At 39.9% G+C, this 72,089-nt stretch overlaps 2 protein-coding genes and 5 non-coding genes across 8 annotated transcripts in view; 3 read left to right on the top strand and 4 right to left on the bottom strand.

The window, feature by feature from the left end:
* Positions 1–30,849: 30,849 nt before the first annotated feature.
* On the bottom strand, positions 30,850–36,443 carry LOC126370153 (uncharacterized). 2 transcript variants are annotated; one of them, XM_050014911.1, is made up of 5 exons: positions 36,306–36,443; positions 33,761–33,888; positions 32,331–32,418; positions 31,525–31,694; positions 30,850–30,976 (listed from the first exon to the last, which is right to left on the bottom strand). In XM_050014911.1, exons 2-5 carry the CDS (start codon positions 33,840–33,842, stop codon positions 30,915–30,917), a joined length of 402 nt encoding a protein of 133 aa, XP_049870868.1. In that variant the 5' UTR covers positions 33,843–33,888; positions 36,306–36,443; the 3' UTR covers positions 30,850–30,914. The 2 variants fall into 2 exon arrangements, with proteins under 2 accessions (XP_049870868.1, XP_049870869.1); XM_050014912.1 differs by lacking the exon at positions 33,761–33,888 and having other exon boundaries at positions 36,306–36,437.
* Positions 36,444–43,841: 7,398 nt separating this feature from the next.
* Trnag-gcc (transfer RNA glycine (anticodon GCC)) lies at positions 43,842–43,912 on the bottom strand. Its single transcript has one exon. It is a non-coding gene; the product is annotated as a tRNA-Gly (tRNA).
* Positions 43,913–45,562: 1,650 nt separating this feature from the next.
* Positions 45,563–45,633, bottom strand: Trnag-gcc (transfer RNA glycine (anticodon GCC)). The gene has a single exon. It is a non-coding gene; the product is annotated as a tRNA-Gly (tRNA).
* Positions 45,634–49,611: 3,978 nt separating this feature from the next.
* On the top strand, positions 49,612–49,682 carry Trnag-gcc (transfer RNA glycine (anticodon GCC)). Its single transcript has one exon. It is a non-coding gene; the product is annotated as a tRNA-Gly (tRNA).
* Positions 49,683–51,621: 1,939 nt separating this feature from the next.
* On the bottom strand, positions 51,622–51,692 carry Trnag-gcc (transfer RNA glycine (anticodon GCC)). Its single transcript has one exon. It is a non-coding gene; the product is annotated as a tRNA-Gly (tRNA).
* A 1,810-nt stretch (positions 51,693–53,502) lies between these two features.
* Positions 53,503–53,573, top strand: Trnag-gcc (transfer RNA glycine (anticodon GCC)). The gene has a single exon. It is a non-coding gene; the product is annotated as a tRNA-Gly (tRNA).
* A 17,286-nt stretch (positions 53,574–70,859) lies between these two features.
* The window catches only part of LOC126370416 (uncharacterized), an 8,548-nt gene continuing 7,318 nt past the window's right edge, over positions 70,860–72,089 (top strand). Inside the window, exon 1 of the mRNA XM_050015253.1 lies at positions 70,860–71,065. Within this exon, the coding sequence (XP_049871210.1) occupies positions 70,860–71,065 (206 nt within the window). The remainder of the gene's footprint in view (positions 71,066–72,089) is intronic.

Genomic DNA, 72,089 nt, shown 5'->3' with positions numbered 1-72,089 from the left:
TTTTATCACGTTGCGCATGTTAGCCCTACAGGTGAGATACGCCCACAACACACAACACAACAACAACGTTCACAACAACACAACAACATACTACAACTACATTCTTAATGTGGCGTAACCGTGGTGGCGCTATGTCCTAGTGATATGGCCCGTATCTACCGCTATATAGACATTGAGGAGCTCGGTGGCGCAGCGGTAAACGCGCTCGGTTTGCGATTGTTGAAGTTAAGTAACTTCCGCAAAGGCCGGTCATAGGATGGGTGACCTCAAAAAAAAAAGTTTTCATCTCGAGCTCCTCCGTGCTTCGGAACGTTAAGCAGTTGGTCCCGGCTGCATTAGCAGTCGTTAATAACCATCAATCCGCACTGGGCCCGCGTGATGGTTTAAGGCCCGATCTCCCTATCCATCCATAGGGAAGGCCCGTGCCCCAGCAGTGGGGACGTTAATGAGCTGATGATGATGATCATATGGCCCGATCTGACACTAGGTTCTTATTATAGAGAAAAATGCACCGTAATATAAAATACTTTACGTAGATTAAAAATGTTATACTGGCCATATAAAAGGATTCCGAATTCCTCTAGAATTATTGGATACCACACATTTTTGGTAGCGGACAATTTATTATTAGCTTTAAAGTTAGGGCCAGTAGATGCTAAATTATTATATAACATATCATCCCTTTTTTATCTTCCAAATTTGATCGTCTTATATGTATTGTATGCCCCTATAAAATAATCAATAGTGTAATCGTCCTAACAACTGAATCATAGTGGGCCCAGTTACCCATTATCAAATTAGAAAAGGTCAAACTCGCCCCTGGGCCCAGTTTAAGACTGGGACGAGATGTCCCCTAAGTCATATTGGTCTTCTATTTTTATGTTTCTTTTGAGTGTCTTACCCAACCTTACCATACCCTTGTGCTCACTCGGAGGAGTTATGCCTGACTAGCAGTAACTAAGGGTCAGTGTAGAGTGGTTCTCTAAGGTACTGTCTTCTGTCAAACTTCGTAGTCGAACTGTCAACGGCGTCTTACGTATGTCTTCAAAGAAAATTGATAAACTAAAAAGACAAGAGCTGCGGGTTCAAATCCCGTTCGAATCAGAATTTATTTTCGATTTAAATAATCTCTTTGTAAACTAAAAAGACAAAACGTTGTAAATACGTATTCATTAATCGTTTAGATAGTATAAGTTCGTTCCCTCAAATTACGATGTTATGTCTGCCCAAATAAAGTGCAGTATCAATTGTACAGTGCCGTAGTAGATTATGACGCGCTCAGCGGCTCAAAAGAATGATTATGAGTACTTACTAGTACTTAGTGTAATTATTCTTTCTTTCGCTTGCGATTCCGTTGATGACATAATCCAATATTATGTCCGTAAGTATTTGTTCTATTTTAAACAGCACTTCGCGATTTTGCAAGCAAAACATCGCCTACCAATTTCCGAAATCGAGTTAAAACTAAAGCGGACGGTGCCTCCTCAAATGGGAAAAGTTTACAAATAATGGATTAACCGAACGAAGTCGGGAACGACGCTTGACGCTCGATCAAGCTTTTAGGAGCAGGTTAACTAATTAGAAGTTTGGATGCTATTATTGTTTTAACACTTTCGCATACCACTTCTTTAAGGTCGTCGTAAGCGCCAGATGACTTTTAAAATCGAAATCCAATGGGGGACTTTCCAGGCTACGATCACCAAAAACAATATAGATGGCGTTGTTCAATTTAAACGTGATAATTACCTATTTTCTCATTTTCTTATCGTGTGGGTTGTGAGGTGGAATACCAGCCTCATCAACCCTGGTCTCAGGGTTATGATTGAGCCGCCAAAGGCCCCTGACATGGCTCATGTAACGATTACTCACTTACATCAGTAAATAGTAACCGGGACCAACGGCTTAACGTGCCTTCCGAAGCACGGATCATCTTACTTTCGGACAATCAGGTGATCAGCCTGTAATGTCCTAACCAAACTAGGGATCACAAAGTGATTTTTGTGATATGTCCCCACCCGGATTCGAACCCGGGGCCTCCGGAACGTGAGTCCAACGCTCAACCACTGGACCACAGAGGCCGTATTTTCTCATTACTCGGGTAAGTACATCATTATTCCAAAATACAATGTAATAGCAGAAGAATATTTAAAATGATTGATGCTTGATATTTGGATCACATTATGTATATAATCATATTGCTACCTATATTGCTTCTCTTTATTTTGATCAGAATAATAATGGGTGGAAGATGTAATTATGCCGAATTGTAGCGTGGACAGCGACTCCCCGCTCGACGTAAAGGGAAAATAAGGCCACTCGCCGTAAAGAGACTCGCCGTAGCGCGGGTCGCCGTTCGGAAAGTCGCTATCAACGCTACAATAATTCATTATGCCTGGGTGTAATAAGAAGGGTCATCATTTATACCCAAAAACAAAGATAATTTATGTCTGTTATCCGTGAAATTAGAAGTTTAGACGAAAAAACTGTACAGCGCCATCTATATTGATTTTGAGAAAGGTCAAAAAGTCCTGGAAAGATCCTCATTGTTTAACCATTGCATCTGGAAATCCAAACCTTGTTGACAAAGAGAACGACAAGTATACAATGGTTTTTGTTGTTTCTTTTTAAAGTATTTCGAAGCAAATGGAATTCTATAGTCTCTGCATACCGCGGTGGGAATTAGGCGTAAGTTTATGTATGTGTGTATGTGTTAAAGTATTTAAGAGCTTGTGCCCAGCAGTGGGTTATGTCTACACGCTTATGAGTGTTTACGTTTATGTGTACGTTTAAGAGCGATGCCACACGATGTTTTGTGTTGTGAGTGCGTCGCGACTCCCAAATGTTGACGGACCAAAGTCGTCGACATACAACAATATGCGTTGCACTCGCAGCAAACCCCAGACAACTCATACAAACGACCTCGTTTTACACAGACACCACACATTGACGTTATCGTACACGCGCATCTGTGTGTGTGACATCTGACGCCCTACGATTCAAGTCTGAACTGTGTTCGAGGGGTGAGGTACACCTAGCTCAGACGCTGGTGGGGAGCGGAGAGTTGCCGTTCTATATGTAGTATTATTCCTTATTCTATGCTCGCAGTACGACAACATAGCGTTGCGGCGACACAACTCAGCAGTGTCAGAAGCATTGCCCTTGTGGTATCTTTGGTTAGTATGCAAACATAGTAAACTTAGTTTAATATAGCTTCATTAATTTTACGGTAAGACAGACAGACATTACAAAGTCTAGTGTTTTTTACCGTGACTTACCGTTGCCTCAGATGGCATTAATTACTTGGCCGGACAAATGAGGAGCGCTGAGGGCTCTCACCCGGTAGCTGTAGTAGTGTGAGATCAACATAAAAGAAAGAAGAAAAACAAAGAAGAAAATGTTAGAGAAATAATTTACTTTTCTTTCTCACTTTATTCCTAATACAAAGGTCCCAATATTAACAAACTATTTCAAACAATATCAGCGAATCCAGTGAAGTTACTGCCGCATAGATCAAAACGATTAACCTCCGCCATAAATATCTGAACAAAAGAGAATAAAAATACAAAAAACAGTATTAAAAGTTAGAAAATATGGGTCGTAACAAAACCTGCAGAATTTATGAGAGGATATTTCAAGTTAAGTCACCTATCATTTTGGTCTAACAGAAAGCTCGGTGAGGACATAATTCATCTGGCGATGTATATACCTCTGATTTCGTGAGCTTATATGTTATATACTATGTAATTTAGCAGTGAAACGTGATGAATTTGTGGACCTCAGTTTGGCAGCCAAAGGATTTTATCGGGGTACCGAACAGAGCATAGTACCTCGCTAGCCACAAGTTGGTAGTGTGACTAGGAATCGATGATCCATTTGAGTCATTTTGGATGTTGTATTGCGTCTCGCTGTGTAAACTTCAATATCGCGTTTTCAGGACTGCATTATTGAATGTGGCGCCATCTGTTGGATGTGGGCGGAGCTACTTGGTCAACCAGTTGGGTCCGCCACAAATTGAAAGAAGTGGGAAGTTAAAAAATAATTATTTATTATTGGTAACTAATATTTGAATCTGTTTTTGAGGCTCCTGTAAAACCGCTTTATATTAGCTAGGAGTATTTAATACTTCTTGTTCGATAGAAGAATCTTTTCTTCTTCGTCGTAGTAGTCCTTCGCTTCTTTTTCTTCTTCCTCACCCTGATACTGTCAGTGATCCATTTCCTATAGTTAGTGACGTCGACAAAGTATACTATAGTAGAAGTGAATGTTACGTATCTCTGGCGAGATATGACGCCTATTAACTCCCCTTCTTTAGTTACCAGCGGTCCTCCAGCGTCTTCTTCATTAGGCAGTGTTATATTGTGAGTGTAGCTACAAAACATGTCTTCTTTAGTAGTTCTGGGGCAAGCTGATATAGTTACAATATTCTCAACAGGTCGACGCCGAAGCAAAGTCAACGATTTACGCGTTGTGGTAATTGGAGTCCTGTAGGTTTTTGTTGATTTAGTCATTTTTGTTGTTGTCGTGGTTACGGTCTCCTCCGATGTTTCTGGTGGGTGGGTCCTAGTTTCACTGGAGCAGTAGTAAATGTAGGACTCGCAACTGTCAGATGGATACGGTGTCGTGGTCCTTGTTGGTCTTGTTGATATTATGGTCGTCTTAGATGTGGTCGGCGTAGTCGTCGTCGTGACTGCAAACCTTGATTCCCTGAAGTACTCGTCTCCGACAAGAAAGGCTCTCTCCCCAATGACAACGCTGCCTTTATTGTAAACAATTGCCGATATTTTGTCATGGCCAGCTAGGAAACTGGATTTTGTTCGTATTATAGTTAGATCTGTTTTTGGGTGTACAACTGTGTCGCCGAATTCGACGTCCAAGAGGCCACCAGACTCTTGGTGAGCAAATCTCATCTCGTACCAGTCTTCGGCGTCATCTGAGTCAGAGTATTCTTCAGTATACTGTCTTGGTAGTACACTTTTGGCTGTTATCATGGATATACCAGATAGCGCTGTAGCACTCGCGTAGGTGGTGCTATTATCCTCAGTATCCAAAATGTGAAGCCTAATTACAAACTTGTTGAAACCTTTCAAAGGTATTTTGCCTGCCTTTTTCTTGCCTTTCTTTTGGCCTTCTCCGAAATGGCAGAGAAAGAAAATGAAGATAATTGTTATAAACGTTCGATAGCCAAACATTTCTTATAAGACACTACACTACAATATTAAGCACTACTTTTTAAATTCCATTTTAGGCGTCTCTAACCTTCTTATGTTCGTATTCAGTAAAAACTTTATTTTACGTATTCTTTGTTTATTTTTTCGAAAGCACTGAAATATGAACTGAATGTTTCATGATAGCACAAGTTATGAGCCTAATCTATAATGGTTCAGACTATTTGCTGAATTATTGCATATTTTATTACTTTACATAAAATATGAGTTACAAAGTTCGAATAAGTGTACTGGCTACAAGGTCGCATATATTTATTATACGAGCTAGTGTTCGTTTCGTGGACTTCGTTTAAATCAAGGTAACGAAGAACTGATAACACTTCCTAGGAATTAATATGTCAGGATCGAATCAGATGAAATTCCATAGTCTCTGTTTACCCCGGTGCGAAATAGGCGTGAGTTTATGTATTTAATTATTAAACTGAACGTCTAGTCCAGTTCAATAAAGTAGTGATTTATTTAAATATTATGCGCACTGCTAGGGAGTGGAATTCTTTGCCGTCTTCTGTCTTTCCGAATGCATATTACAAGGGTGCTTTCAATGCCTTAGCGAACAGGCACCTACTGGGCGAGCTCACTCTATCTTAGGCCTCGTCAATGCCTTCAGGCAAGTCTGGGGCCAAGAGCAAACCCATCAAAGGTAAAAAAAAATAATGTTATACAATAGTTTCAATGCGCGGTACAATTTGATGTTAATTTTATTTTTTTTTAATTTTACAGAAGTCGTGAATTTGTTACGCTCATTAGCATAGTGATATACCTAGTCGATATAAGGCCGATTTATTATTTTCTATCTAACAGTATTGTTTTGTTTGCGTGTTTTATTACATAATACGCACTGAATTTACAAAGTAAATGCATTTATTTTGCTCTAATCATAGAGAAGCACGTCTTAAACGCACGTATATAAAAATGTAAAGTGTTACAAAAATATTAAACAAAGATATTTATTATGAACTATGTATTATTGAGGAGCTCGATGGCGCAGCGGTAAACGCGCTCGGCCTGCGATTGTTGAAGTTAAGCAACTTTCACAAAGGCCGGTCATAGGATGGGTGCCCACAAAAAAAAGTTCATCTCAAGCTCCTCCGTGCTTCGGAAGGCACGTTAAGCCGTTGGTCCCGGCTGAATTAGCAGTCGTTAATAACCACCAATTCGCACTGGGTCCGCGTGGTGGTTTAAGGCCCGATCTCCCTATCCATCCATAGGGAAGGCCTGTGCCCAAGCAGTGGGGACGTTTATGGGCTGATGATGATGTGTTACCAACACAATTGCGGGCCTAGTAATGCTACTTAGGTTCTATGACGATCTAGTAACGTAGCGAGTAGGCGCCGCTACTTCAAAAGCGTACCCCTGATGCCGGGCAGCAGCGATATCAGTACTGGTTGGAGGCCGAGGAAATGGATTCTGGTAGGGCTCTAGCTAGAACATCATCGATTAAGAAATTAGTCGGTGTACTGCGGAACGGAAGGCGATTGGGGCAACCACCTTTCTACACGCCCTATCTATGGAGTAATAAAATTGGAGGCGATTACTCCACCGACAAGAGCGCAGCTCTTAAATAAAGAGAGAAAGAGAGAGTAAACGTGAGTTTACGTACGGAATATTGCTCGGAAGTACTGAATGCTTGCAACTAGAAGCACTGATTGAATCAGTGTCGTCCGACAAACAACGACCGGCTTTATTTTATTAAGCCGAGTGCCCCTACACAACGCAATAGTTTTGTTTATTCAATAAGGAACTTTCCAGGTTACGTTCTCCAAAAAACTTTATACAAATTCAAATTCAAAAATATCTTTATTCAGTAGGTAACATAGTTACACTTTAAATCGTCAATTTTACATAACGAACGTCTCATCCGCCTAAAACTACTGCAGCTTCTCACAACCTGTATAGCCGGGGAAAAGAAGCTGCAAGAAAAAGCTCGGCACAGGGCCCTAGACGTTTTTTTTTTTAAATAAAAATAAACATAAAACACAGATTTAACGCGCTAATAGGTCAAAGATTCTGATTAATAAATCTTCTTCTATCGTGTGGGTTGTGAGGTGGATTACCAACCTCATACGTCCCACTGCTGGGCACAGGCCTCCCCTCAATCAACCGGAGGGGGTATGGAGCATACTCCGCCACGCTGCTCCACTGCGGGTTGGCGGAGGTGGTTTTACGGCTAATAGCCGAGAGCAACGGCTTAACGTGCCCTCCGAAGCACGGAATCATCTCACTTTTTCGGACAATCAGATGATTCAAGCCTGAAAAGTCCTTACCAAACAAAGGACAGTCTCTCAAAGTGATTTGGACGTCCCCATCGAGAATCGAACCCGGTACTTATTACAGGTACTTTTTCCTAAACGTCAAAACGCGAAAATTAAATAAGTAACTATGAAATTTGTATGAAACAGAACACTGTGACGTCATAGAAAAAACATGATAAAATGTCGGACTTACGATTACCTTTTTCTTGATTAAATTTCATAAAAAAATAAAAATATAAAAAAGTGATATTTGTTAGTTTTAGATTTTCGTTAGTCTTTAATTTAGTAATCAGAATTTTATAATTTATCATGAACCTAGTACGGTCACGAGCATTAATATGTATACACTTTGGTACCATGTCACATTAACTTTTTTGACAAATTGAACTGTAAGTCTCACTAAATGTCAAGTATGTTAGTGCGACAGAGTCCTAAAGTGGGTACATTATATTGCTCATGACTGTTCACGACCTAAGGTTCTCTATTTTTACTCATAAAATTTTATGTAATAATTTACCATGGCATACTGTTACTTGTCCTATTATTAGTTACGCATAGATAGTATTAATTTGTCATAACTTTTTAAGCATAATTTTGAAACTCATAACTACTATAAGCATAATAATTAATGACAATAATGATATATAAGCATATTATTATAAGCATAAAAACTATACTCCGAATAAGAAAAGTTTTGGCACAACTTTGAACATTTTCGAAACTTACTTTTTCTTGGCTGCATTGGTTTCATGATTGTGACTTTTTTATTTTTTGACACTGTTTCGTGCTGTTGGTTAGTATACTTTTCGTGTGTAAGATAAACATACTGGCGGCGTAGGGGTGGCCCAAGGGCCCAAGGGCCACCCCCGCCGCACCCTAACCTACTATTATGCCTTGTAAAAATTATGACAAAACACTATTATTCTAAAATAGAATTATGGATACCTATTTATATGCGAATCAAATTTATACCAACAAATATTATGCAAAAAGGATTATGATCATTAAAATTATGACAAAAACATTTAGGCATTTTAAGAGAATCCCACGACCCAATTGTGTTAGTGAAAACTGCACTTACTCATTGGTGCAAGTCCGGTACCGAAGTTATTTTAAAGTCTTTCTTTATTTTAGCTAACGGTTCACTACTTGGCCAGACAAAGAGCCACTGCCACTTGAATTCAGAACTAACTGAGTGCAACTAGGTGCGGTGATTCAATCAGACTCGGCCAACAAACAACGGACGGACGGACGGACTTTATTTTATTACTTACGCTTTTGTTCCCCAGCCGGAGCCACGGTTATCAGCTTGTTCATTTGGAAAAATATTCATTCTTTTCAGGCCTAAAAAATATACAGGTTATTAGTAACATCGTAACGAATACTGAGGGTGATGATTCAGACCATGATTCTGAGTTAATATCAAGTGGAATTTTCCGTCTCAAAATTATTTTTAATTCTATACTTTTTTGATGGATAATTTCACTTGATATTAAACACAGAATATAAATGACCTGACAGGCCTCCCCTTAATCAACCGGAGGGGGTATGGAGCATACTCCACCACGTTGCTCCACTGCGGGTTTGTGGAGGTATTTTTACGGCTAATAGCCGGGACCCACGACTTAACGTGCCCTCCGAAGCACGGAATCAACTTATTTTTTCAGACAAACAGGTGATTCAAGCCTGTAAAGTCCTTACCAAACAATTCAAACCTACGACCTCATAATGAGAGTCAAGCGTTCTACCAACTGGGCTACCACGGGTTAACCGACGCCGGTCATCTTTTATCAAATACAGGACACACGAAACTGCTTTAGACGCGAGCGCTTCACGCGTCCATTATAAATACAAATTGATACTACATTATACATAATACCACTAATACCTATTTCTACCTACTACATTCGAATTAAAAATGTTACCCTACTCCTTTAAATAACGGCGGTGTGCGCACACCTTTGAAACAAACGAAAATGGGTTAATGAAAACCCAGATTTTGCAACAAAAGGGATGGCTTAAGCTAAATACGCTTGTCATGCTTACGGCAGCGGTAATAAATAGGTGTGTGGTTCATTTGTTACACGTTTAGAAAATACGTGCAGAAAATGAAAGGGTGGCGAATGCGCACTGGCATACTATGAACAATTCTAAATAAGCGTCCGAATTTATTTATTTTTGACATGTCTTATTGTAGATTTGTCGCAGATGGCATTACCTACATTTGCCGGACAAATGGGGAGCGCTGAAGGCTCTCACCCGGTACAACGTTTAAGACAACAGGCCTGAGAGTGCCCAGTTGGGCGCGAACCTCGGCTCAGGGCGACGTCTGAGAGGTAATGTAGATATTATAAGTTCGTTCCCTCATATTAAGATGTTACTGCTGTTAAAATGAAGTGCAATATCGTGCGTATGAGCGGTGCGATCGCACCGGGCGCATTTTAGGGGGACGCCAAAATCAACCAAGATGGAACCACTCTGGCTGACAGCCCCAGATCTACAGAGGAATAACTGGATTGGGCACACCTGGGGGGTTAAAAAGGCCATATCGAAGCAATTCACCTAAGGAAGCAATAACCTAGTAGTCTATTTGTTATAAGAGATCAATGCGAACAGGCAGTCATTTTGCATACTTTCACACAACTCACCCCTGCCTCTCTTTATCGAGGTAGATAGAGCAACAATCATACGTAATACGGCCCACATATAACGCGCGCGATATATAGTCCGTTCAAGAATGATCTTCATAAAAGGTAAACAAATATGGCTGCCGATATTTTTTATCTGTGTCAAACTGCATATTAGTGAAGTCTGAATTGATTTTAGCTCAAGTTATTTTATCAAAATGAACTGACTCTCTTGGGTTGTTTGAATATTTTGTATGATAATATTAAAATATATATTGTATGTTTCTTTGTGGTTACACTAACTCACTTTGAAAGTCATTTTTTCTGCGCATTTCGGCTTATTAAGCCTGAGTACACTCACTTAAGTTATTCACGGAACTGACTCGTTTTCCTGACCTGAATGAAATATCTCATCACTAATCGTCAAATTGACAGCTAGCCACAGATTAACAAGAATTTATGAAGTCAACTTTTTTGTGTGAGGTTTTGTTTGATTTTTGTTTTTACATGAAAAAATGTGTTTTTAATAATTATTTTACGTTAATTTCACATTGAGCTAAGAAATCATACATCTATTGAGTGCTACTGATGTTATTAGAAGAATACTTTGCGTAGTTTAGGTGAAATTCGAACATTCTTTGTAGTAACACGTTTGTTTACCTTTTATGAAGATCATTTTTGAACGGATTACGCGCGCGATATAGGCACTTTTAAAATTAAAATAGCGAATGCAGATAAAAACGCCTGAAGGTATAATTAGTGCAAAAGTATTATTGGCAGCGGTTCATTTCGTCATCATAAATAAATATCAATATACCCGATGGCATATTCAATGACAGACGGCCAGCAAATAAATTATGAATTGAAAATGAAAACGTTACAATAAACTTCTACTTTTTAATGATGGTGGATGGGTCATGTCCTTAAAAGGGTTCTCTGTTTTTCTCATAAAATTTTATGTAATAATTTAACATATTATGGCATACTGTTCCTTGTCCTATTATTAGTTACGCTTAGTACTAATTTGTCATAACTTTTTATGCATAATTTTGAAAACCATAACTACTATAATCATAATAATCAATGATCATAATGAAATAGGTATAAGCATAATTATCACGATATTAGCAAGCGAAATGAAAGATGACCAACTCAGTATTAACGTATACTTAATAAAGACTTTACACCCCCGTTGCTATGCGTCATACAATCAACAATACCTAGGCAACGGGGGTTGCCAGATCTGACGCCAACACACCTGATTGTCCAAAAGTAAGATGATCCGTGAATCAGAAGGCACGTTTAGCCGTTGGTCCCGGTTACTACTTGAATCATGTCAGGGGCTTATGGCGGCTCAATAATAACCGTGACACCAGGGTTGATGGGGTTGGTAATCCACCTCACAACCCACACGATAGAAAAAGAAGATCTTGCGATGGATGAATCAGAATCAGAATCATTTATTCAACGTAATTATCATGGATAAACTTGTTGAAGGTCAATGTAACAGTTGAATTTACGTCATTTCGCAAGGTGTTATGGCTGAGGAGAAGAAATGACAAGAAACTGCAACAGCAACATATCTTTTAAATCAATGAGGGTATGTACCTTTGACTACCCCAATTGGGATATAGACGTGATCGTACGTATATTTTACTTGTTTTGCACACCATACAGAGGCAAACAAACAACCGATGCGGTGGTAAATTGCGATCGCCAACGTAGCATCGCTGCAGCCGTATTTGTCCGAAATTATTGACAGACATATATCACTACGTCAATGAACACCTATTTGGGAAAAAAAATACAGTCATAATGTATTCTTATTTCGAATTATCGCGTTGACAACGATTCCCCGAACGGCAATTCCCGCTACGGCGAGTAGCGGAAATCGCCGTTCGAGAAGTCTCTTTACGGCCAGTAGCGGGAATCGCCGTTCGAGATACATCCATCCCAAGATGCACTAAGTACCCACACCTCATCGAGCTTTCTGTTAGACAAACATGATAGGTGGTGACCGGTATCACAGTCTATAGCTTAGTGAAAACTACACTAAATATAAATTAATAACTCATTGGTGGTAACTCAAGTCCGGCACCAGGATTTGAACCGGCGCTTCCCTTTGGAAAACCAAGCGTTTTATTTTTTAACAAAATTGACGAATTCAATTCATGATTCTCTTACCTACTGGTAAGTACTTACGAATCTATTTCCACAAAAGCAAATAGGAAAAACGGAAAATGTTCTGCAATCGAATAGTTGTTGCAAGCACATTGCGCTTAGTATAGGGTTACCAGCTGATATCCATTTTTCTTTTTTGACGTGACTTATTGTAGATTTTCCGCAGATGGCATTAACTACTTGGCCGGACAAATGGGGAGCGCTGAAGGCTCTCACCCGGTACAACGTTTAAGACAACAATAGAATAGAATAGAATAGAATAGAAAAAGTTTATTATAAAAGGACGCCACTCACAAAAAAAAGACAACAACATCATATCAAATTTCCACTAAAACAATTACAAAAAAGCAAGACGGATGTTTGTCGAAATGACCATAAGGTGGTGGTGGACGTCCTGAGATAAAAGGGCCTCACTCAGCACAAGTCGCGGCGTGAACCACGACGCTGATATTATGTGGACCCTGTTGGGTGACGCACGAACATCGTATTTCATAAACATGTGTTAATGGTGTATATATTCCAATTCAATTCCAAAATATACTTTATAATATATACCAAATTATTTTAATAGAATTAGAGTGTACATAGACAAATATTATCGCAAAGATGTATACGTACCTAAATACTTAAGGTTAGAATAAAAAAGAAAGTTATTAATATAGGTAAAACTAGTAAACAAATGTAATAATATAAACAAATACGAATTCCATGAATGTGTATTGTGTAGTCTGTCTGTGTTAGAACCTATATGTATATCGCGCGCGCCGCACCCCGATTCTAGCTCGGTCGGTAAAGTAGTTTGGTTACTACTAGTACTTACAAACAAAATATTTTTTTTCCATTCGACCGCCGCGCCGCCGAACGGGCACAACGTGTTCCTAAAGTAAAGCGAGATTATATATTTGTAATAGAATTGCGTATATTAATTAAAAAGAAAAAATAAAGTGAATCAAATAAAGCAAATATTATACATTAACCAAATTAGAAACAATAAATTACGTCCAATACACTCAACAACATCCATAGTAAATAATAGAAACGTGCAGTCGTTTGAAAACCCCAATAAACAATCCATGAGGTAAGCCAAAACAAAATATAGTGTTTTATGCTTAAAGTACCTACCTATACTATCCACTTATATTGAATAAGCACGCACTTTTTGTTTTTGATTGACGGATAACATAATTTAGCCTGTGTATAACATTGCGATTACTTTTCAGACCATGCAAACATTACCCGAAGGAAAATAATAATAATCATGACAAAGGTTGTGTCGCCGCATCCAGCCCGCTAGGAGGACTCCGCCACGTTGACGTGTCGAAACCAATTAGGTAAAATATTAATTAGCTTAATAGTTGCATATCTAGGAGATAGCATTTGTACTTTGATTTAAAGCTGTAAATTGTTTTCAGACTACGAAACGGCGGCGGCAAATCGTTCCAGCACTTGGATGCGGCGAACCTGAAACTGCCCCGGAAAGCGGTGGTGCGGTGACGAGGCACCGCGAGTGAGTAGTACGACGCACGGGTCCTGGCAGCAGTCACGTCGCGGGACCAAACTAGTTTGTCCGCAAGATATGGCGGTAATTTAAAATTAACTATTCCGAACATCAGCGTTGCAAAATGAAACTGTCTGCGATATTTCATTTTTAGGATTCTAGCCTTGTTTATGTAAGGTGTTACGTGTGTGCGGGGAGGAATTTTGAAGCAGAATCTAGCGCAAGCATTCTGTACTCTCTGAACCAGTTTTTGTGAGCGCGCCAGAAGCCGAGGCCCATACACAGCGTCCATATAATTAAACTTAGAGAGAATTAAAGAGTCGCATAGTTTGATTCGAATGGGAGTACTTAAATATTCTCGAATTTGGTACATTACTTTCAGTCTGTAAAAACAGTTGCTAGCAGTATTCGTAATGTGCTTTTCAAAAAGTAACTCTTCGTCCATTAGCAACCCTAGGTTTCGCGATTCCGACACTCGCTGTACCACTTCGCCCCGAATACTAACGTTCAACCCTTGACGCGTAATACCGTCTATCTGTTGTTTAGTTCCAAGAATCATATACTTCGTTTTACTTGCGTTAAGTACTAGGGTGTTCGCTTCTGCCCATGCTGCAACACGTTCTAAGTCTTCTTCTAGTCTAATTTCCGCCAGACGAGTATCACAAGGCTTACATGAAGTGTAAATCTGTATATCGTCGGCGTAAACGTGGAATTTACAGTTCTTTATTTGTTTCACCACATCGGCGCTATAAATAATGAACATAAGAGGACCCAGTATTGATCCTTGCGGAACTCCCCTTTTGACGGTTTTAGAGTCCGACCTGACAGATGAACCGTCCTCGTTGCACAATTCGACAATTTGGGCTCTGTTTTCAAAATAGCTACTAAACCACTTTATGCTGTCTATGCTAAATCCGTAATAGTGTAGCTTCGACAATAGCATTGGAATATTTATACAGTCGAAAGCCCTGGAGAAGTCCAGCAGAGTCAGCAGAGTCCCCTCACCATTGTCACGCGCAGCCAGTATATCATCTACAACATGTAGCAAGGCAGTCGTGGTGCTATATCCCTTCCTGAACCCCGACTGTACGTACGGTAGTATGTTATTCTTTTCCAGAAATTTTGTAAGCTGCGAGGCAACTACTTTTTCTAATATTTTGGACATACATGGTAGGATACTGATTGGACGAAGATCTTTCAATTCTGTGGCATTTGAAGATTTTGGTATCGGTTTTACCAATGCCTTCTGCCATAATGTAGGATACGTATTTGTTACTATTGAGCAATTAATTATATTGGTAATCACAGTCAACGTATCAGGCATGGTAAGCAGTAGCAAATCCAGCGAAATACCATCCATTCCAACAGCATTCGTTTTAATATTACGGACGACTTTCATAATATCACTTTCTGTGACCTGGCTTAAAGTAAATGTGTCGGACACACATTGATGACATTCAAAATAAGTCAATTGGGATATTTTTACATTATCGCTACCGGGTACATTTAGAAAATAGTTATTTATTTCGTTTGGGTCCTTGAAAATATTTGCTGGCAATTCGGGCCTACTTTTAATTCTCACATTTTTTTTAATATGTTTCCAAAGCGTACGCGAGTCATTTTCAGTGGAGTTAATATAATGTTCGTAGTATGCCTGCTTTTCCCTATACAATGCCTCACTCACTAGCTTTTTTAAATCTTTATAGTATTTTTTATGGTTTTCCTGCTTAGTAAGTCGAGCCCTGGTATGTGCCTCGTCCCGCTTCTTCATCATAAGTTTTATGTTATACGTTATCCACGGGTACTGTTCGCACTTTACTGATACGGTTTTGACGGGAGCATGGATATCGAACAAGTATGAAATCATTTCACTGTAGATGGTGACCATGTCATTTACATTTGTTAAAGAACTAACGTTGGTCCAATATAACGATGACAGATCTTTGTTGAACATATTCAGATCGATGTCCCGTAATGACCTACGCGTGATTCGACATGGCGCGGGTTTACATTTGGGGATATTTATTAAACATGTAAGGAATGCATGTCTTCCTAGTTCGGGGACATAATAGACATCAACAGAGCTCCCCTTTACATCTGTACAGACCAAATCAATGAGAGTCTCGCTGTGGCCAGTGAAGTGTGTTGGCTCAATAACAAGTTGATTTAAATTGTAACAGCTTAGGAAAGTATTTAACTTCTTGACGGAGCCGTCTCGATCAGCGACGTCCAACATATCGACATTGAAGTCCCCAAGCAGTACTGTATGATCACTCCACGAAAATGTAGACACAGACTCGGACAGCGCCCCCAAAATCAAGTCCACTGTTACCCATTGTGGGCGGTATGCGGTGCCTATAACGACTTTTTTGCCGTTAACTGTAATAGCGAGCCACATCTGCTCGACACAACCAGACGGCGGGTGAGGCAGCACGCGGGCGGAGATGCCGCGGCGTATGTAGAAGCCAACGCCGCCACCGCGCTTGCGTTTGCCCGGCGGCCGCGGCTCGTGCCGCAGTCGGTAGCCCGGCACGGCGGGGGCGCACCCCTCCCGGCCTTCCTTCAGCCACGTCTCGTTAATAGCCATTATGTCTACGTCGTGTCGGTCCATAGCCACTAGAAATTCGTCATGTCCCGTACCCAAAGAGCCAGCATTAAACAAACCAACTTTTAATTTGCGTGTTACAATCATTTTAAACACATTAAACCGGTGGTATACCCATATTCATCAATAATAATGAGGAGTGTGATTAGAGTTGATCGTGTTAATATATTTGTAGCGTAGTTTAAATGTGGTGTTGCTGTGTTGTTTCTTGTCTGGGTATGAACATGTATGTAATAAATGTATAATGATATTATTGGTATATAGTATAAATTAAGTGATATTAGGCATATACGATATAATAGCAAAGAACAAATATAAAGAATAATTTTCCATTCAATCCGCTCGGATATCCCCACCTGACCAAATGAGTCATAACGACTTTGTAAAGATACAATAAACACACAAACAGACAGTAAACAATGAACACTAGTAAACGACAGCAAAATACATTCAGTACAACCGGAAAATATCGTTACTTCATAACAACGGCTTCTTCCTTGCTGTAGCCGGGACCAAAAACCGATAGAATGTCGGCTTCCGATCGGATTCGGTGTCCAGCGGATCCAGACGCTCGACGACAATATATTTTCCCGTCTCTTGACCAAACAAACCGCCAGTCCAACCGGTTTGCTGCTTCGCGAGCCCGGTAGAAAAGGTGGCGATTAGTTTTGGTCAATCGTTCGTTGATGTAAAATCGTTGTGGGGCACCCTGCAGGCCGAGCCCCTCGGTGGTGGTAGTGCGGCGCACGCGCGCTGCTCGTAGCAGCGCATCGCGGGGCGCGCGGCGAGCTAGTCGCACGGCGATGGCGCGCGGCCGCGGCGCTGCTCCCCGCTCCGCCGCGCGGGTGACTCCCACCCGGGCACAGCTCACCACTTCACGCTCGTCCAACGTCACACCAAGCTTGGCAGCGCAAAGAGTAAACAGGTGGACAGGGTTTTCTCCACCTATCTCTGGAATACCAGATAGCTCCACATCATTTAACAGGAGCTCCTGGTCCCTATCGTTAAGCTCCATTTTTAGTTGGGCGACTGTAGACTCCAGCGCCTTGACCACCCCACCAGCCTCCCCACCCTTCCTCTGCTCCAACTCCATCAGGCGAGTCTCCAGCTTGTCGAGACGCGCATCGCAGGCACCGACCGCCATCCTGAGCTCCTGCATATCCTGTCGGAATGCACGAATCTCGCCACGCGTTTGCCGCATTTCCTCCCGGAACTGCCGAAACTCCAGAGCTAGCTCGGACTCCCGGAACTCTGTGATGGTAGTGTCCAATGTAGGTCCTGCCTGTGGGCTCTCCTCACACGACTGGTGAAGCGGTGGTGACACGACAGGGGCTCTTACAGGGGTGCTATCCTGGTTTGCCCTCGGGACTTTGGATGTGCACTCAGGACACTTCCAAGTCCGACCTGCAACCGCGCCAGCAGGCAAGCCGACACACGCGCGGTGGTACAGCTTTGTGCAGCATGCGCAATTAACGCTATCTACACTAGCCAGAAACTTCCCGCACGCACCGCACTTGGACTTTGACCCAACCATATTGATAGTCTAGTAGTGACAATGTTCGCCAATAGATGCCTGTTTGTTTATGTTTGTACTTTGTTTTGACGGTACTTTTTGTATTAAGTTTATGATTACGACCGTGAATAAATAAATGTTATTGATAGTGAATATTTATTGTGGTTTTTCTGGTGTATACACTGCACTGAACACTGTGTCCACAATTAAGGGTGATTATGAACTTGGTAAGTTTATGTTTATTATGATTTGATAGCACAATACACGGTTTTTATATTTCTTTTTGATACAGCAACGGGTACGTGAACACGGTAACACGACGTTCGTGACGTCACTCCCGACGTTCGTGACGTCACTCCAGGCCACACACACTCTCACAACAGGCCTGAGGGTGCCCAGTTGGGCGCGAACGTCGGCTCAGGGCGTCGTCTGAGAGGAAAAATATTTGAAAGAATTAATCGACCCTAGTGGGTCGATAGCGATAAGCGCTGAATGAGGGAAATCGTCGGCCACGCCGGCGGGGTCGGTATCGGGGTCCTGAAGTGTTTGGTGTCGCGAGCTGATTGGCTGCCTCTATGGCTAGAGTAATCGGGTCGTCGACCCTAGTGGGGCGATTAATTCTTTCAAATATCGGGGTCCTAACTGATATCCACAAAACTCATAACATGAATGGAAACGTTTGATATAAAACATGATCTGCGTCTGAAAATATAAAAACATCCTTGTCACATTACCACATCCCGGACTTTTCATAAAAAAAAAAACTCATTCTAACGCGTCAGTGCGAGAGAGATAGACTCCGCGCTGACTCCCTTACTCCTCTGCGACGAAGACTAAATTAAGACCTACAGGGGTGCGGTCAGAACAGAATTGGTGCGGTGCGAGGAGTTACCGTTCTATACGTAGCTTTATTCTTTATTATATGCCATTACTCTTCTGGGCTATTTGAAGACGTGCTGGGAGGTTTCGACTAGTTAGTTATCTTTTAAACGACTTTCGGACGGACAGACGGACAGACAGACATGACGAATCCATAAGGGTCCCGTTATTGCTATTTGGCTACGGAACCCTAAAAAGAAAAAATAATTAAGTGCGTACTTAAAATAATTCGAACTAATCGTTGCTTTTATAAACTATATTTTCCCTACACGGGTATAATAATATACATTCCTAATATGTCTGTGAACATTTACATTTTCAAAATGAAACCTATATTAACCGGCACGCTTGTATGAAGACTTCGATGAGAGTGTAAGGAGCGAAAGTGGTGTGTCAGGATCCATGCTAGTGGAATTCCGTGGTCTTTACATAACCCAACGAGAAATAGGCATGCGTAAAACCCCAAGACACTCTAAAAATCGGAACAACAGGGGGGTTAAAATGGCCACATCGATGCAATTCATGTAATAAAGCAATATTGCTATTTGACATTTGTTTGCATTGCGCACTTACTTTTATATGCCGAAATGTCAAATAGCAATATTGCTTTCTTAGATGAATTGCTTCGATGTTGTAATTCTAACCCCCCAGTACAGCGGGACTACTGGCAACCCTAACCAAACGTAAAGTAATAAATAAGTTCGTAATAGCGTTGCTGGGTCCAATATCGTGGAAACCGGAGTGAGGAGGAGTCCGACTTCTGTTAAAGATCGGAAGTAAAACAAAAGTGCACAAATCATTCGATATTCTATTACAATGGACCACAGGGTGACATATCAACCCATAATAGGGAGTTCATCATCTTACAGAGAATACAGAAAATACTTGTGTCTGTGTAGACTGAGGTATATAATATACTTATCCACAATACAATACAATACAACACAACACAACACAACACAAAACAAAACAACACAACACAACACAACACAACCAACACAACACAACACAACACAACACAAAACAACACAGCCAACACAACACAACACAACACAACACACCACATCACAATACAATACAAAAATTCTTTATTGCACTTAAAACATATTAAAAATACATTATCCACCTATGTTGCCCTACCTCGACAGCTATTTTTTTTTTAATTAAGATGGGTTTGCTCTTGACTTCGTTCTTCCACAAGAACAAGAGATCGACGTTGGAACGAGCTTACCCAGATGCTTATTATGTTGAAGTCCGGTGCTTCTTGCCCATGTTGGTTCAGAACTGGATGGCCAACATTGTTTAAGGTTTACACGGTTATTATCATAATTAAAACACATAATACCCAGTCATCCCGTGATCGTGGCACTTGCAACAGTGTTAAAGTATCGGGAGTCTCGTATCCCTGATTCTAACGCGGTGAGAACTCAGTATTATGTGCTTTAATGATCAACCTCAAGAACCTCGGTGTCAGGGTTCTTATTGAGTTCCCAAAGACTCAGCTTACATCAGTAATGACTTCAATAGATATTCATGAAGGTACAGAAACATGCCTGACACTCGCACAATACATACAAGTGCAGCTAAGCATTTCAATAAGAATGAATTTTCAATTTGCATCGCTCCTCACCTGCGCGCTACTATCTGCTGCATTGTCATACTCGAATGGAAATCGCTTTCAAATACATACACATACATACACTACCATAATTCCTAACGGAGTGGATAGATCATACAACTTGTAGTCACTAACACATACGAAGACACACAACCGTCAAATCATCGGTTGTTGGTAAACGAAGTTCTAAGACGGTCAAAACTTTTACCCGGATTCTTAGTTCTTTTTGTAATGGATATACTTTATTGCACTTAACAACTAGTTACATCACAAACAAGAAATGGACGTTTACAAGGGTGGACTTATCTCTAAGAGAGATCTCTTCCAGCCAACCCAGAGGTAGTATGAGAGTAGCTACGGAAGAATAAAAATACGTGCAATATATTAAATACATTATAATAATTTATATCTACATATAAAACCGATTAAAAAATATATATATATTATATACACAAACATATGCCTAAGCCTCTATAAATATATATACATATAAAATATACTATACCTACATACATACCTATTATATATATAACAATATACTTAGACTACGAATACTCTGGATATGTACTTCTAACTACTCCAAAAACGTTAGAAAGAACTAACGATTCCTCTGTCTGTTTTACGACATGCCGGAGAAGATAAGCGGCTGAAAAGATTCTGATTTTCAATCGCTCCCTCCTCTTCTTCCACTACTGTCCGCCGCCACTGAATAGTACTGACATTTACTGCTGCCCTCCGTTTGGTTCCAGTTTACAGTCCCTGTGACTTGCCTCTTCTGTCCTGTCCATACTATCTCCGCCTCTACAACCGTTAAGATCTTCACCCGTACCCCTGGGCAAGAGTTCTACGTTATACCCTGTAGGTCTGGCTTCCTATCCGAACTCAGCCACCATCTCACTCCGGCCTGCGGTGTGATCTATTAACCTGACAGAAATGGTTCATACCATTAAACTCTTACTAAGAAACTCTACGGAAATCCTATAGTAAGTTCAGAATAAATAAATCTAAACCGACAGCGGAAAACGTTGAGATTCCGATCTTATTGCAATTCCGTTCCTATTTGTCGACTTTATTGTGAGGTACGTGCAGTTTGCTTGTTCATCTGGCTATCTCTGTTCATATCTCCCTCTCTCTCCCTATATACCTATAAAAGACCCAATACCGACCCCGCCGCATTCTGTGACCTAACCTGTCTTGGGCTGATTTTCCCTTCGCAGCTTGGAAATTCCTTGATTTTCATTCCCTCATTCCAAAATGGAATTTCTTTTTGCAAATTTTGTGTACTTATTTTTAATAATAATTTTATTTTAAGTTATATCCGTCATTTTCTTATCAGCCGAAAAGGAAAGCGACAGATGATTGACAACTGTTAATTTTAAAACGAATGAATAACCCGAGCAAATCAAATAGTATCTCACGGATATGCAACCCGTTTGAAGTGTGCTGTCAACTTAATTCTATCGGGTTATTAAGATATTTTATTTTTGTCTGCCATATGCAATAATAATAATTAGCCCATGTATAATTTTTAGAGGATTGTTTTAGATTTCTGCCTAAAATTTACCTTATATAGGATACAGGCTACTTTTCTTTGTAAAATTGTTCTTTCTTTAACTCTGGTGTTACCATCTAATAAGAACCTTTTTACATAAGTTTTTCTCCTTTTTCCTGCCATGAACATTACCAAAGTGGGAACACATTACTGCTAACTACGTACAGTCATGAGCAATATAACGTACCCACTTTAAGACTCTGTCGCACTAACATATTTGACATTTAGTGAGACTTACAGTTGAATTTGTCAAAAAAGTTCATGTGACATGGTACCAAAGTGTATATATATTAATGCTCGTGACCGTACTTAGTGTAACGACTGTACGTGTTGTTCGATTTACATTGCGTCGCAGCAAACTTAACCATTTTCTACAATAAAAACACCAAACATCGTTTTTAGAACAATCGAGTGAACGTTTTATTTTCTTGTTGTTACTATGTCACTAACACCCTGTATCTATATCGTTTGTTTATCTATCATCCCTAAACAAACAAGTCATTAAACCGTTTATTTTGGGATATTAAAATAGATGGAGGTACTTAACAAAATGGATGCGAGTTTCGTTCACCTTGTACGACTTGAGTTTGGCAAATTACTCGCTATTTTACAGGATTATGCCTATTAATTGGCTGTCGGCAATCGCACTTTCGGGAATCACTTTTTGTGAAGTAGAGATCAGATTTTATCATACATTTGACGTTTTAACGTAAGCCTTAGGTGTAGTGTTTAATGTTTGATATAACAATTTATCTGTTAGAATAGTATAGCACGCTATAAAGGCTTATAACACCTACCTGTCCGACAGGCTATGCGTCAAGGTCACGGGTGGTTACCATGGTTACTCGCCACCAACTCGCTCGAGATCGTGGTTTCCATGGTCACGATTTTATTTCGGCAATATGAAAATCCGACACTTCTTTATTCCGACAATACATAAGTAATTACGACATGTCTTAACTTCGATACTACTCTACTCCGACAAAACGTTTTTTCTACATAACTTTACTAAGAAACGATGCGAATACGATGACATTCTACCTCGACAGTAATGCTACACTGACATGAAACTATTTCGACATACCATAATCAGACATAATTTATTACGACGCGTGGGCGCCGTTTTGTACATCTCGTGCAGACACCAGCCTATCGATTTCAGAGTCTTTCTTAATTCTTTCATATATTTAAATAGGTATAATTTTATATCGTTTGTTTATTTTGTTACTAAGTGTATCGTACATCGTGAACACGCTATGAACAATCGACGAAAATGTTGCGTATCCGCCACGCGTTCGACATTCCCGCTGTGCAACCGGGGCGTGTTCGCGACGCAAAAAAAAACTTTACTTATTATTTATTTAAAAAAAAATTAAATCGCTATGCAATGTCGTAATATAACCAAACAAAAAACAGTCTCACTACATGTCCTCCAGTTGAGAATCGAACTCAGGATCAGTGAAGTGCTGTTCCCACTTCGGGAACGTTCCCAGCAGTAAAAACGCGCTAAACTTATGTATAAAGAGGTTTGATATCTAATTTTTAGGCAGACATCACCAGAGTACAAGAAAGAACAATTTGAAAAAGAAAAGCAGACAGTGTCCTTACTATTAAAGAGTTACATCACTGCTGAGAAACTAGACAACGGAGGCCGTTAGCAATATGCTGACTGTACAATATTTGGGTTGAGGGTCTTTCTGCTAATCGTCTCATTTGCAATGTTAATCACAAACCAAGATACGAATCTATCTATCTGGGTTAAAATAAACTGGAGTCGTGTTTCTGCCATAAATCAGCCTTCGACTTTGGCTTCACCAAATCCAGTAGCTATATTTACTTTTGAATCCAACGGCCTCCTTGGTTCAGTGGTTCAGAGTTAAGTCACGATCCGATGGTCCCGGGTTTGAATCTCCGTTTTCTTCTTCTGTGTGGGTTATGAGGTGAAGTACCAACCTCATCAACCCTGGCGTCCGGGTTACTATTAAGCCGCCAAAGGCCCCTGACATGGCTCATGTAACGACTACTTACTTACATCAGTAAGTAGTAACCGGGACCAACGGCTTAACGTGCCTTCCGAAGCACGGATCATCTTACTTTCGGACAATCAGGTGATCAGCCTGTAATGTCCTAACCAAACTAGGGACCACAAAGTATTTTTTGTGATATGTCCCCACCGGGAATCGAACCGAGGACCTCCGGATCATGAGCCCAACGCTCAACCACTGGACCACGGAGATCGGTCGTGAATCTCCGTGGAAACACATCACTAATTACTTTGTGATTCCTAGTTTGGTTAGGACTGATTTGCCGATTTCCCGAAAGTAAAATGATCCGTGCTTTGGAGAGCACGTGGAACTGTCAGACCTGCTACCATCTATTCGCTTGAATAAGTATGTAGTCGTTATATGAGAAGAAGAATAGTAACCTTGACACCAGACCGAGCGAACATAACATTATTCTATGTAAAATTTCCTTACAATAAATAGCAGAGCAGAAAGGTAAACCTACCAGGTAGTATTGGAGAATACTTACATGTTCCCTGGAGTGCGAGTTGGTAGTTCGCCTTCGTTCTCCGCTTTTGTCCGCCTTAGCTAAATTGGTATGTCCGTTCACCGTACAATTGCTTGCGCGGACTTTACTTAAGACGATGCCCGCAAGAAGTTTTATCAACCGTACGAATATGTGGAAGACACATGAAAGGTAAGTCAATAGTCAACACATAAAATGAGTATTATCTATCACACAATGGCCCCGATTCCTGCAGACACCTCCTAATTTTATTTTAAGTTATACCCGTCATTTTCATATTCGCCGAAAAGGAAAGGGACGGATGACTGACAACTGTTAATTTTAAAATGAAAGAGTAACCCGAGCAAATAAAATAGGCATCTCGTTCATATCGAGGGTTGAAAGCCAAATGGGTTTAAGCGACATTTTGGGCGAAACTGACTTATATATATATTCGGAATCAGCGATTTTTTCCGCGTCGACTGATCTTGGTTTCAGATCAATCGAAGCTACTTTTTGGCGCTTCAACCAATTAGCACTTTGGGTACATTTTTAAAAACCCGTGTTTTAACCGACAAAAAAATGCACAAAATTCTGGGCGGGTGGCAAATCAGTCGTATTTCGGGATATGAGTCGGCCACATAAGCTGTTATGTCTTTTCATTTTCATGATTTGAAGTCTGTTAAAGCGTTTTCCCTGACAGTGTTTTGTTATAGATAAGTCGGTTAAATCATTTGTCCTTAGACGAAACGAAAATAGATTTGGCGCTTAAATCTTTTTGCTTTAATCCAGATTTTATAAATATTGTCGCTTCAACCGTTTTGCCTTCGACAGTTTAAAAGTAAAATTGGCACTTGAACTGTTTTGCCTTTACCGAAAATATTCATAGAATTTGACTTCAGCTATTTATGCTACATTTTTTTAAATTTTTTGTCGTATAAAACAACTATCATTTTCTTTTGAAAGGACTTAAAACGTTTTTCCAAAACAAAAAAGAAATAATGTTAACATTTCAGTCATCGCAATTTTGTATGAAACCTTGTGCCCGCATCACTTCAACATATCAAAATAAGTATGGGCAGGTCCTGGTTGGGCGGTTCACACAGCTAAAAATTACGATTGGGAAGACCGGGAGTGTGCGTGTCATCATGTCACCCAATACGTATCCGTTGATGGTGACTTCTATTTGTGTCTATCCCAAGTCGTTGTTGTGGTAGACTTTGACGTGGCTAGCGGAACCGAACTTCGAATTGAAGATCTGGTAACATGGCATACAATCAAGCTGGCCAGCCGAGTTTACCGTGTAATTGTAGGAAGGTTTCCGTTGAGTTTTCCGTATTTGGCGTCTTGGACTAAGATTTTCGAGGACTATATCACGCGCTATTCCAGGTTCAGACACACTCATCCCAACTATCAGTTGGCATGTTGAAAGCCACATGGTTGCGCTTGAGTACGTCTTTGTACCGCAGGTATTGTTCACCTTGTTTACAGTTCCTTCTAGACACCTCGAAATAGAAAACCTTTCTGTCATCCATTCGCATGACGTGACCGCACCATCGTAGGTGATGTTTTATGATGAGAGCTTCTATTCCGAATATGCCAGAACGACGTAATACTTCTGTTATTGGAAAACCATCTTGCCGCTTTATGCGAAGGATGGACCTTAGACATTTAAAGTGTTACGTATCAAGTACGCCGCTGAGACTTTGTACACTAATATTTTAAGTTTTCCAGAGGCTGCCACCGCACCTGTTATCCGGGCTGGCAACTTCGATGACTTTGGAGTCATTTCATATTTGAGAACCCAAATATTTTAATTTTGAAACTTCCTCCAGCTCAGCGCCATTTAAAGCAACATTGGAAGAAGCTACATCCCCGGAGCATCCTCTGGATGGTTATTTTAAAAGGGTTTTGCACAAAACTATAAATATTCTGGTGTATTACTTAATTGAATCGGCCATTCCTCGGCCAGTTTGGTTAACTGACGCATAGATGTGAGACGTGAGAGATCAAAAATGATCTTATTCATTTTAGCCTTAATTTCAATTAAGCTATAAATAACAATTCCACAGAGTATCCCACTTATGCGTGATACAGAAGCGATATATAAAGAAAATAGACTAGGAACCATGGCTTCATGTGTTATGACATAGCCTTGTTTCGCGCCGTAGGTAACGACGAATAGCTCTGAAAAGTTCTGAAAGTTCTGTTCTGAAATCAAACTGTCGTCATCATGTCGTCATGATATTGTCGTATCAGGATAAGTCATAACTTTTCAGGACAATCTGTTTTCTTTAGAGCAATCCACAAGCCGCGTGAAGCCTCACGTAGCACATAACAAAGGCCGATGTTGTTCAAGCCTTTTGGCCTGAATCTGTTTAATAACAAAACCGTACCCCCATATCTCTGTCCGGACAAAATCATCATTGGGTTTCCGGAAGTACCTTTTCTGCATCACGGGATAGAATAACGTTAAGGCTAAAATTTAATATCGATCGCCATCGACTCGCAAAGAGGAAGAAGGCTAAAATCATTCCAGCAGCTGACTCCCATATCTTCAGGATTAGTTTGTATAACCAGTTATTAATGTGTTGGCATATTATACAGTTCAGATGGTATTTTTGATGTGTTGGTATTCGTCATCCTTCTTAGCGCTGTAAGAAGTTCTTCAAAGGTCGGGGGTGCCGCTAGATCTTAAGCGAAACCCCCGACCTTGTTGTAACAAACTCGACCGATATGTTGTAACAAACAAGTCACTATTGGGATTACTATTGGGATTTAAGACATCGTTAAAATGTGTCCAAAGCGCTGCTAATAAGTCTTTCTGATCAGTGAGGCGTTGGGTCTTTTCCTTGTTGTAGATTGAAACTCTCTTCAAAGTTTGTGGCCGAAAACAGTCTTGAAGCTGTCGAAAATTACCGGAACTGAATTGATAGGAATCAGCATAGAGCTGAATTTCACAAGCTTATTCCACCTGGCATTTGTTTTTGAGACATATGGTGACAGAAAAGCCCGCCTGTAGTTCCCCACGAGCTGATTTTCACGTTAGAACCATCGCACCAATCTTAGTTTTGCGGTCTGGTTTACCAACCAATAACTTCGGTAGAGCAGAGCACAGCTATAAAAATGCTCGGCAAAGGAACACCATCTATTTATTATTATTATCATCTATATTATCTCATCGACAGATGTGTCAGCTGCGATGTCCGACGTATCTCGGCTTTAAAAGCATGATCGAGTTCTGTTATTGTTTGTCAACTTCGACGGTATCTTATGGCCAGCTTGAAGTGGAGGTTTTAGGCGCAAATGTAACAGAAATTTTGATCAAACAAGTCGCTGATCTACCCACCCCTGGCCGCGTCTTAATATGAGAGCAATCAGTACATCACTGCAGTCTGTCCTAGTACCGCGTACCATCTAGTAGGAGCCAGTGCTTGGAACTTGCATCCAGCCACGTGGTCTTAAATTTTTCAGTAAATCGGAAACAGGTTGTGATAGTGAGATTAAACTCAGCACAGAGTATAAGCATATTAAGACTTTTTCAAAGCTATTTGTTTCTTTTATTGCCCGCATTCAGTTGGTGACAGTCATCTGTCATCCGCCATCATACGCGGTTTACCATATACTTAAAAAGTCGAATTAAGCATGTGTAACAATCTTTATGGTTATATTCTAGATCCTGTTTCTTAATTAAATCGATTTACTCATTATATGCGCCGTGATTTTTCCTAATATTGTAAGGTACAAATATCTGTAAATGCCTTGCCCGACTAAAATCTCTCCCAGGAAAAACGGCTTAAGGACCGACTTTATTTCCGATCTTACTAATATTTGGATTTCATACAATTGAAATTAGTAGCGGATGGTCACTTAAGATATTTTCCTTCCCTGTCATATAACCTTTTATGGAGGTTAAGCTGATTTGCCTCTAGTCTTCTTTTTTTAAGAAGTCGTTTAACTCATTTAGCTTTAGTCAAACTAATAAGTGAGAGGTCTCTTAAAGCATTTTGCTTTTAGCCAATATTTGACTCTAGTGGATATCAACCGATTTTCCTTCAACTGTAATTTAGTTCAATTGAGGCATTTTGTATTAAGCGACTTCTAAAATCTATAACTGATGTGTTTTTCGAACCAAATAAATACAGAATTGTGCAACGTTTAATTTAAAATAATTCTTAGCATTTTGAACACTTTTGATTCAGTAGTTTTTTTTATATGAATTTTTTTCGAAAAAATAAAACTTTAAATGGCTCTCCTGTAAAGTTCACAAAATGTCGCTTAAACCCATTTGCCTTTCAACCCTCGATATGCAATCCGTTTGACGTGTGCTGTCAACTTAATTTCTTTTCGGCGGATAAGAAAATGACAAGGTTAACTTAAAATAAATTTAGGTGGTATGTACCGGAATCAACACCAATGCCTAATATATATCTATTATGTTTATTGTTATAGTATATGTTTGTTTATTTATATATGTATATATTTATATGTTTCTTTTATATGTACACTTTATGCCTTCCCACTTTTTTAACCTCTCACACCATGTAGGATTAGCTGGAAGAGATCTATTTTAGAGATAAGTCCACCTTTTGTAGCTTGTGTAAAAACTGCATAAAATACTTACCTTTACAAATATTTCATTTTTCTTAAAGAATGTCGACATTTTCATCTTGACCTTAACATCTCAGCCGGTCCATACCGATCCAAGTTATTGAATAATGTATTCCGTGTATTAAGACTTTTCCCCTTCTGCCTTCTGAACAAACTTAGGGCGCCATCTTACTAGCGCCGCCAATACAATATCTGCAGTTGTATAAAGGATTCCTATAACACACCTGGCTGGATTCCTATAACACAAATTTGTTGCCCGATACCGACCCCGCCGGCGTGGTCGACGATTTCCCTCATTCATCGCTTATCGCTATCGTCCCACTAGGGTCGATTAATTGTTTCAAACATTTTTCCTCTCAAACGACGCCCTGAGCCGAGGTTCGCGCCCAACTGTGTACCCTCAGGCTGTTGTCTTAAACGTTGTACCGGATGAGAGCCTTCAGCGCTCTCCATTTGTCCGGTCAAGTAGTTAATGCCATCTGCGGCAAATCTACAATAAGTCACGTCAAAAAAAAAGCAAATTTCTTGCCTGCAACCGAATCCTGAATTAGAAGAATAACAAGAAGAATCATTCATTATTAAAATGAGACTTTTTGCGGGACAGTTGCTTTCTTCATTGAATAATCCAAATAATTAATACGAAGTGGTGTTTTGTGGTTAATGATCGCATTAAGTTAGTCGGAAAACATTCGCGATAGTGTTATTATATCGGAATATTCAATAAACAAAGTGTACCTATCTATTTTCGCTTCGTACCAACAAGCCGCTTTATAACTCGAAAGTTTATGCGGACTTTTGAGTTAATTCGTTTGGGGTTCGGAGCAGGGTGCGAGTCCGAGGGTGGGGGCTTAGGTTTCATCATTCATCGTCATCACCTTTCATCATTTCATTAATCATCAAGAAAAAAATACGTAAGATATGGCTGTATGGGCATAGTTCCCTTTGCCTTACCATTCGTGGAAAACCAAAAATATCATTATTAAAGTAAGCTACACACATAGCAACAATACAATAACAGACCCATACGATACGAGACAGTCCGACTATTGATATTTTCGAGCGAAGAGTTAAGAAACACTATCTATTACTATGTAAGTAATTTATTTGGTATTGTAAGTAATTGAAATATAATTATTCATACAACATATTGATTATTTATTTCTCTCTTATCTATATGTAGCATATTTAATTTACGTAACGAAAACTTTGAGGGATGATTCAGGCCATGATTCTGAGTAGATATCAAGTGGAATTTTCCGTCGCAAAAGTATGGAATAGAAAATAATATAAAAAACACTAAAATTTTCATGAATTTTCCGACAGGAAATTCCACTTGATATCAACTCAGAATCATGGTTTGGATCATTCTCCTCAGTAATCGTTACGGTGTCACTAACACCCACACCTACTTGTATGGCTGTCGTATGTACTTGTACGGGATGTAAGTCCTAACGAATACTAAGGGGGTGATTCAGCTGATTATTCTCAGTTAATATCAAGTGGAAATTTCCATCGGAAAAGTATAGAATTGAAAAAAAAACCTTAAAAAAAAATCCTGAATTTTGCAACGGAAAATTCCACTTGATATTAACTCAGAATAATGGTCTGAATCATCCCCCTAAGTATTCGTTACGATGTTACTAACACCCTGTATATGTGACGAATTACGCACACGTATTTATTTAGTTTAGATATTTATCTATTGTAATAATTTTAATAGGTTAGTTTCCAACTAGTCACTTCACTTCACTTTTTAAAGTTTATGGCTGCATCGTTTAGAAACGATGATTCTGCCAACGTCAAGGTACCGAAGAAAAAAAAATCATAAAAAAAATAGTCGGTAGGTTAATTTAAATTATACTGAAGACTGTTCGGTGGGAAGTCCAATGATGTAGTCCAGAAGTTCCCTAAAAATAAAGACAACACGATTGTTATTTAACTTCACAGACATATAGGTTAGAAACACACGTAGTATAAGCCCGCCACCATTTTTCGTTCGCAAATTATTATTTATTTTTTTAGTTTTGGACCAAATTATATATACATACTTATACTTATATTACACATGGACTTGCACATATATTAGCATACAATATTTACAATTTTAGATTATTCCGTTTAATAAACGTACAAAGGATATTGATGAAGGGGGTAGAAACTAAAGTTAAGAGAAAGTTGACATTCACAGGCCGGGGAATACAAGGTGGGAGAACATCATACATGGAGACACATAAATTAGGACAGGAGAAAAATAGGTGATCAACAGTGCCATCCTCATCACCACATTCGCAAACGGAATGATCTCGGATCCGTAACTTAGCCAGAAAAACAGGGGAGCACACGTGACCCAGACGGAGACGGATAATCACAGAGGTAACCCACTTATCAAAGTTTCTAAATTTAAAAAACCAAGGTCTTATAGGTATAGAAGGCTGGATAAGTCCGTAAAGTTTACCTTTTGCTTGCTTAGATGTTTGCCAAAGCTCATCCCAAGTTTTGAATAGATGTGAATTAGCGAGAGCCCGGATATCTCTGGAGAAAGTCTTGTTGTAGATCTCAGTACCCAAGCGGACAGCTTCTTTAGCACATAGGTCGGCGTTCTCGTTGCCACGAATACCGCTGTGACTGGGAATCCAAGCCAGGACAATTTCAAGACCACTCTTTTGGCATCTATAAAGAACTTCCTTAGTTTTAAGGGTGAGATAAAAATTATCTCTAGAGTGAAAAGGCAATTTTAAAAGGTCTTGCAAACAGCTACGGGAATCCGAGAAAATTATTGATCTATTCAATTTGTGAGATTCCACATAGGAGACAGCTTCTAGAAGGGCAATGGACTCACCTGTGAAAATGGAGCAGCTAGCAGGGCATTTATAGTTTAGGATGATATTAAATTTAGGAATCCAAACAGCAGCTCCTACGTGACTTGTATCTGATAATTTAGAGGCATCGGTATAGAGTTGAAGCCAATCCTTCCAGTTTTTTTCCACTAAGCTATTAAGCTCCTTATCAGCACCCTGCGAGTTCTTGACTATCCCTAGATTAAGTATTACCTTAGGACAAAAGATTAAACTTTCAAAAGGAAATTCAAAAATAGTGGCCTTAGGGGTCTGATGTATTGTAGAAGGGTTGATTTTATTAGAAGACTTGACGAGAGGCGGCAAGTCTTTATGTCTCCAATAATTAGAATTAGCTACCAAACAAAGAGAATTTAGTTTCTTATGAAGGGGATGAGATGATGTTTGTAAGGTGTTGAAATAATACCTATCCGAGAGATACTGTCTACGTAATTGGAGTGGAGGTTCCACACATTCCACTTGGAGCGCATTTGTAGGGGACGACTTCATCGCACCTGCAATAATACGTAAACATTTAGCCTGAATCCTGTCAAGTTTATTAAGAGCAGTTTTGTTGCAGGGCTCGAGGATGAAACTGGCGTAATCAAAATGACTGCGTATAATGGCGTTGTACAAAAGCTTTTGGCTATACGGATGGGAGCCCCAACGAACCCCTGATAAAGACCTAAGCACGTTGATATTTTTTCGCACTTATTAGCTATGTGTTCAAGATGAGGTAATCCACACATTTTGCTGTCAAGGATTACTCCTAAAAATTTCACTTTGTCATAGACGAACACTGGCTGTTCATCAATAACTAGCTCTATAGCTGGGATCACACGCTTGCGGGAGAATACCACAGCGCTGCACTTAGGGACAGAGAGTGAGAGGCCGTGATCGCTTAGCCAGGTGCTTAAATAGTACAGTGCAGAATTAAGGCGAGAACATGCATCCGCAAACGAGGAGGAGCGGGCGTAAAGGGCAATGTCATCTGCGTATTGCAGGATACTACTAAAGCATAGGACAGTTCTATCAAGGTCATAGGTGTAAACATTGAAAAGTAGCGGACTAAGAACGGAACCCTGAGGGAGACCTTTCCACAAGGTTCTGGGAGGAGAAAGAGAGCCTTGCACTCTCACCGTGATACTGCGAGCCATGTAAAGGTTGCATATGATGTGTACCATCCTCTCCGGGATATTCAGCTGTTGCATTTTTTGCCTGAGTATTGGGAGGAGGACGTTATCATAAGCAGAGGAGATGTCAAGGAATACACCAATGACATGTTCGTCACAGCTGAAAGCGCTCCTAATGTCAGTAGTCAAGATGCTAAGACTATCCAAAGTGCCCATACCTCTACGAAACCCAAACTGAAACTTCGATAATAATCCCTTATTCTCCAATAACCACTCCAAGCGGTTCTTTAAGAGATGCTCCAGAATCTTAGCCAGAGCGGATGAGAGGGCAATAGGTCTGTACGAAGAAGACTTACTAGGATCTTTGCCAGGTTTTAAAATTGGGACAATGATTTGAGTCTTCCAGGAGTCGGGAACAATCCCTGTTATAAACACTTCATTGATAATGCAAAGAAAGTACATTTTCGCCGACATTGGAGATTTAGAAATTAGAGAATAAGGGATCCCATCCATGCCAGGAGATGTGTCTCTAAGGTTATCTAGGGCACAGGAAAGTTCAGGATATGAGAAAGGCTCGTTAAAACTATTATAAGAAGACAAGGAGGAGGACGAGGAAGGGAAGCAATCCTGGAAAGGAACAGATGGGGGAGCTAGCTTGTCAAAGAAGTCCGGCAGCCAAGTGGACGTGTCGTTAGCTATAGAGTTACTGTCGTCTAACAGATACCTTCTGAATGATTTAATACGTTTCCACACCAAAGAAGCAGGAGACCGGGGAGCAAGAGACTCGCAAAAGTTACGCCATCCATTAACTTTTTTCTTGGCGAGGAATCTCTTGGAGCGAGCAGACGCCTTCTGGAAAGACAGATATTTTTGCATGGAAGATAGATCACCAGCAAAGCTATTCTCAGCCTCATCCCGTTGACGCACGCTTTCCGTACATTCCGCGTCCCACCAAGGAGGCGATGATATTTTGCCTCGTGCTGAGTTTTTCAAAGGGATAGAGCTATCGGCGGATGAAGTGATACACGATGTAAATTCTTCGTAACAAGTAAGATAGTTAGATGAAGAGATCGGGGAAAGAGACGGGATCTTACCATTAACCAGCTCCGCATACTTTTGCCAATCGGCCCTGTCCAGACGGTATTTCAAGAGAGGAGGAGGGTTCTTAGTCGGAGGGCTAGGGATAAGAAAGGAAATAATAATAGGGAAATGATCGCTACCGTAGCAATTAGGTAACACCTTCCATGAAAGGGTCAAAACCATGCTAGGCGATACCAAAGACAAATCCACCACGCTAGAGCCACCAAGAGGTGAAACCCTACGCGTCGGGGAGCCATCATTCAGCACGCACAGGTTGATATTGTCCAGGAGATCAAATAAATGAGGAGCCAGGGAGTCACACTTATAGGAGCCCCAAAAAGTGTGGTGGACATTGAAATCGCCAAGAATTATAAATGGTCCAGGGAGAGAAAAGAGGATATTATTCAGTTCCGAAATAAGAGAGGGGTTGGGGTGTGGGAAGTAAACTGAAACAATAGTACAATTTAAAGCTTTAATTGCTACTACGTGTAGGTCACGATCATGCGGTGGGATGGGAATTTGAGAGAAGGTAATATTTTTATTAACAAGAAGGGCCGAACCAGCATAACCATCATCTCTGTCATCCCGAATACAGGAGTAGCCAGGCATCCTAAAAATGGAGCCAGGCCTAAACCATGTCTCAGAGATGGCACAGACAACAGGCTTGAATTTGTTAATTAATAATATTAATTCAGGTTTTTTGGATCGAATACTTTTACAATTCCATTGAAGGAGACAATGACCCGCCATTTTTATTTATTAACATTGACATGAATTGCTTCAATAGAGATACGACATTGTTCGGTAAGGAGTCCGAGAACTTAGAAATAATATTAATTAAGGAACAAACCAACAGCTCTATGAGGTTGTCATTGGGAGTAAGGAGAGGAGTAGACTCGGGAGGAGGAGGGAAGGCACAACCATTAGGTTGTGAGGATATGGGAGAACGGGTTATGTCAGAGTGAGCCTGAACATCATAAGACCTACCTAATTCTGGAGGAGGTCGGCGTTCCCGGTATACGGTTTTACGATAGGAGGTGGTGGGATTTTGACTCGAGGATGGAGAAGACGGAGAGGGAGGGAAGAAAGCTGGTTGTGAAAGTTTAGGAGGTTGCTGAGAGGCAACTTCGGCAAAAGGTCTCCTCACAGTGGAAAACCGGGCGGAGGCTTCTAAGTAGGAGATGTTTTCCTCAGACATGACCATCTTGATCGCCTTTTGCCTGGAGTGTTCAGGGCACCTTGGGTCTGTGGCTTTGTGATTACCAGAGCAGAGTAAACAGGTCACATGTTCATCTGGGATATTACAGCTCTCACCAAGATGGGGCTGTGAGCATTTGAAGCAGCGGGCTTTTGATCGGCATTGAGCTTTGATATGGCCAAATCGGCAGCAACCTCTGCATTGAATAGTGGGCAGATGGTAAACATCAACGGGAAGGGACGTGTGGTAGCAATAAACTTTTTGGGGCAAAGACTGTCCTAAAAACGTCAGGACGACCGTGTTAGAAGGAATCCAAGTAGCGGATCCATCAATAATTTTCTTGGAGTTTAGACGCCTAGCTTTAATAACTTGGCCACAATTGGAGGGGTACTGAAGACCTGAAACAAGCTCCTCCAGAGTCCAGTCTATCGGTATGTTCCTGACAACTCCCATTCTGGAGACTTGGAATTGTGGAATGGTGGCACATAACTTGTTCTCCGCAAGCAAAGGGTTGGTTACGAAGTTGTTAGCAGCTGAGGAAGAAGCAAATTCAACCGAGACGCGGTTGCGTCCCACAGAGTTTACTCCTCCATTGACTATACCTGGTATGTTATTTCTGTGAATAAGTTGGGCAAATTTAAGAACCCTAATAGTAAGTCCCGCTGAAGGATCGCTTTCCATCCTGGTGACATGCACAGAGAAGGGCCCCTGGTCAGCATCCGTGTATTTAAGTTTCTCGCCAGCAAATTCCGGAACAGTATAAACGTCCTGAACAGAGGCAGACGGAGAAATATTTTTCTTGGGCGTAGGATTACCGATTTCCGATTCCGCATGGCGTTTCATGGATCTCTGAGAACCAGAAAGCTCCCCTTGACTTTGTACGAAAGTCTGAGGAGTCATCTCTAAGTCAGGTGGAATACCACCTCCTCCCGGAGGAGGATCGTCCCCCATTTTAAGGGCAAATGCGAAATTACATACACAAAACACTTACCACGTAAACACAAATATATACCACCACCTATATAAATACTATAACTGAATAATTTTGTAACAATCAGAGGAATAAACCAAAGATTCAAAACAACTCGGCTGCAACGTGATTTCTAGAGCACGATGACAAGCAGAATCCTTCCAACTAGTCAAATGAATTACTTTTTACTAAACGTCAAAACACGAAATTACTATGGAATTTGTATGAAAAAGCACACTGTGACGTCATAGAAAAACGTGATAAAATGTCGGACTTATTACGGTTTTCTTGATTAAAATTCATAAATAAGTTAAATAGGAAAAAAGAAAATGTTTTTCGTTAGTTTTAGATCTGTCTTTATTTAGTAATCAGAATTTCATAATTTATCTTGAACCTAGTACACGACCCAATTATTATTAAGTTCTTTTTTAATATTCATGACGTAATAATGTTATTTTGTTCTTTTTAAAATGACATTTTTCTGAACTGTTTTCTGTGGATCCTACTGAATGAGGTACGAATTTCGCGCTGCATTTATGGTGTTGGTGTGTTAGTTATATATTAAGAGTTTTTGTATCGTATTGATGATTCCGTGCTTCGGAGGGCACGTTAAGCCGTTGGTCCCGGCTATTAATCGTAAAAACACCTCCACCAACTCGCAATGTAGCAACGTGGTGGAGTATGCTCCATACCCCCTCCGGTTGATTGAGAGGAGGCCTGTGTCCAGCAGTGGGACGTATATAGGCTGTTTATGTTATGTATTGTCTATATATAAATAAGATATCATACAGATCGAAATACGGTAATTTTACGCTGACCATGGTACTCTAGTCAGATAAGGCCCTTAATCCTGCTAAATGAAGCATCATCCACAAGCACTTTACCTTTTTTCCACAATCCTTTGAGACTCAGTAAGCACGGTTCGTTAGAAAATTCGGATAAATCGAACGTTGAAAATTGGTTTAGCTGTGTCCATCTCAAATACGGAACCCTATACCGATCCAACACCGATCAACACGTTACATGAGATTCGGGATGGGCAAAAAAAAATAGAGCATCACTTTGCAATAAGATAATATCAAATATATCTCCACTTTTCTTTTGAAACGAATATCGACTTTATGAGTTTGAATTCATAGATCTAAATATATAAAAGGAGAAACTGACTGACTGACATATCAACGCACAGCCTAAACGGCTTAACGTAGGCACTTGAAATTTGGAAGGGACGTAGCTTAGGTACCGTAAAGATGCACTAAGAAACGAATTCCCGGAATTCCCACGGGAACGGGAATTAGCGGGAAAATCCTTTTGTATGAAAAATCTAAACCGCTGAAGTTAGACGCTTAAAATTTGGCATGCAGGTACCTTAGTTAACTTAAAGCTTAGTTGCAACAGGATATTGCAAAATTCCCACGGAAACGGGAGTTATCGGGAAAAAACATTTGTATGAAAATATTGAAACCGCGTAAGACAGATGTTTTCAATCTAGCATGCATGCATACCTTAGTAAATATAAAGTTTAGTTATGGCTGTATTTTGAAAAATGGGAGTTAGCGGGGAAAAAAATGTATGAAAAAATCTAGAAACTGCATAAGTTAGATGCTTGAAATTTGATATGCACTGCCACACAAAGATCTCTCTTTTATAACACGCCACGCGGACGAAGTCGCGGGCAAAAGCTAGTAATATTATATAGGGACCTAATACGTGGTTTCCAGGATTCGTACCCATCATCATCATCATCAGCCGTACGACGCCCACTGCTGGGCATAGGCCTCCCCCAAGGATCTCCACGACGATCGGTCCTGCGCTGCCCGCATCCAGCGGCTTCCCGCGACCTTCACCAGATCGTCGGTCCACCTTGTAGCGGGCCTACCCACTGAGCGTCGTCTGACACGTGGTCGCCACTCCAGAACCTTTCCGCCCCATCGGCCATCGGTTCTCCTCGCTATGTGTCCTGCCCACCACTGATTCGTACCCGGTTAATGGCAATAGGCTCGCGCTCTACATGTGACTTCAACATGGCCGGCCAGGAGTGGGTGTATATACTATACACCATTGCTTACCCGTTTTGGCAAACAGACGTGATGTTGTGTTAATATTGAATATTGGGTTCGAATCCCAGTAGGGACATATCACAAAAATCACTTTATGATCCCTAGTTTGGTTAGGACATTACAGGCTGATCACCTGATTGTCCGAAAGTAAGATGATCCGTGCTTCGGAGGGCACGTTGAGCCGTCGGTCCTATTTAATGATGTAAGTGAGTAATCGTTACATGAGCCATGTCAGGGGCCTTTGGCGGCTCAAAAATAACCCTGACACCAGGGTTGATGAGGCTGGTATTTCACCTCACAACCCACTCGATAATAAGAAGAATATTGAAATATGGATTAAAAATATTTTAAACAAAATTTCACTTTTTGTTCGATACAAATAATCAGCGCACTACTATGACAACCATAAAAATTCAATTTCGCGTGCATCCACTTGCAACCATTTGTGAAAGTAACAAGCAAACCCCACTTTCATTTTGGAACGAATATAACCTTTATTTTCACCGCGTAATCTGGTGCTTCTGGGAACACATCAATTGTGTTCCTGACACCTGGATTCCGAGAACAATCTCCAATTTCATCCGGTGAACGACTTTGTAAATGCTCGAATATATTTGGAGGATTTGAACAAACAATATATCTGAAAAAGGAATTTCATGCATACTACATACAAACATTATTCACACATCAAAAGTCCATACATATGATGCACCACGCTTAATAGGAAGGAAGCCCTAACGGTAGCCAATTGAAAACGACTTCTTACACTGGGAGCGAAACAACGCGACAATATTCATAAGTTAGTAAAAGTAAGTAAAAAAAGTAAGTAAAGTAAGTAAGTAGTAAAGTAAGTAAGTAGTAAGTGAGTATAAGTTTATCCTGTAAATGTTTTGTGAATTTGTGTGCAATAAAGTGTTTTATTAATATTATTATTCATAAATGACGAGTCTAAAATTACAGTTTCAATAATTTTAAAGAAATAAAAGAAATAAACATTTATTATATAGGGATACCACAGTAACAAATATTGATTGTTTTTTATTAATTTATGTTTATTGTGAAAAAACATTTCATTTATGAAAACAGCAATAAAATTAACATTTCATCAAATTACAAATAATATCTAATCAAATTACAATATACCCTAAACATTACATTACATTATATAAAACAAAACACGGAATATCACATAACTTACAATCAAAACACGTAAGTAATAAAAACAACTTACACAAGAGAGTACAAAATAGACAGTAAACATTAAGGCGAATAAAAACCTCTGGGTTGGCTGGAAGAGATCTCTTTTAGAGATAAGTCATCTTGTAGACGTTCTTTTCATGTTTGTGATGTACTTAACTAATTGTTAAGTCAAATAAAGTATATTCAAATTGTGATTGAGTGTATGGACTGGTCAACAATGGTGGTGGTGTCCTTTATAAAAGGGCCTCACTCAGCATAAGCCGCGGCGCGACCCACGAAGCTGGTATTCTGTGGTCCCTGTCTGTAATAAAAGGACATGAAACCATTTAAAGAAATTGTAATAATGTTGGTAACGAATTAGTGAACGTTCAGATTACAATAGCCTCCAGCGCTATCTAATTACTAAGCGCTCAAAAATCCTTTCACAAAGCATCAAGATTTCGTATTCAAAATACCTTCGCGTTTCGAATGATTCGAGAATTGTCTGTCTAACAATAATTCCGAGCCTCTCGGATCAAAATTTAAATGAAAACTCATGAATGTCAGGTATCAAAGGCGAGCTTAGCGAGAGCACTTGTAAGGACTCAAAAGCGGGCCTTTGTAATATAACTCCACTTCATTGTCAAATAAGAGCATTTAATGGTCATTCTAGGAACTGGTCAGAAAGTTCCATCAGAATAGTTAGGTACGCAACGGTACAAAGGATGACATAAAGGATTTGATAACTCAATCCCTGATTGTCCGAAAAAGTAAGATGTTTCCGTGATTCAGAGGGCACGTTAAGCCGTTGGTCCCGGCTATTAGCTGTAAAAACACCTCCACCAACCCGCATTGGAGCAGCGTGTTGGAGTATGCTCCTTACCCCCTTCGGTTGATTGAGGGGAGGCCTGTACCCAGCAGTGGGACGTATATAGGTTGTTTATGTAACTCAATCCCAATGTGTGCATTGTTAGCATGACAAACAGGGTGTTAATGCCACCGTACTGAATACTGAGGGGGATGATTCAGCTCATGATTCTGAGTTACTCAGTATCATGAGTCTTTTCTTTGATTTATCATAACCTTTTACCCATTTAGATAACGCCAATGTAAGATTAGGTACACTGTTTTGACGCTTACGTAATTTTGCCTTTCCAGCGACTATAGTATATACCTAAATTAAATTCAACAAATCGTCACTCGACATACCCCTTTCTTGCCCCTGTGGATGTATAAATTGATGGAGCATTTATTTATAATCGCAAGTAATCAGAGGTCCCTTTGAGACCCTTTGTAATGTTGATTGTCAGTCCTCATCTTCAGAGGCTTTTAATGGTCATTTTGGACATGCAAATCAACCATCTCTAAAGGGGTTAAAATGTTTTAAGTAGGTACTTATAGAATTTGAAACGGGTATCTGACAGAGAGAAGGATTTAACGAACCGACTTTTACAGCAGATTAATAAATATAACCTTGTGATTGGTGCTAATTCCTGTAAATAACATCAAATTTTATTTTAAGTTATATCTGTCATTTTCTTATCCGCCGAAAAGGAAAGGGACGGGTAATCGACAAGCATAAAATTTATGGAACACACGTTAATTTTAAGCACAAATCTAAACCAACCGTCTAAAAATTTTACGTCAGTCAATAACCCGACACATTAATTTACTCATTCTTCCTAAAATTAAGAGCTGTGAATCATCCGTCCCTTTCCTTTTCGACGGATATGAAAATGACGGATATAACTTAAAATAAAATTAGGCGGTGTCTGCAGGAATCGGGGCCATTATGTACGCAATTGGGATACGTAGAGGTGCAGCTATATTGCATGATTAAAGTGGTTACCTTAAAAAAACCCATATTATCTCACGCCACGGCGATCGTCAAATACACATACATACATACATAAACTCACGCCTATTTCCCACCGGGGTAAGCAGAGGCTATAGAATTCCATTTGCTTCGATCCTGACACACTTCTCTTGCTTCCTCCACATTCATCAATCGCTTCATACACGCACGCCGGTTCGGATCGTCAAATAAGTTATATTAAAATGCGACCGCACCAAAGCGTCGCCAAGTGAGTTAACTGCGACACATTTTAATTATTAATTGTTTAGCTACGTCGCCAGCGACGTGGCCTTGGCGACTCGACTAAGGCTTTTAAGATCTGAGAAGACTACCATGAATACCTAGATATGTAATCGTGTCTAGATATAATATAAAATACCTAGGTAATTCTGGGCAGTATTTTTATAATGTATCTAGACAGATTAATCTGGAAATACGACTATTTCCACCTACCAGAAAAAAGAGTAAGTAAATTAATTCATCCAAAAACATTGAATAATGAAAGGGTAAAATCGTAAGCACCCGTTAAGCAAACAATCTTTGCCAATCTCGTAAAGGATTGGATTAAAACAGAATTCCTTCGTGTTTGGATATCGTTAGGTTTGAGCTCGTCTGTGCTTCGTTTGCACACTTCTTTGCATAATTTGCCTGCTGTTGTATTTGTATACTAAACAAATACAACAGCAAAAACTGTTTTACGTGTTCAAATATACATGTGCTTCAATGTTGCTTATGTCTTAGAGGGAACAAAAATCGTACGATAAACTAAGCCCGCGTTTCACTGAGCTTTTAATTTTGTTTCTTAAAAATGTGTAAAAGCATTTATTTCTTTTTTTGCAGTTTTGGTTTTGGTATTCCGCTGAGGCCGTGAATCCATAAAAAAATATCTGCGAAGGTTATTTTAATATGTTCATTTCATGCAAAAGAGCGTGCCTAGATACTTTTTCTGACATATGTCAGAATAAAATATCCGTTCGCTGTCATGGTTTGTGAAAAACTCACTCAATATAATGTAGTTAAGGTTATTTTTTATTCATCCCAAATTTTTGAAGATCAATATGAGGGTGTGTCGGAGTGTGTGGTGTGTGTATGTGGGTGAAAGGGTGTGTGTGGTGTGGTGTTGTGCCAATTTCACCAAGAATATTGCTCAACAGTAGCGACATCTGATGGGAAAAATAGGCAGTTTTTATCCTCATTCTTATTAGCGTATTATTACTTTACGCCCGACAATGGCCCCGATTCCTGCAGACATCTCCTAATTTTAATTTAAGTTATACCTGTCATTTTCTTATCTGTCGAAAAGGAAAGGGACAGATGATTGACAGATCTTAATTTTAGGAAGAATGAGTAAATTAATAACCCGGGCGAATCAAAAAAGTTTCTCGCTGGTATACAAACCGTTACCACGTTTGCTGTCAACTTAGTGTTTATAGGGTTATTTTAGATTTGTCCCTTTCCTTTTCGGCGGATAAGAAAATGACAGGTATAACTTAAAGTAAAATTAGGAGGCGTTTACAGGAATTAGCACCAATATTCCTTCTTCATCACAGCCGAGGTACCTACCTATATGTTATACGTTTATTTATTAAAAAAGGGACTGACGTCACGCAGGGTTGTGCTGAAATTAAAGGCACCGGTCCTGTACGTGTGTCCTTGGGTTCTATTAATAAGCTACCAATATATCTTCGGGCTTTGGCGTGCCTGGCCCAATATAATGTTAGCGTTACCCTAATGGGTTTTAAAAAGTATAAAATATATTTAAAAAAATACAATACAATCAATCTCTTTCGTTTTGTATTTTTTCTTGTTTGTGCGATAAAGTATTCGGTATGTTATGTTAAAGTATTTGTTATGTTGTGTTTGTTAGTGTTATGTTAAATACAAGTACATAGCATACAAACATAAACAGCCAGTATACGTCCCACTGCTAGGCACAGGCCTCCCCTCAATCAGCCGTAACAAGGGGTATCGAGCATACTCCACCACACTGCTCCAGTGGAGGTATATACTGAGATCCGTGACCAACGTGTCCTCCGAAGCACGGAATCATCTTACTTTTTCGGAGAATCAGGTGATTCTCCACAAAATGATTCCGACAATATCCCCACCGGGAATCGAACCTGGACCTAAAGCTCGTGTGCGTAACGCTCTAACCACTAAACCACGGAGGCAGTTAAAATATAAATAAATGTAAATACTCATAAAATGAAAAGAATTCAGCTCTCATTATATAATATAAACGAGTACTTCTCCGAATTTTTGTTCAACAAAACACGAGTGAAATTAAATTTTGATTTTGAATTTAGAACATTAACAATTAAAAACCTTTTAATACCGTCTAAAAAAGAAGGTGGGATAAAGCATAGGTATTCCACCACATTGCTTCGTAAAAACTGACTGAGGATTTGTTTAATTGTAACATGATTGAGCAAATATTAACCGTCATTTTTAGCCAAAAGAGATTGCATCGGCCGGGAATCGAACCCGGGCCGCCCGCGTGGCAGGCGAGCATTCTACCACTGAACCACCGATGCTTGTGTTAATATAACAAAATAATGGAAACTACTCAACACGTACATTGGCGAAACTTTGTTTTACTTTCACTTTCACAAGCGATTTTAATGTGTATAATATACCAGTAAAGTATAAAATACATTGACCGCCAAGTACAGTAAGTAACTGGCTCATCTCTACGTCAGAATTAGAAAGGTAAGGTCAGCAGAAATGGATCGTCCGAAAAGTTACAATTTCGTCTCGTCCAAAAGTAAAAAAACTGGCCAAGTACGTGTCGAACTCGCGCACGAAGGGTTCCGTACTATTTTGTATGGGAGCCCCCCCTTAAAATATGAATGTAATTATTTATTTTTAAAGTGAATATTTCAAGCGTCACCTATTTCCTTTATTAATATCGAGGCAAAACGAGTAAAAAACATACGTTTGTTATATGGGAGCCCCCTGAAATATTTACTTTATTCTGTTTTTTTTTTACCTTTGGTGGGTTTGCTGTTGGCCCCAGACTTGCCCGAAGGCATTGACGAGGCCTAACATGGAGCGAGCTCACCCAGAAGGTGCCTGTTCACTGGTCTTTTAGCATTAGTTGTTATAGCGACAACAGAAATACAACATCTGAAAATTTCAACTATCTAACTATCACAGTTCATGAGATACAGCCTGGGGACAGACGGACGAACAGACAGCGTAGTTAGTAATAGGGTCCCGTTTTTACCCTTTGGGTATGGAACCCTAAAACAAATTCAACATACATTGTTTTAAGTTTACGCGGTTATTATCATAATTAAAACACATAATAATGGACAACAACAATAGCAACAGTGTCGAAATATCGGAAGTCTCATATCCCTATTTCAAACGCGGTAAGAACCCGTTATTATGTGTTTTAATTATTATTATTATGTTTGGCATTTCCACATCTCGGGCCTATGGAGTCCCGGACTTATTATTATTATGTTTGTCATTTCCATATCTCGGGACTATGGAGTCCCGGACTTTATTATTATTATTAATTCAGGCAGGCAGTTTTCACTGATAAGTGCCTGTATTCGACTATTCAGTTGTGTTTTCCTTTCTCTGTATTATGGTAATTAAATTCGACATATATTAATTTTAAAAGTTAATTCAATATTTACTTATTTATATCCTACACTACATACATAAACTCACGCCTATTTACCACTGGGGTAAGCAGAGACTATGGAATTCCATTTGCTTCGATCCTGACACACTTCTCTTGCTTCCTCCACATTAATCAATCGCTTCATACACGCTCGCGGGTTCAGAGTAGTACTGAATCTTTTCTAAGGTTATCTCCAGTTTGGTCAATGTAAGTCCTTCTAGGTCTGATATGTGTGGTAAATTATTTACTTCCTAAGAGAAATTAGAAGACCCCTACTTCCGCAAAATCAAAATCGTATTAAATATACTTTATTTCAAGCATATACATGTGGCAAGGTAGATCGTGGACCGGCGATTGGTTCGATGAAATAAAAATAAAAATATGCTGATGAAGGTGATTTGCATAGTATTATTCGTTGCGGGCACTGGAGATTACAACAATATTTGTACGATATATTTTGATTACATTATAAAACATAATTAGAAAAGATTTCAGCGCAATTGGCAAAAGTAACAACGTATTAAAATGTATCCCACTCAAAAAACAATCTTGCATCGGCCGGGAATCGAACCCGGGCCGCCCGCGTGGCAGGCGAGCATTCTACCACTGAACCACCGATGCTTTTATTTACAAGCAGCAAAATATAAAACTATTCAACACTTAAATGAATCTTTATTTTACCTTTCACCTTTACAATACATTATGATGTGTAATCGCTCTAAAGTTTAAAATTCAGTGGTCTAACAGCCTCCGTGGTCTAGTGGTAAGAGCGTTAGGCTCACGATCTGGAGGTCCGGGTTCGATTCCCGATGGGGACATTGTCGAAATCACTTTGTTTTCATGCTTGAATCACCTGATTGACCGAAAGAGTAAGATGATTCTGTGCTTCAGAGGGCACGTTAATCCGTTGGTCCCGGCTATTAGCCGTAAAAACACCTCCACCCGCATTGGAGCAGCGTGTTGGAGTATGTTCCATACCCCCTCCTTTGATTGAGGGGAGGCCTGTGCCCAGCAGTGGGACGTATCTAGGCTGTTTATGTGTACTTATGTTAAAATTCAATGATGATATAAGTACGAGTAGTAGGTGGTTAGTCCATCTTTAAGTGAGAATTAGAAAGGAAACGTCAGCAAAAAAGTGTAAAGGCTTGTGAATACAAAATCAATAGGTGGCAAAAATCGCGGATTCCATTCCACGCGAATTATTGTAGGTAAGTAAGTAATCATTAAAACTATTCCATTTTTATTGCTTACCATCAGTTAACCTTACTTAAAATAATGACTTATTAAATAATTTAATACTGAAATCTTCATTATTTAACTTCTACCGAGTAGAACAATACATCATCATCATCATCATCAGCCCATTAACGTCCCCACTGCTGGGGCACGGGCCTTCCCTATGGATGGATAGGGAGATCAATTCAACGGCCTCCGTGGTCCCGTGGTTTAGCGATGGGCTCACGCACGATACGGAAGTCCCGGGTTCGAATCCTGGTGGAGACATATCACAAAAACCACTTTGTGATCCCTAGTTTGGTTAGGACATTACAGGCAGATCACCTGATTATCCAAAAGTAAAACGATCCGTGTTTCGGAAGGCACGTTAAGCCGTTGGTGCCGGTTACTACTTACTTATGTAAGTAAGCAATCGTTACATGAGCCATGTCAGCTCACCTATGGCGGCTCAATAGTAACCCTGACACCAGGGTTGATGAGGTTAGTAGGTAATCTACCTCACAACCCACTCGATAGAAGAAGATGTCAATTTAAGAGCCACGCTCTAATCAGTGTAGCATTCTCCATTCTCGTCTATCAAGGGCCGATTCTTTCACTTCCTTATAAGACACGACTTTCGCCTTCTCTTTAATCTGTTCCATGTAAGCTCTTCTTGGTCTTCCCCTTCCTCTCTTTCCTTCTATCTTCCCTTCTATAATGTTTTTGATGAATTTATTCGTCGCGTCTAATTAAGTGTCCAATCATCTTGCCTCTTCTGTCCTCAATTACTCTTCACAACTGTAACTGTAACTAATAACTACTTTAAAGAATCAATCAAAATTCAATAATAACTTATAGCTAATAAAGAAGTCAATGAACTTTAGATAAACCTTTGGAAGACATAAAGTAGTGTCCTATAAGACAATGTAGCCAGGTAATCCGTCTTCTCTGCAAACCCCGACGGATATGCCCCGTGAGAATAGATACTGACCGTGTTAAATCTTTCGAATAATGCAGTAGACATTCTCTTCATTCTTTCCAAGCATTTTATACGTGGTTTCAGTTTAAACAAGTAGTTATTGGCGCTAATTCCAGCCATAGAGGCAGCCAATCAGCGACCCCGCCGACGATTTCCCTCAATCAGCGCTTATCGCTATCGACTCACTAGTGTCGATTAATTCTTTCATTTTTCCCTTCAGACCACGCCCTGAGCCGAAGTTCGCGCCAAACTCGGCACCCTCAGGCCTGTTGTCTTAAACGTTGTACCGGGTGAAAGTCTTCAGCGCTCCCCATTTGTCCGACTAAGCAGTTAATGCCATCTGCGGCAAATCTACAATAAGTCACGTCAAAAAAGGCGCTAATTCCTGTAAATAAGAAAACGTCAAACTTGTTACGCGTGTATTAACATGCTGGAATCTGCGTCTTGAGAGACGTCTATGCAAGTAAAGTTGCAAGTTATCTTCTGGTGACTTCGGGCGCTGATTCCTCTAAACTTCATAAAATACTGAATATGTGGAAGCGTCTTTAAAACATTATATTTTAACTAGCTTTTGCCCGCGACTTCGTCCGCGTGGAAGGATTTTTCCCGCAAATTTCCGTTCCCATGGAAATTTCGGGAATTCCTTTCTTAGTGCACCTCCGTCTCTTAGTGGCCTCCGTGGTCCCGTGGTTGAGCGTTGGGCTAACGATCCGGAGGTCCCGTCACAAAAATCACTTTGTGATCCCTAGTTTGGTTAGGACATTACAGGCTGATCACCTGATTGTCCAAAAAGTAAGATGATCCGTGCTTCGGAAGGCACGTTAAGCCGTTGGTCCCGGTTACTACTTACTTATGTGTGTGCATTGAATGCGGTCGTACATTTAATGCTAAGATCGGATATGTCAGTCACATGAGAGCACACGAACGACGCTCTCATTAGTTGTCGAGTCGCTGTGGCCGAATACGGTCAGGAAGGATTATTATTATTATGTAAGTAAGCAATCGTTACATGAGCCATGTCAGGGGCCTTTGGCGGCTCAATAGTAACCCTGACACCAGGGTTGATGAGGTTGGTACCCCACCTCACAACCCACACGATAGAAGAAGAAGTGCACCTCTACGGTACCTAAGCTACTTCCCTTCCAAATTTCAAGTGCCTACGTTTAGCCGTTTAAGCTGTGCGTTGATATGTCAGTCAGTCAGTTTCTCCTTTTATATATTTAGATAATCAAAAACCCTGATATTGAATAAAACATTACGATGCTAAACTTTAGAAGGTTTCTTTTTCTACAGCCTAATAATAATTAATGTCCCACAGCTGGGCAAAGGCCTCCCCCTTATCTTTCCAATCCTCCCTGTCTTAGGTATCGTTCTGCCAGGTGTGCTGGAAGGCGTCCAGCTCGTCCCTTTATTGTCTTCATTGAATTATTACATAACCCCATAAATGACGGACAAGATGATTTTGCGTTCAAAAATTCAATATCGGAAAATGAAATTTTATTTTCTAACTTTCCTTTGAGCGCATTCAATAGACAAGAGAAGCTAAGCTACGAGGAATTTCATTGTTTTTTATTGCACAGGAAATATTATATTTTTAAAGCACAATTATTTTTAATAACTTCTCTTTTTTAATTTCGTAAGGACCAGAGTTCCAGACACATAAAAAATAGATAATAAAAAATACTTTATTCAGTACACAGGACACACAGTACAGAAACAGATCCATAATTAAATAAACAAGCAAAGGTAAGGATAGACACTACTGGCGGCCTCATTCCTAAAGCAGTAATTTCTTCCTTTGCAACCTTTGGGTAGAGGATAGTTAAATTAAACAAAGGCATTTGCGCCTTGCGATCCTTTACTTTAGTATAACCGTTTGCCCACAACGGCTTTACCTTATCAATTTCTCATTCAGCGCTAATCGCTATTGACCCCCTAGGGTCGATTATTTCTTTCTATTCAATCAGACGACGCCCTGAGTCGAGGTTCTCGCCCTACTTGGCACCCTCAGGCTTAAAGTCTTCAATTTTGTACTGGGTGAGAGCCCTCAGCGCTCCCCATTTGTCCGGCTATGTAGTTAATGCCATTTGCGGCAAATCTACAATAAGTAACGTCAAAAAAAAAGAAATCTAAAAAATATTTAAAATCACTTAAGTACTAAACCGCGCATTTAAATTAAGAACTTACTTAATTATTATTTTACTGATAACAGTTTTCATTACAATCTTCCAACCTATTCAATAATCAGCAGTGTTTCTAACACTGTATATAAAAAGAACCGTTGCCAAGCGAACTCAAGGTCAAATGATTATAAAATCAACTCTGGCGCACGTAAAACATCTGCTCTTTCACCTTTCTAACCGCTTCTAACGTAGCGATGCGTATTTATAGTCGCATCTTCATCAGCATCGGTGGTTCAGTGGTAGAATGCTCGCCTGCCACGCGGGCGGCCCGGGTTCGATTCCCGGCCGATGCAATTTCTTTTTTTAGTTTATACCAACTTTTGAGTAACTCGTAAGAAGAGTTCACCGTTTTCCGATTACGCCGAATTGTTATACTTCTTAAGTTTTTTTTGTGTTTTTATTATTTTTTTATTTGGCATTCACTGATAGAGGATACCTGACGACAGTCACAAATATTTACGAAAGGTAAATACGAAAAATTTAGACATATTTTTTTTTACTTTGTCATCAATAAAAGCGGACCATAGCCTTACTCATTGATACTTAATTTATAATTAAAATCTGAAAATATAAAAAAAAAATAGGACAGATTTTTTATCTTTTTTAGATTAGGTAGAATCTATTTTATAATTTATCTTTGTTCCCGTCAACTACCCAATTAGCTGTATACTGTATAGAGCTTTGCCAAATGATTAATAATATTATGACAACATGGTTATGAGAGTGCCCCATTGTGCGCAAAGACTTTTTATTTTTTATTTTAGTGGAGTCAATAAAGCGTTTCGTTTCTTATTTATGTTTCGGGCCAAGTCCGATTTCGATATTTTTTTCTTTTTTAAGGTGTACTTTTTTATAATATTTATAAGTAATTAAAAACATTTTAAGTCGGGCACACAAATATATTATATAAAAAATAACTTGTAATGAATAGTAGAATAGTATCGGAAGAGTATTCACTACCAGAGCACAGACAATATTATTATAATACATTTGTATAAGTACGTGCGTACCAACAACTTACCGGGTGAGAGCCCTCAGCGCTTCCCATTGTCCCTATTTGTCCGGCCAAGTATTTAAGCAGGTCTACATTAAGCACACATTAAGTCACGTTGCAGGCATTAAGTCACGTCAAAAAAAAGTACCCACAGCTTTTGGGGAAACAAATATATCCAAGTTCCTATCAGAAAGGGTCTTGCGACGTGACTCGGTAAGGGTTCAACTCGGGTCCACCGTTAGAATAGCCCAATTAATTTACCCCACCAGGAAGAGCTGCACATAGCATAGCATCACGCCTGCATCCCCAAAGGGGTAGGCAGAGGTAAGTAAGTAATATTACACCAAAACACGATAGATGGCGTTGTTAAGATTTTTCTTCGTTTAAACTTCTAATTTCATGGATAACAGACATGCATCTTTTATCTTTGTTTTTGGATATAAAATATGACCATATTTATTACACCAATGTACAATTACAACTTCCACCCATTATTATAATTAAAACACATAAGAATCGGGAGTCTCATATCCCCATTTAAACGCGGTAAGAACCCGTTATTATGTGTTTTAATTATGATAATATCCGCATAAACTTAAAACAATGTATCCACCTATTATTATTCTGATCAAAATAAAGAGTAGCAATATATTATGTAGCAACATCATTCTATATGTAATGTGATCCAAATAACAAGCAACAATAGTTTTATATATGCTTCTGCCAGGAATCATCTCATTTTTACAGACAATCAGGTGATTCAAGCCTGTAAAGTCCTTACCAAACAAAGGACAGTCTCACAAAGTGATTTCGACAATGTCCCCATCGGGAATCGAACCCGGACCTTTAGATCGTGAGCCTAACGCTCTAACCACGAGACTACTACTATTTCACGTTTTTTTTTTTAAAGAACGTCTAGGGCCCTGTGCCGAGGTTTTTCTTGCAGATTAATTCCCTGGCTATATTATGCACAGGCTGTGAGAAGCTGCAGTAATTTTAGGCGGATAAGGCGTTCGTTATTTAAAAACGTCATATTTTGTTAAATATCGAACGCCTCCAAAGTGTAAAAATATGTTAGGTACTCAGTAAAGATATTTTATTTTACAAATTTAGAAGTCGATTTTTTTTAAGCATTATCGTTTGCAACTTCGCTATGGCGCCAGGAAGATAAACAACTAAACGTCCTTTGTCTACGTTACGTTATTCTAAGTCTAGATGAAAATCAGCAAAAACATTCATGCATCGGCCGGGAATCGAACCCGGGCCGCCCGCGTGGCAGGCGAGCATTCTACCACTGAACCACCGATGCTGATATTCATACAACGCAAAATACCTAAAATATACAACTAGTAGGTACATCTTCAACAAACCTTTCACTGCACACGTATTTCATGTTTAAATCAATCATAGTAAAGTGCAAAATTCTCTGATGACCCAGATTACTTCATTTTGAACATCAGCATTTGAAAGATACGGTCAGCAAACCTTTAGATGTTTACAAATAGAAATAACTGATGAGTATTTAAACACATGCAAATGCATGCAAATAATAATACTTACTTAAATAAAAAAATGCATATTGTATTGCATGCATTTCAACTGAAAATATGATTATTCAATTATTAACAAGGCCGGGCAATACGAAAGAATCCAGAAGTCTGATATCCATTAAGCAAATTACGTTTTGACAGAAATGTTTGGAGACAAGTTTGTCTACTTCAGTCCTTGTAGTTAATTAGATTTTCAGGTTTAATGTAATCAATGTCATGCCTAATACAAACTCATAAAGTCGAATTCAGCGGTCTGAATACAACTGAATCCGAATTTATGAGGTTGAATTCATGTTTGGATCATAGATAAATTGATATCACGTGGTTTCTAGGGTATGTGCCCGGTTAATGGCAGTAGGCTCGGACCGTATTATATGGAGCTTAAACATAGCTGTTAGCCGGATACCCCTACCCCTTCGGGGATGCAGGGGTGATACTAGTTTAAAGAACGTCTAGGGCCCTGTGCCGAGGTTTTTCTTGCAGCTTCTTTTCCCCGGCTATACAGGTTGTGAGAAGCTGCAGTAGTTTTAGGCGGATGAGACGTTCGGCATGTAAAAATTGACGATTCAAAGTGTAACTATGTTTCCTACTGAATAAAAATATTTTTGAATTTCAGTTCCTACGTATTGAATTAATAGATTTGTGTTCCCTAGTTTGGATAAAACATTGCAAATCATCCGATCCTCCGAAAGTAACATGATCCGCGCTTCGGAGGGCACGTTAGGCACTCGATCACGGCTACTATTTACTAAAGTGAGTAAATAGGTACCTACCTATATGATTATATGTGAATATATGTATGTGTATACCTATGTGTATTTATATATACAGGGTGTTAGTGACATCGTAACGAAAACTTTGAGGGGTGGTTCAGGCCATGATTCTGAGTTGATATCAAGTAGAAATTTCCGTCGCAAAAGTATGGATTGGAAAATAATTAAAAAGAAAAGAAAAATTTTCATTAATTTTTTGACACGAAATTCCACTTGATATTAACTCAGAATCATGGTCTGAACCATCCCCCTCAGTATTCGTTACAGTGTCACTAACACCCATACCTACTTATATGGCTACCGTATGTACTTGTACGGGGTGTAAGTGTCATCGTAACGAATACTGAGAGGGATGATTCATCTGATTATTCTGAGTTAATACAAAGTAGAATTTTCCATCGCAAAATTATAGAATTGAAAATATGTAAAAAAAAACTAAAAAAAAACATGGATTTTGCGACGGAAAATTCCACTTGATTTTAACTCAGAATCATGGTCTGAATCAACCCCCTCAGTATTCGTTACGATGTCACTAACACCCAGTATGTGTTATTCTTACACAGAGTACTGGCGGCGTTTTACTTGTATTTTTATGCTGACTGTACTTAGTGAATGTAATTTTAGTGCAATTATTGAGCATCATCAGAACATTACGTGATGATTTTATAAAATATAACTATTTTTACAATTCTCGACCTTATACCGAAAAGATTAAAGTTTTATATTAGTTTCAAATGAAATTCGATAAAGATGCACGATTTTAAAATGTCTTGATTTTTAAATTGAATAGATATAAGCATCGGTGGTTCAGTGGTAGAATGCTCGCCTGCCACGCGGGCGGCCCGGGTTCGATTCCCGGCCGATGCAAAAATATTTTTGACGTAATTTTTGCCACTTTGTTTATGGGATTTAATTAAAATCTCGAACAGATTTCATACTTCTATGTAGAATGTAAATTACATGCAGGCAACGAAATTCACGTCTGTGGTGCCAAACGAGATGGACAGTGCCTCTTTTTATATTCGTTACACTAACACAAACAAATAGTTAATCAAGTCATAATATTATTAGGTTCATACCCATGAACCTAGTAACATTCATCACCAGCCCATTAACACGATTAACGTCCCCACTGCTGGGGCACGGGCCTTCTCTATGGATGGATAGGGAGATCGGGCCTTAAACCACCACGCGGGCCCATTGCAGATTGATGGTTATTAACGACTACTAATGCAGCCGGGACCAACGGCTTAACGTGCCTTCCGAAGCACGGAGGAGCTCGAGATGAACTTATTTTTTTTTTGTGGTCACCCATCCTATGACCGGCCTTTGCGAAAGTTGCTTAACTTCAACAATCGCAGACCGAGCGCGTTTACCGTTGCGCCACCGAGCTCCTCCTAGTAACATTATTATACATCAATGGTATGAATGATGATCATGATGATGGTATGAGGTCGCGGGAAGCCGCTGGATGCGGGCAGCGCAGGACCGATCGTCGTGGAGATCCTTGGGGGAGGCCTATGCCCAGCAGTGGGCGTCATACGGCTGATGATGATGGTATGAATGACCGAAGATATAAACAAATTCTCTTCTATCGTGTGGGTTGTGAGTAGGGGGGATGATCCAGACCATGATTCTGAGTTAATATTGTAGTATATTCTGTTTTCTTTTAATTAAACACGGATGTGATAGAAGCACAGGTTTATTTTAAAAATGTGAAATCTTTGTTACAACATGTACGTTATGTACAATAGCCAATTTCCCGCTAAATCATAAAACCTTGTCTTACAGTCTTTTTAGAGGCGTCCGTACTCTATACTCACGCATTATAGGTTAACATTTTTTATACATACATACATAAACTCACGCCTATTTCCCACCGGGGTAAGCAGAGACTATAGAATTCCATTTGCAAACATTAATATTTTTTATATCTTTATTATTCCATGACAACTGTCAACTGTCAACAGCTGGAAAGAGTTGAAGAAAAGAGAACCATATTGAAGACTATAGAGAACCGGAGAGGAAATATGATTGGCCACCTGATACGACACGATTCATTTATAACAAACATTACAGAAGGAAAAATTGAAGGGAAGAGAGGAAGGGGTAGACCTAGGATAACATTTATGAAACAAATAAAAGAGAAGGTGCAGGTCGTGTCGTATCGGGAGGTGAAGGTTTTGGCGGGAAGAAGAGAGGAATGGCGGTTACTCCACCGACAAGAGCGCAGCTCTTAAATAGAGAGAGAGAACTGTCAACATGGCCGTCTGTACCATTTACGTTTCGGTTTTCCTATAAGTTGCGTTTGGTTACACTACAGTACAAATATCAAGTGGAATTTTCGCTTGGAGTACCAACCTCATGAACCCTGGTGTCAGGGTTACTATTGAGCCGCCAAAGGCCTCTTACATGGCTCATGTAACGACTACTAAAACCAAACAAATTGATCAACTTAAACATCTATAACAACCAATACATAAACTCACGCCTATTTCCCACCAGGGTAAGCAGAGACTATGGAATTCCATTTGCTTCGATCCTGACATACTTCTCTTACTTCCTCCACTTCATCAATCGTTTCATACACGCACGCCGGGTCAGAGTAGATCGTACTGAACCTTTTCTAAGGACATCTCCAATTTGGTCAATGTACAATTACACAGCAAAAGTTCAGTCACTGAGCCCAGCGAATTATTCGTAAACAGTGGCGAAATTATGAACCATCAGTTGTCATAATTATAAAATTTGTTTTTGAAGGTGTTTTTGGAATATTACAGAAACGACATGTAACCAGGAGGTCTTAAGTGCAACCAGTTAATTTATTACTTTGCAAAAAAACTGATTGGACTTTTGCAGCTTATTGTACGTCCTTCTAGGTCTTCCTCTGCCAGCCCTACCACCAACCTTCGCTTCAACCAATAATGCAAATCTTCTCTAAAAAAGACAAAAGGTAAGTCTTCTTCTATCGTGTGGGTTGTGAGGTGAATTACCAACCCCATCAACCATGGTGTCAGGGTTATTATTGAGCCGCCAAAGGCCCCTGACATGGCTCATGTACTAACTTACATCAGTAAGTAGTGACCGGGACCAACGGCTTATCGTGCCTTCCGAAGCACGGATCATCTTACTTTTTGGACAATCAGGTGATCAGCCTGTAATGTCCTAACCAAACTAGGATCACAAAGTGATTTTAGTGATATGTCCCCACCGGGATTCGAACCCGGGACCTCCGGATCGTGAGCCCAACGCTCAACCACTGGACCACGGAGGTCGTTAAGGTAAGTAATTATAATAAATACTCTCCCCAGAGGACGTAAAAGGGACGCCATGTGACGATTCAAATATATTTTATCTTGATTTATCGTCGACATGGTACCCCTACCTTCATCTATCAACAAGTGAAACTTATTGAATGAATTGTTTTGGAAGTTACTAGTTTATGTGAAGTGATAAAAGGACGGCGTAAATAATAAATAATAAATATAATAGCAATCTCTTACATACAACCCTAATCCCATACATCACATTCATACATCATACACATAAGAATTTCCGGCTAAGTAGTGTAATTAATGTCTATAAATAGCCTGCATACGTCCTACTGCTTGGCACAGGCCTCCCCTCAATCAACCGGAGGACGTATGGAGCATACTTCACCACGCTGCTCCACTGCGGGTTTGTGGAGGTATTTTGACGGCTAATATCCGGGACCAACGGCTTTACGTGCCCTCCGAAGCACGGAACCAACTTATTTTTTCAGACAATCAGGTGATTCAAGCCTGTAAAGTCCTTACCAAACAAAGGACAGTTTCACAAAGTGATTTCGACAATGTCCCCATCGGTAATCGAACCCGGACCTCCAGATCGTGAGCCTAACGCTCTAACCACTAGACCACGGAGGCTGTTAAAAAAGAAAAAGTAATTAAAAAAAACCTTGTACATTAGCTAAATATTACCATGAAGTATTATAACTAGTCTCTACGCAATCACTACAGAAGTACAGACGGTATACCTTCTTCTTTCTTGACTGTGAATTGAACTGCCTGTCAACGTCTCCAGAATAAATTGTACAGAGAAAGTGTAAAACGTATCTGCAGTGACATCGCACTAGTTTTAGTAATAACATGTCGTCGGGAACAATTTATCTCCGCGAACTTACAACTTCACCGAATAGAGTTGAGTGCAGACTAGACTAGTCTCCGCAAAATTGAATAGTTGCGAGTTTTTAGTGACAATTAATTTCGTTTTTTAATGTTACGATATTTCTTTGACTGCCGTTTCATCTCCCTAGCATTATCCCGTTTCCACAGAGTCCGCTTACCGAACCTGTAGATCTGACAGGATAGGTTATTTACAGAAGCGACTGCCTGTCTGACCTTCCAACCCGCGAAGGGAAAACCAGCCCAATAGAAGTTAGGTCACATACCTCCAAAAATGCTTTTCTCGGGAAATAGTTGAATAAAGTCTGATGTCGTCATCAAGAGAACACGGAGCGCCATGGCACTAGATGGCATTCAAACACATTATCAGAAGCTCACAACTGCCTAAATCTTGGGATTGGGGTAGTCAGAGGTACAAGTAACCACACCTTACCGAGCTTTCAATTAGACCAACGTGATCTACGTTGATGATATTTGAATTTTTCAAATCCTCGTTACGCAGATACCTACTCTAACAATCACATATCGTGTGGGTTGCGAAGTGAATTACCAACCTCACCAACCCTGGTGTCAGGGTAATTATTGAGCCGCCTGACATGGCTCGTGTAACGATTACTCACTTAAACAATGGTGCTAATTCCTGCAGACGCCATCTAATTTTATTTTAAGTTATACCTTATCCGCTGAAAAAGAAAGGGACAGGTGATCGACAGGCATGAAATTTATGCAACACACGTCAATTTTAAGCAGTAATCTAAAACAACCGTCTAAAAATTTTACATCGGCCAATAACCCGACAGGGTTAAATAGACAGCACGTCAAACGGATTGCGTACCAGCGTGATGCCTATTTTATTCATTCGTTTTAAAATTACCTTTTCGGCGGATAAGAAAATGACGGGTATAACTTAAAATAAAATTAAGACGTGTCTGCAGGAATCAGGGCTAATGACTTAATAAACATCATATAAGCAATTTAACGTTCCGTACAGTGTGCACTGCGCATTAGTTAGCCTACTTGCCACGTACCCTGTCACTTACCGCACACGAGTGGTGGCAGTTTTCACAACTGCTGCTACCAACATTTTATGCTAACGACTGACTGTAAAGCTGGAGTGTAAGTGCACTATGGCTGTAATTTCAACTGCAGTTTTACCTTTAAAGCCCAATGCACATAAACGGTAGGTAAATGAAATTTTATTTGTGGAAAATATGTTAAAATAAATACGGTTTTCATTTATTGGGCAGTCTCTCATGTTTTATCAGAGTTTGGCGTACAAATAAATAAACATTTTAAGAATTATAATAAAATAAAAGTATAATAAAACTTAAAAACTCATTTAAATTACTATTACATTACAAACATACCTAAACTCACGCCTATTCCCCAACTAAGTAAGCAGAGACTATGGAATTCCATTTTTCTTCTCTTGCTTTAAGAAACAATCTACAATAAGTCACGTCAAAAAAGAAAATGCATTGAAAATGGAAAACAGAAATGGATTCTTCTAAATCGTCCTCGCTGTCTGCATTCTCCGAATTAGCAGAATCACTGCTAATTTTTTTTACCCATTCTTTTACCCAAGAGCACCAAAAGGAACTAACCTAACCGTCTGTTCACAAAAACAGGTCGTTTATGTCAGCCTTGTAGCAAACAAAGCCATAACAATTATGTCCAGGGTACTGGAGCGTATTGAGGAAATGCGACCCCCAAATTTTTGGAGTCTACCGTCTGATTAAAGATTTAAGAGTCACATGCAGGGTGTAAGTGACAGTGTAACGAAAAATTAAATTAGAACGTTTACTTTTGATTGTACTAAAAACGATGGTAGGTGTTTTTCTTGTCAGAAATGTTTTTTGTATTAAAGATCATATTTCTGTCCGTATTTTAAATTTGTAGGCACTAAATGGGCAGTAATGATTGTCATATAAATATTACCGTATCTTGGCGTCTATAGCCATAAGCACACCGAGTGACCGGCGATCCTGACGTCATGACTGCCGGTCACCTATAAATGTTATTTTATTTCTAAAATACTTTGGAAGCAAATGTCTGGTAATAAGCACTAGGCGGCATTAAGTGGGCAGCAATTCTTGGCTCATAAATATTACCGTTTGCCGTCTATAACTATAAGCACTCCGAGTGACCTGCGATCCTGACGTCATGACCGCCGGTCACCTTTGAATGTTATTTTATATCTAAATTGCGTTGGAAGCAAATTACTGGTGATGGGCACTAGGTGGCATTAAGTGGACAGTAATTTTATTGAGCACACCATTTCAACTTAAAATACTCCGACAAATCACGAGTGACCGGCGATTCTTTCTTTCACTATCTTAAACTATGACAAGGACCCACATGGTAAAGTTGACGTCTCTGTAGAAAACAGTCTGGATATAGATGTCTGGGCTCATTACTTGTACTTTCCAAGTACTATTATTTAGTCTGTGCTCGTCCCTAAGTTTCTGTTACTGTCAGATATCAAAGAATTTTCTTTCCAGAAAATATTTTGCCGCTAGAAAATACAAAAAAATATGAGAAGATGTTTGATGATAAGTTACAAGACGGAACGACGGTAAAACTGTTCTAGTGTCTGTTTTAACATACAAAAAAAATACAAAAATGTTTATTTCATAATGAACGAATGTATCAATATCGTTAACTTATTTTGTGTTTTCTACTAACAATAGGTTAAGACTGCATTTTTACTAACAACTATGGATTGTAAATCTGAAAATAAATGATTATTATTATTATTATAATAAGTTTTTTTGCAAAAGTTTACAGGAGCTGAACTGTGTCAGGAAAATGTTAAGCCTAGCAATTCGTATACCTACATCTTCGACTTTAGTACGTTACCGAATTTCGAATTTGGTATACGATTTTACTTCTAGTACCTATCTAAAGTAATATGCCAAGTACAATTCTTTATTTGTGGTCATCCTCAGAAAACTTCTTACGTTCGAGTTTTTCTTACCGACTAAAAGATAAATAGATACCTAAGTACTTTACGAGACTCTTAGGATGTTGTATAAACTTTCTTATACTGTCTGTATAACTTTTTCAAGATCCAAACTCTAAGATAGTTTTTTCATCTTTATGAAGGTCAGATATAACTGAAACCTAAGTTAATCTACTGTTATTTTTTTTTTACACTTATATTTAATTGGACCTTTCTGAGGAATCTCTCTCTTAGGCATTTACTAATCCTATTCGCTAAATACGTTATATTGTTCCGGAAGTGGGTTTCGGGATTGGAAGGAAACTCAATGACTCCAAGGAGAAACGAATTTATTTACTTTACACACAGTCATGAGCAATATCATGTACCCACTTTAGAACCCTGTCGCACTATCATATTTGACATTTAATGAGACTTACGGTTTAATTTGTCAAAAAAGTTAATGTGACATGGTTTCAAAGTCTATAAATATTAGTACTCGTGACCGTACAGCTTTCCCACAGGGCTTCGCGGTATAACTCCATTACCGTTAATTCACTTTATTTCGCGACACTCGAACACAGCACGAAACACTACACTAGCACTGCCTACGACCTTCCAATCTGCGAAGGGAAAACCAGCCCAATACAGGTCACATACCTCCGAAATTGCATTTCTTGGGAATATGGATTTCCTCACGATGTTTTCCTTCACCGCTGAGCATGTGATAATAATTTATGATCCAAACATGAAATCGAAAACAAATTCGACTATCATTTTTAGTTTGTATAGGCCTATGTTGGATTTGAACCTGCGATCTCAAAGTGAGAGGCAATCATTCTACCAACTGGGCTACCACGGCTCATTACAATTACATAAATTACATTTTTTTTACACTTGTATAGTTACTTAGTAATATTTATGTGCAGGTAAAGAATTTAATAAAGTAGGTAGGTACCTATGCTCCAACTTTTATTAAATAACAAACAAAATTTGCGTTTAATCCCATGAAAATTTCATTCAGAATTTAATTTAGAACTAACTTTTATTTTCAAAACAACCACGATCATAACTCGATGCTGTTACGAAGTTCCAACCAAATACCGTGCTGAAATACCGACAAATGCTAAACCAACGGTATTTAATACCTAAGATACCTGCAATTGTAAAGCCAAATTACACAAAGGAAATCCTATATATCATAGCTCACGTCTATATACCTAATTGACAGAGAATCCAGCGCTTGATGAGTACGTGGGTAAGTACTCATCTTTCTGACTTCACCAAACTTTCTGTGAGTTAGATCAACGTGATAGGTGGTGAGCCGAATCACCGTCTATAATGGTAAAGCTAACTGTGTTAGTTCTTCTTCTTATCGTATCGTGTCAGGGTTATTACTGAGCCGCCAAAGGCTGTCATGGCTCATGTAACGACTGCATACTTACATCAGTAAGTAGTAACCGGGACCAACGGCTTAACATGCCTTCCGAAGCACGGATCATCTTACTTTCGGACAATCAGGTGATCAGCCTGTAACGTCCTAAACAGACTAGTGAGTACAAAGTGATTTTTGTGATATGTCCCCACCGGGATTCGAACCCGGGCCCTCCGGATCGTGAGCCCAACGCTCAACCACTGGACCACGGAGGCCGTTGCCAGTGTTAGTTAAAATCCTATTAAGAGTAGATGGTTGCTATTTTTGTTTCATTAACTCGACGTTCGCGGTACGAGATAATTCCAAACAAATTATACCGCGCGGCTGCAGTGCGGTGTTGGCAGAATAAAATACTATATAGAAAGGTAACTCTTCGCCCCGCACCAATTCATAATGGAGCGCTGACCTCATCCCCTATGGGATACTTAAATGGCGCAAGCCGCTAACAGACAGAACAATATATTTCTCTGAAGCATATCTTTTGGCACTGGAGTGTGAAAAATCGACCTTACACGTGCTTTGGTATACTATACATTTAACTGTCCTGATCCACTGAACAGGCACATCACTGTCATCATGTACTGTTCCCGAGAATATTCGCAGTATAAAGGCACAATTAAGTCATGTAAAAAGAGTTTTCATGATCACTAATTTAAAAGCCACGCTCTTGTCGGCGTAGCATTCTCCATGCTACTTTTTTAAGGTAAAATAGTGTAGTGGTTTCGGGATCTTTGGGGTTCAGCTGAAAATCAGCTTTGTGGCACTCCCTCAATGTCGGAGTGTCACAACATCTTGCTGAGCTGACGCCCCTTTTTAGAGATAAGGTTTAAATTCATTATTTTGTTAGCTATTCTATTCTCTGTATCACCTACTTATTTCTAAAACAAATTATTTTCTTTCTTTCTTTCTTGCCTTTCGCCCTAAAAAAGCAGACAGTGTCATTACTATAAAAGAGTTATTACAACAGGAATATTCCCACTTTGTAAACATGACGGTACTACACAGGTCCTTTCTAATTACAACTTTCGACCTCAACAAACGGTGTCTTTTGTTAGGAGTTTCCTTGTTTCCCTAATTAAGGCTAATACCGACATGATCGGTAACGTCAAATCCCGAGCTCGACGAATACCTACGGTGCTCTATCGACCCGCTGTTGATTAGCAATTTCCATGATGTCCGAAACGGTTCGGCTTCAAGAAGAGACAGGCGTTGCTACTTACATTTTGACTAGTATTTTTAACGTGACTTCTAGCAGATTAGACTTGGAACTTTGCTGGCGAGGAGTAGATGTTTACAGGTGAATCGTCAAGAATACCGAGGGGCACGATTCAGACCATGATTCTGAGTTAATATCAAGTGAATTTTCCGTCGTAATATTCATGTTTTTTTTTAATTATTTTCAATTATATTCTTTTGTGATGAATAATTCTATTTTTGAATTTCTTGGCGGAAAATTTATGAAGTTTTTTTTAATATTTTCAGTTCAAAATCATTTTCCGAATGGTCTCTCTAAGATTTCGTTAAGATGTCACTAACACCCTGTATACTATACCTCTCTGCCTACCCCTTCGTCTGTGTCTTAATGTAAATTTTCAGCAGCTTCTGGTTTATTTAACATAATATTGTGTTCTGATCTGTGCAATAGTGCGTTTTGTAGGTATTGTATTATGTATTTTTATGTAGATGTGTATTTCTTTTTTAAATTCAAATGGGTTTGCTGTTGACTTCATTCTTCTTCTTCCACGAGGAGAAGAAGAGATCGACGGTGGAACGCCACCGACAGACGGCGGCGTCGTCGGTCGCCGTCGTCGCGGTGGACGGTGGTGGTTGCCGTTAAATAACCTATTTTTACAGTGAGTAGTGACCAGTGATCTGGCGTTCACGGGAGTTTTAAAAGGCGCAAAACTTATGTAAATAAAGCTTTATTACTTAACTTTTTTTTAGGCACATGAGACCAGAGTACAAGAAAGAACAATTTGAAAAAGGAGAGCAGCCAGTGTCCTTACTATTAAAGTTTTTATTTTTACATTGGGAACATTCCGAGTGTCAAAACGGCACGACACTGGTAGTGACTAACTCGTCGTCAATAGACAACGAACATTTTTGCGAAGTTGGCGCGATAACAATTGTCGCTTCTAGTCCAACAGATTCCGTTTCCGGGAGCGTAGAGCGGTGATTCTGATTAGTCCGGATATTCGCCCTCGCTGGCAACACCGGCGGCGTTTATTTTTAAATCCGTTGCCCTCATCTGAACTGAACTGAATCTGAACAATTACTAATGGACAGATTCCAAAAAGAAGTTTTATTTTTGTTGCTCCTATGCTGTTCTGGGAGCAAATAAAAAACATAGAACACGTTCAGCTGCTTCTCTTCCCGGGCATGTCGTAAAATCCGACAGAGGGGTTGTGTCCTCTAACAGGATGGACTAATATTATGGGCGATAGGCTGATCCCTTATCACCATAAGTTTCATCCAGCTTACGACATCGTATCAACAGTGGCTGCAAGTTGTCTTTGATTACTTGTGGCTCTGCCCACCCCATTAGGGATTACGGGCGTGAATTTATATATGTAGATTTTATTTTTCATTTTATTTTTTTTCGAGTGGGATTAACTTCATGGCCGGAAGACATTCTGAATACACGTAGCATTGTTAAGAAATTCATATTTTTGAACCAATAACAGCTTTCCTTCTTCTACAACTTCGGAGAGATTATTATATATAATAATATTATTAATATTCTGTATCAAATGCCTTTCGAATGAATATGACCTAACCTGTATTGGGCTGGTTTTCCCTTCGCGGGTTGGAAGGTCAGACAGGCAGTCGCTTCTGTAAAAAACCGGTCCTGTCAAATCTTCAGGTTAAGTACCTAAGCGGACGCTGTGAAAAACTAGAGGGATGATGATTCTTTTTTTTCTTTTTTTTTATGTGTATGTATTTCATCCCTCTGTATTTAACGTACTTACTCATAATCTTATCATCACTAAACTGTCGCAAGTTAAACAGTGTTCCAGCCATAAATTTGTCACATTTTGGTGTAAAGTTTACCCCATAGAGTACCCTGAATATTAATGTTACCCCAACTTTATGGAGGTGGTGTTTACTTGAAATTCGAAGATAGTTACAGATTCAGTTATTCCTTAAAACAGTGTCCTTTCCGTTAATGGGCTGATGATGATGATGACTCTCCATTGATAATTGATTCATCATTTGTCGCCTTGTGAAAAACTAACTTGTGGTGTTCTTTAATTAAAAACTCCCAATTCAGAACACCGCATTTAGTCACCAGAAAGGGCATGGAGCATACTCCACCACTCTGCTCCATTGAAGGTTGGTTGATAACGTCCTCCGTGGTCCAGTGATTGAGCGTTGGGCTCACGATCCCGAAGTCCCGGGTACGAATCCCGATGAGGACATATCACAAAAATCACTCTGTGATACCTAGTTTGGTTAGGACATTACAGGCTGATCACCTGATTGTTCAAAAAGTAAGATGATGCGTGCTTCGGAAGGCACGTTAAGCCGTTGGTCCCGCTTACTACTTACTGATATAAGTAAGTAGTCCTTACATGAGCCGTGTCAGGGGCCTTTAGCGGCTCAATAATAACCCTGTAACTATAGTTGATGAGATCGGTACTAATTCACCTCACAACCCACACGATAGAAGAAAAAAAATTGCAGGTTGGTGGCAGTATTTTTACGGCGGTTTAACGTTGTTTCCGAAGCACGAAATCATCTTACTTTTCAGGACAATCAGATGATTCAAACTGTGTCTTTACCAAACAAAGCACAGTCTCATAAAAATTTATTCGACAATGTCCCCATCGGGAATCGAACTCGGACCTCCAAATCGTGACCGCAACGCTGTAACACACAGCAGGCTCAGTTCAGGCTGGCAGCATCTGTAAATGAATCTATTAGTCAAGACATTAATATTCCGAAGCATTAGTTACAAATACCAAGAGCTTAGCGTTAAATGCCTGCGAAAGCGCTGTTTGATGTCTATGTCAGTTAGTTAACTCTATAAATTGTTAAGCGTGCCTTTACGTGATTGCTTTAATGTTGTATAGAACTACATAGTAACTGTTTAGTAACCTCTGGCTGCGATTGAACGGCTTATGACTTGTTTGTAGAAGGGCGTCGAAAGGTGCGTCGAGCATAACATGGGAGATTTTTTTTGACGTGACTTATTGTAGATTTCACGCAGATGGCATTGACTACTTGGCCGGACAAATGAGGAGCGCTGAGAGCTCTCACCCGCCCTAATAAAACCACTTTATTAGGTACCTATTTGTATTTTACTTTTGAAATTCCTAAAGAAAATAATATCCGTAACCGAAACTATCCGAAACCAACGGATAATCCAAAATAATTTATTATCCGTATCCGTAACCGTATCCGGTATAATAATTATTCTTATCTCTCTTTATTTAAGAGCGCTCTTGTCGGTGGAATAATCGCCATTCCTCTCTTCTTCCCGCCAAAACCTGATACGACACGACCTGCACCTTCTCTTTTATTATCATTCTTATATCCGTCTCTAATCCGTATCCGAAATTTCATGTCCGTAACATCCCTGGTTCAAACTAACTCTTTGTTTACGTCTGAAGCTAAATCAAACTTGTTTACAGTAGAACCACCTTACCTTCAAGTTGTCTGTTTACTTGAAACATAAAATAAAGGAATGTTTGTTATTTAGAAAACTCATTTCTTAAAATATATGCACATCAAATAAGTTACTTTCTACGAAACATTAAAACGCATGTAGCGTTTTATGGCATTTCATCATCACCAGCCCATTAACGTCCCTACTACTGGGGCACGGGCCTTCCCTACGGATGGATAGGGAGACCGGGCCTTAAACCACCACGCTGGCCCAGTGCGGATTGGTGGTTATTAACGACTGCTAATTCAGCCGGGACCAACGACTTAACGTGCCTTCCGAAGCACGGAGGAGCTCGAGAAAACTTTTTTTTTCTGTGGTCACCCATCCTATGACCGGCCATTGCGAAAGTCTAATAAGTTTACTAGCATTTAGATTATACTTTATCCTTGTCCCAGAGATTTTTCCTATTGTGTGGGATGTCACCGAACACCTGGTATATGCGAATACCTTCAATGGTACTTCACATCTAAAATTGCTGCGTTTTAAGTATTTTCTAATTACAATGGCCTACCCTATTAATAACGGGCGTTATATTACACATGTTACAAACCCATCTATTTGACCTTCAAGCCATAACACCGAGCTATAAATCGTTATAAGTCATCATCATCATCAATTTAAGAACCACGCTCTTGTCGGTGCAGCATTTTCCATGCTACTTTTTTAGGGAAAAATAGGGCAGTGGTTTCCCTCTTGCCTTCCGCCTTGCAATACTTTGTCTGATGCAAGTGGGATGGCGCCCAGAGTAGTCTATTACAAAGCCATACTAGGACTCCTGTCCTCCGTCTCTGAATAGTACTGACAGTTACCGCTGCCCTCTGTCAGGCTCCAGGTTACAGTCCCTGTGACTTGCCCCTTCCGTCCGGCATTGCCGTACCGATGGCTCCCATCCATCCATCGTTATAAGTACTTCATAAAAAGACAATATTTCTCCTCATCTTCATTCAGTCCGTCGACTTTATTATAATGAAACTTTTCACATTTCGCTACTTTAAAAGCAATCTGCAACAGAACAGTGTACTTGGTACGAAGTTACGGTGTTTCAACGGCTGGAGCGAGGAATTATAGCTGCCTTCCCATAAATTCTTTTAGTCCTAACGGTGTGGCTAAGAAGTGAGAGAATAGCGAGATGGTGCGCTTACAGACCAGAGACGTGGTCGCCACACCTTCGGAATGGAAGAAAGAGGATGGAAAGGATCTAACGTGCATTTTGTATGAGAACTGCTATCGCCGGTTCAACCTCGCTCTCTTTTACTCATCATCATGTCGTCCAAACTGTATCCGGCGACGGCGACTCCTAAATATCTATCCCGGGTCATTGTTGTGGTGGGCTCTGATGTGGCTGGCGAAACCGAACTTCGACTTGAAGGTCCGGTCACACGGCACACAATACAGCTGGCCTAACGAATTTTGTGTGTAGTTATAAGAGGGTTTCGGCCGAGTTTACTTTGACATGACTTTTACTACTACTCCTCCAAACTGATAACTACGATAGCTCTACTTCTTCTTCATTATGTATTAAATTTTAAGTTAATTAGCCTACTTGTGTAAACTATGTTGTACTGCCCTTACAGGGTTCCTGTCCCGGCTTCGAATCCCGGTGGGGACAAATCACAAAAATCACTTTGGGATCCCTAGTTTGGTTAGGACATCACATGCTGATCACCTGATTGTCCGAAAGAAAGATGATCCGTGCTTCGGAAGGCGTTGGTCCCGGTAACTTACTGATGTAAGTACGTAGTCGTTACATAAGTCATGTCAGGGTCCTATGGCAGCTCAATAATAACCCTGACCCCAGGGTTGATGGGGTTAGTAATTCACCTCACAACCCACACGATAGGAGGAGGGTTCCTGTTTGTAATCTTCTCATCATCAGGAATGCAATAAATATCTCATCTTATCTACTATTTCTCAAATTCGATAGCCACTTTACCGGTTATGTGTATTTTATGTGATAGGCTGCAATTTTTCATAAATTTTTGTAAGATACTGCATACAAAATTATTTTTTTGATAAATAGCCGATCACACTTAAGTTCTTAGCTTTCCTGTGATGAGGAGGGATCTCCTTGCATGATAATCGATATTAGATTTTTTACCCTGCAGGTTATTATGCACACGACGATCCTTTGATATAGTATCGTGGAGGTCTATGCCTCGTAAAATTTGCGGACGAGTGGAGTACAAAGTTGAAGCATGAACTATTTGCTCATACCTGTATTTGGCCCTTCCAGTGCTTTTTATTCCGTGTTGGTCTGTAGGTGCCCTCAGAATCACTAATGGGCCACAGAGCACAGCCACCGGTAGCCAGCCACAGGACCTCCTCTCGCATCTTCAGGGGAGTTAAAAGGACTATTGTTGACTAAATGCGCAATGCCAACGAAAGTCAACTAGCAATATTGCTTTCTTAGATGAATCACTTCGATTGCTTTTTTAACTCCCAGTTTTCCTGGCCTAAGGCTGGTCAGACCCGGCTACTGGAATGCGGCCCCAGGGATCGGACAAATGTTTTTTCTTAGACACCAGTAGCCATTTCGTTCTAAACAGGAACGTGTCGATAATAGGTATATAGGGAATATTTCTTACACTAAATACAGTCATGTTTTCTTCTACCTACAGCATGTATTTGAAGCTTAGTAGGGCTATCAATAATAATTATTCTTACTGGTACTACTAATCTTCCGAATTTCCGAATACATTCCGTTTAGGGACGGTACTGAAAAGTATCGCGTCCGAAGGACGTAATATACGTTCCCGACGACCCGATTACTTTAGCTATAGTGGCAGCCAATTAGCTTGCGACACCAAACACTTCAGGACTCCGATACCGACCCCGCCGGCGTGCTCGACGATTTCCCTCATTCAGCGCTTATCGCTATCGACCCACTAGGGTCGATTAATTCTTTCAAATAATTTTCCTCTCAGACGACGCCCTAACCCGAGGTTCGCCGAGGTGAAAGCCTTCACCGCTCCCCATTTGTCCGGCCAAGTAGTTAATGCCATCTACGGCAAATCTACAATAAGTCACGTCAAAAAAAAAGGTAATACTAATATCCCGGTCCAATTCTTAACATGCTAAGCATACATGTATGCATGCTTATTCTTGCATTCCGTGCTGGATTGTTCTTCGCGCAAAGATTGTCCATTGCTGTACAGCGAGGAAATGCGGATAGTGTAATGAATACCTTCGCGCCTAGATTAGTCATTAAATAGCATTATTTTTGTTAGTTATATATTATTATACAAACTAGACACTTCTGTAAATAAAAAACTGGTCACATATGTATAAAAATCATTTTAGCTTATATTATTAACATTATTACTTTGTAAGAACACATAATTCTAGATATATGTGACGTTCTTGTTCAGTTTGCAAGAACTTGCTTAGTAATCTGCAAGTGTTCAATTGCAAGCTGATCACCTGATTGTCCGAAAGTAAGATGATTCATGCTTCGGAAGGCACGCTAAGCCGTCAGTCCCGGTTACTACTTACTGATGTAAGTACGTAGTCGTTACATGAGACATGTCAGGGGCCTTTGGCAGCTCAGTAATAACCCTGACACCAGGGTTGATGAGGTTGGTATTCCACCTCACAACCCACACGATAAGAAGAAGAATACTGCAGATATCTGTATTAGAATCATTTACAAAGATCCGTCAAAGTTTAGATATGGTTCCTCAATGAACACTGTATTAATTAGATACTGAAGAGATGCTTGGATGTCGGGGGAGTGAAATTGTATTTTTGAAATAAAACAGTAGCGTCTTATTCTTGTGTTGTATTGTGCGAAGATAGAGCGAAAACTCCGCTAATGAACGTAATCATAAAAGTGTTTCCATATTTAAAAATCTTAAATATATTTATAAATGTTTTCAACGGATGCAAAAATTAGGAACGTGAATCATAAAACGTACTTATAAGTATTTCTGATGCCATTTCATTCATTCCATCTAGTTACAGTTACTTGGTATCTAAAACGAAATAAAATCACGTTTGCGACGTGTTGAGAGCTACATTTTCAGTAAAAAGGTCACGCGTGGAGCCTAATGGGAGCTGTAGGGTAAAGGACGCGAACTGATGACCCTTTTCAGAAGAATAGAATAGAATAGAAATCGTTTATTAAAATTTTTACAAAACAATTACAAAAAATCGCAACGGATGTTCGTCGAAATGATCATAAGGTGGTGGTGGATGTCCTGAGATAAAAGGGCCTCATTCAGTACAAGTCGCGGCGTGAACCACGACGCTGATATTATGTGGGCCCTGTTGGGTGAGACATGAACATCGTGTTCCATAAATATGCGTTAATAGTGTACATAGATTATATAATACCAAATTACATAAATAGAATTAGTTAAGTAAGAATTTCTTCACATCACTAATTCAAGAGCCACGCTCTTGTCGGTGTAGCATTCTCCATTCTTGTCTATCAAAAGTCAATTCCTTTACTTCCTTATAAGATGCGACGTACAGTAAATATTCGCATGACTGAATGTCAATACAACGGATTATATATAACATGTGCACTAATATCTGTGAGTGATTATCTCATCCTAAGCCGATGATTATTCAGATAACTTCAGCAATACTATAGTTTTTACAATAGTAAAACAAAATGTGCACCGGACCGAAACCATCCCGCCCGGCAAGGAACCCCTGAACGGGTGCATACAACTTCGAAGATCACACGCCACACCATTCGAACACGACAGAAAATGATTAGAGTGTTTTAGGTTTACGCGGTTATTAACCCCCCCTGACTTGGGTCAGGGTTGGGTTGGGTTGGCCCAACCCTGATTTAAACGCGGTAAGAACCCGTTATTATGTGTTTTAATTATGATCCCAGTGTTCATCGAATTTCAGTTAATTGGCAAGAAAGGTTCCCATATTAACCCTATCCACCATTCCATTACCTACTGTTACATGCAGCACATACTGGGCAACCATGCCGCCTGGCTGGAGTCGCTCACCGGGCCTCTCTCGATACCTGGTGGGCAGACTCGCCGGCGGCACCACCGGATTTGACAGGGCCTACGGAGGCGCGAACCTCGCGGGCGAGCCGCCACACTCAAGGGGCATAGCCCCGAAGGTGCCCCTCGTCGCGGGCGAAGCCGAACTGACGTCAACCAAGCCGGGCAACCTGCGAAATCAGCGAGTCCATTAACTGCAATCATCTCCCTAGCGTTATCCCGTTTTCACAGGCTCCGCTTACCTAACCTGAAGATTTGACACGTCCCGTTTTTTACAGAAGCGACTGCCTGTCTGACCTTCCAACCCGCGAAGGGAAAACCAACCCAATACATAGGTCACATACCTCCGAAAAATGCATTTCTCGATAAGGCGGGTTTCCTCACGATGTTTTCCTTCACCGTTAACTGCAATAGTATGTCAAATTCCATCGACTGAACGAAGAAATTATATGTTTCAGTCGGTTTCTTCCACAGGGACTGCTTCAACTCCGATATTCATGTGCTCGCATCGAAATAATTAATCTGCAAAAGCACAAACAAACCAAAACCATCCACGAAAATTACCTTAAAGTTTTCTCCATGCAGAGTTTGGCAACCTTTACCGATACGTACATAATTCCACGCAGAATATATTTCAGTAAAAGTTTTAGCAAACTTGAGGTAGCCGAAGTTATGTTCGTCAGTTCGTCATAACTTGGCGCTTTGGACGAAAATTATTAAACCAATCAATCACCACGCTTGCCTGGACCGAATTACAGGCCATTACCCACTAGCTAACAACTGGTGGAGAAAAGTCGTTAAGTAGCCTAATTGTTCTCATCCTTGGACTGCTTCCGTGGTGCAAAGGTTGAGCGTTGGGCTCTCGATCCGGAGGTTCCGGGTTAGAATCCCACACACAAAACTCACTTTGTGATCCCAAGTTTGGTTATAGGACCATTACAGGCTGATCACCTGATTGTCCGAAAGAAGTCGGTCAGTCGGTCCCGACTACTAAGCATTTACTTAAGTAAATAGTCGTTACATGAGCCATGTCAGGGGCCTTCGGCGGCTCAATAGTAACCCTGACACCAGGGTTGATGGGGTTAGTAATCCACCTCACAACCCACACGATAGAAGAAGAAGATTGTCTATACAGGGCGTTAATGAGATCGTAACGAATACTAGGGGGATGATGCAGACCATGATTCTGAATTATATTAAGTGGA

The sequence above is a fragment of the Pectinophora gossypiella genome, chromosome 10 (genome assembly GCF_024362695.1).
Source record: "Pectinophora gossypiella chromosome 10, ilPecGoss1.1, whole genome shotgun sequence".
Lineage (NCBI taxonomy): Eukaryota > Metazoa > Arthropoda > Insecta > Lepidoptera > Gelechiidae > Pectinophora > Pectinophora gossypiella.
This window is presented reverse-complemented; position numbering and strand designations above follow the sequence as displayed.

Excerpts from the sequence above, each read along its gene's own strand:
- LOC126370153 (XM_050014911.1), bottom strand. The coding sequence starts at position 33,842 with ATGGATGGCGTAACTTTTGCGAGTCTCTTGCTCCCCGGTCTCCTGCTT. Across the intron at positions 32,419-33,760 it reads CGTATTAAATCATTCAGAAG|GTGCGATGAAGTCGTCCCCT; the intron begins GTATCTGTTAGA and ends GTATTATTGCAG. Across the intron at positions 31,695-32,330 it reads AGACAGTATCTCTCGGATAG|TCACAGCGGTATTCGTGGCA; the intron begins GTATTATTTCAA and ends TTGGATTCCCAG.